Source organism: Melanerpes formicivorus, unplaced genomic scaffold (assembly GCF_026170545.1).
Source record: "Melanerpes formicivorus ecotype bairdi unplaced genomic scaffold, bMelFor1.0.p_v2 SCAF_269, whole genome shotgun sequence".
In the NCBI taxonomy this organism is placed as follows: Eukaryota; Metazoa; Chordata; class Aves; order Piciformes; family Picidae; genus Melanerpes; species Melanerpes formicivorus.
This window is the reverse complement of record NW_027142621.1, coordinates 173923-234915: the sequence shown is the minus strand read 5'-3', so window position 1 is coordinate 234915 and position 60993 is coordinate 173923. Positions and strand designations below refer to the sequence as shown.

General features: G+C 64.3%; 4 protein-coding genes, 1 long non-coding RNA gene and 1 pseudogene across 5 annotated transcripts; 3 read left to right on the top strand and 3 right to left on the bottom strand.

Annotated features, from left to right (window-relative positions):
* The first annotated feature begins 2119 nt into the window (after positions 1 to 2119).
* On the top strand, positions 2120 to 5693 carry LOC137458671 (uncharacterized). Its single transcript, XR_010991881.1, has 4 exons — positions 2120 to 2166; positions 2685 to 2805; positions 3891 to 4814; positions 5498 to 5693. It is a non-coding gene; the product is annotated as an uncharacterized lncRNA (long non-coding RNA).
* A 420-nt stretch (positions 5694 to 6113) lies between these two features.
* On the bottom strand, positions 6114 to 16040 carry NOP9 (NOP9 nucleolar protein). Its single transcript, XM_068170019.1, has 11 exons — positions 15279 to 16040; positions 14321 to 14544; positions 13812 to 14253; positions 13324 to 13371; positions 12312 to 12453; positions 11693 to 11879; positions 10476 to 10616; positions 9872 to 9979; positions 7931 to 8152; positions 7539 to 7644; positions 6114 to 6411 (listed from the first exon to the last, which is right to left on the bottom strand). Exons 1-11 carry the CDS (start codon positions 15436 to 15438, stop codon positions 6266 to 6268), a joined length of 1926 nt encoding a protein of 641 aa, XP_068026120.1. The 5' UTR covers positions 15439 to 16040; the 3' UTR covers positions 6114 to 6265.
* On the top strand, positions 15437 to 26087 carry LOC137458667 (geranylgeranyl transferase type-2 subunit alpha-like). Its single transcript, XM_068170018.1, has 16 exons — positions 15437 to 15516; positions 16565 to 16703; positions 17794 to 17915; positions 19237 to 19403; positions 20038 to 20345; positions 20932 to 21015; positions 21135 to 21212; positions 21637 to 21729; positions 22179 to 22275; positions 22516 to 22567; positions 22771 to 22859; positions 23775 to 23863; positions 23950 to 24060; positions 25199 to 25306; positions 25412 to 25499; positions 25839 to 26087. Exons 1-16 carry the CDS (start codon positions 15437 to 15439, stop codon positions 25985 to 25987), a joined length of 1854 nt encoding a protein of 617 aa, XP_068026119.1. The 3' UTR covers positions 25988 to 26087.
* Positions 26088 to 26986: 899 nt separating this feature from the next.
* Positions 26987 to 31100, bottom strand: LOC137458659 (class I histocompatibility antigen, F10 alpha chain-like). Its single transcript, XM_068170013.1, has 7 exons — positions 30994 to 31100; positions 29593 to 29856; positions 28860 to 29135; positions 28105 to 28377; positions 27902 to 28006; positions 27351 to 27389; positions 26987 to 27160 (listed from the first exon to the last, which is right to left on the bottom strand). The coding sequence occupies exons 1-7, from the start codon at positions 31055 to 31057 to the stop codon at positions 27147 to 27149; spliced, it is 1035 nt and encodes a 344-aa protein (XP_068026114.1). The 5' UTR covers positions 31058 to 31100; the 3' UTR covers positions 26987 to 27146.
* An 8998-nt stretch (positions 31101 to 40098) lies between these two features.
* On the bottom strand, positions 40099 to 43062 carry LOC137458660 (class I histocompatibility antigen, F10 alpha chain-like; annotated as a pseudogene).
* Positions 43063 to 45244: 2182 nt separating this feature from the next.
* GTF2H4 (general transcription factor IIH subunit 4) lies at positions 45245 to 59208 on the top strand. Its single transcript, XM_068170014.1, is given in 16 exon segments — positions 45245 to 45453; positions 47324 to 47342; positions 47344 to 47429; positions 48564 to 48695; positions 49316 to 49412; positions 49947 to 50035; positions 52330 to 52336; positions 52338 to 52439; positions 53307 to 53375; positions 54454 to 54537; positions 55003 to 55089; positions 55091 to 55136; positions 56178 to 56308; positions 56719 to 56766; positions 57392 to 57470; positions 58028 to 59208. Coding segments are annotated over 16 exon segments (1377 nt in total). The 5' UTR covers positions 45245 to 45325; the 3' UTR covers positions 58201 to 59208.
* The last annotated feature ends 1785 nt before the right edge of the window (positions 59209 to 60993 follow it).

The following is a 60993-nucleotide window of genomic DNA, read 5'->3' as shown; positions in this document are numbered from 1 at the left end:
GGAGGGGATAGGGAGGGACTGGGAGGGGATAGGGAGGGACTGGGAGGGGATAGGGAGGGACTGGGAGGGGATAGGGAGAGAATAGGGAGGGACTGGGAGGCACTGGAAGGGAGTGGTAGGGGACAGGGAGGGATTGGAGGCACTGGAAGGCATTGGAAAGGGATTGGGAATGGACAGGGAGGGGATAGGGAGGGGACTGGGAGGGACTGGACTGGGAGGGCAGTAGGAGGGGAGGCCCTGCCAGCCCCTCCCTGCCCCGCTCAGTTCTCCTCTCCCTCCCCCCCAGGAGTACCTCCCGTGCCCCCCGGGCTGTCCCCCGGCCCTGCACCGCCTGCTGCTGCGCTGCTGGGCTCGGGACGCCGCCGAGCGGCCGAGCTTCAGCCTCCTGCACCGCCTGCTGCGGGACCAGGCGGGGCTGCCGTGAGCCTGCCTCCCCCTCCTCCTCTTCATCCTTTTGTTCCTCCTGTTTCTTTCTCCTTCTCCCTCATCTCTTCCTTCTCCCTCATCTCTTCCTTCTTGCCTTCTCTTCCTCCTCCTCCTTTTATTCCTCCTCCTCTTTCTCTTTCTCCTCCTTCTCCTCCTCCACTGACCACCTCCTGCAGGACCAGGTGGGGCTGGCCTGAGCCTTCTTCCCCCTCAGAGTCCTCCTCCTCTTCCTCCTCTTTCTTCCTCTCCTCCTCCTTTTCATACTCCTCCAACCCTTCTTCCTCCTTTCCCTTCCCTTCCTCCTCCTCCTCTCCCTCCTTCTCCTTCCCCTCCTCCTCTTCCTCTTCCCCCCTCCTTTTTATTCTTCTTCCTCCTCCTCCTCCCTCTTCCTCCTTTTCCCACTCTTCCTCCTCTTCATTCTCCTTCTCTTCCTCCTCTTCCCACTCCTCTTCCTCCTCCTTCTTTTCCTTCTCTTCTTCTCCTCAGAGTCCTCCTCCTCTTCCTCCTTTTATTCCTTCTCCTCCTCTTCCTCCTCCTTCTCATTTCTCCTCCTCCTCTGGAGGGGGTCTGCAGGGCTCTACTGATCCATACTGGTGCTTACTGGTCCATACTGGTGCTTACTGGTCCATACTGGTGCTTACTACTGATGATTTCTATACTGGTGCCTTCCTGGTGTCTGTTTACTGGTCCATACTGGTCCCCACTGGTGCTCCCTGCCCTTTCCCCACTGCTCCCCAGTGCTCACGGGGTCCAAATTGGTCCCTCCTGGTCCTCACTGATCCCTCCTGATCCATAATGGTCTGTACTGGTCCATACTGGTCCTTAATGGTTCATACTGGTCCATACTGGTCCTCACTGGTCCCTACTGGTGCTCCCTGCCCCTGCTGTGCCCCTTCCACATCATTCCCCAGTGCTCACTGGTCCTTACTGGTCCATACTGGTCCCTACTGGTGCTCCCTGCCCCCACACTGCCCTTTCCCTGCAGTTCCCCAGTGCTCACTGGCCCCCTCCTAGTCCATAATGGTCTGTACTGGTCCCTACTGGTCCTTACTAGTCCCTACAGGTCCTTACTGGTCCATAGTGCTGCTTACTGGTCCCTACTGGTCCATAATGATCCTCACTGGTCCTTACTGGTCCTTACCAGTCCATAATGGTTTGTACTGGTCCTTACTGGTCCTCCCTGTCCCCACACTGCCCTTTCCCCGCCGTTCCCCAGTGCTCACTGGTCCATACTGGTCCTTACTAGTCCGTACAGGTCCTTATTGGTCTGTACTGGTCCATAGTGCTCCCTACTGGTCCTTACTGGTCCATACTGGTGCTCCCTGCCCCCACACTGCCCTTTCCCCGCCCGTTCCCCAGTGCTCACTGGTCCCTCCTGATCCATAACGGTCCTTAAGGGTTCATACTGGTCCATACTGGTCCTTAATGGTTCATACTGGCCCATACTGGTCCTCACTGGTCGCTACTGGTGCTCCCTGCACCTACTGTGCCCCTTCCACATAATTCCCCAGTGCTCACTGGTCCATAATGGTCCCTACTGGTCCTTACTGGTCCATAGTGGTCTATACTGGTCCCTACTGGTCCTTAATGGTTTGTACTGCTCCATACTGGTCCCTATTGATACTCCCTGCCCCCACCCTGCCCTTTCCCCGCCGCTCCCCAGCGCTCACTGGTGCTTACTGGTGGCTCCTCCCCTGCCCTTCTGTACTTTGCCCTGCCCCAGGCCATGCAGACGCTGCGGTGAGGAGCTGGGACTGGGGGGGGAGGGGAGGGAAGGAGGTAAGGGTACTAGGGGTCCTTACTGGCCCATACTGGATTATACTGGTCCTGACTGGTGTCCTTCCCCTGGCCCTTTGGGCTTAGCTCGGAGCTGTGGTGACCTGGAGCTGGGGAGAGAACTGGGAGGGGATTCTTGGGGTCCAAACTGGTCCTTACTGGTCCAAACTGGTTGTTACTGGTCCAAACTGGTCCTTACTGGTGCCCTTCCCCTGGCCCTTTGGGCTTAGCTCGGAGCTGTAGTGACCTGGGGCTGGGGGAAGGGAGAAGTGGAAGGGGATTCGTCGGGTCTAAATCGGTCCTTACTGGTCCAAACTGGCCTATACTGGTCCAAACTGGTCCATACTGGTCCATACTGGAGCTCTTCCCATGCCCTCTGTGCTTAGCTCTGAGCTGTGGCTGGAGGGAGGGAGAACTGGGAGGGGATCCCTGGGGTCCAAACTGGTTCTTACTGGTCCATACTGGTCCATACTGGTCCCCAGAGCCATCACCAACTGGGCCTGGCCCTCCCAAGCCCCCAGACCCAAACCCCTGTGGGTCTGCGACCAGCAAGGGAGGCAGAGGGGAGTGGTGGTGACTGGGCTGGAGGACCTGCGGCGGCAGGTGGGTAATTAATTAAGCAGGCTCCCTCATTAGCCCCTAATTAGCCGCTGCTCAGTCCATAATGAACCCCTACCAGCCGCTAATTAAGCCCCCGGGGGTCGTTAATTGCCTCTCATCCACCCCTCAGTACCCACAGGGACTTCCTTTGGACCTTTGGAGTTGTGACCCGACCCTAATTAATTAGCTGCCAATTAGCCCCGGGACCAATGATCAGCCTAATTAGCCACCGGAGTGCCCAGTTAGCCCTAATTAACCCCTGGAGCACTGCATTTTTAGCACTTCTAATTAGCACAGGCACTAATGAGTTGCTAATTAGCCCCATGGCCCCCTGAATTAGCCCCGGGAGTAGCTAATTACCCCTAATGAGCCACCTGCAACCACTGATCAACCTTTGAATCCGTTAATTGCCACCCCCCCTCACACTAATTGGCCTCTGGACTGCTTAGTTATCCATTAATTAACCTCTTAATTAGCCCCTGGGCCCCCTAAATCCCTTTATTAGGCCCTAAATGCCCCTTTATTAGCCCCTAATTAATTAGTTCCTTAATTAAGGACTCAAATCCCTTCATTAACCCTCTCCCCCACCCGAATCTTCATTACATCACCCCCCCAATTAGCCCAAATTACCCCTAATTGCCCCTTAATTAGCCCTAATTCCTTGCCCCATAGTCACTCCAACCTCTTCATGAGCCCCCTTACCCCCCCATCCCTCCAACGCCCCAATTACCCCTAATTAGGCCTAATTACCCCTTGATCACCCCCAATTGCCCTTTTATTAGCCCTAACTACCCCCTAATTAATTAATTAGCGCCTAATTAAGGACTCAAACTCCTTCATCAACCCCCCAATCCCTCCATCCCCCCTAATTCCTTCTAATTATCTCCTCTTACCCTTTATTAGCCCTAATTACCCCCTAATTAATGAGTCATTAAGCACTCCAACCCCTTCATCAAGGCCCTCCACCCCCCCAATCCTTCCGTCCCCCCCCAATTAACCCTAATCAGCCCTAATTACACCCTAACTACCCCCAGTTACCCCTCCATCAGTCGCTAACTAATCAGTTAATTAACTAATTGACCCCTCAGGCGGCCGAGGCGCTGGGGCTGGGCCCGGAGCTGTCCTTGGTGCTGCCCCAGGACGGCTCCCAGGTGGCCTCCCAGGGGGTCCTGGACCTCCTCCCCCCCCACAGCCTCCTCCTGGCCCTGGGCCCAGGCCAGAGCTGGGAGACCCCCCCCCAAGGTGAGGCCCCTCCCAGTCCCCTCCCACTGCCTCCCTGGCCCCCCCAGGCCCCTCCCACTGCCTCCCAGGCCCCTCCCACTGCCTCCCAGGCCCCTCCCAGTCCTCTCCCAGGCCCTTCCCATTGCCACCCAGTCCCCCTCCCAGTGCCTCCCAGTAGCTCCCATAGCTGCCCAGCGCCCTCCCAGTGCCACCCAGTCCCTCCCAGTGTCACCCAGTCCCTCCCAGTGCCACCCAGTCCCTCCCAGTGTCACCCAGTCCCTCCCAGTGCCACCCAGTCCCTCCCAGTGCCACCCAGTCCCCTCCCAGTTGCCTACTGGGACCCCATACAACCTCCTTTGGACCTCCTCAACCCCTCCAGAACCTATCTCAGGAGGTCTCCTACCCCTTGAGGAACCTCCTGAGATGCCTCCAAGCCCCTCCTGGACCCTCCCAGTTACCTCCTGGGACCTCACAAAACCCTCCCTGGACTTCCTCAGTCCCTCCAGGACCTTCTCAGGAGGTCCCAAACCCCCTGGAGGAACCTCCTGAGATGCCTCCAAGCCCTCTTGCCTTGACCTCCTTCTTCATTTCCAGTCCCAGCTCCTGGGGGACCACTGGGACCTGGATGGGCCCAGGCCCAGGAGGTCCCAAGGTGGTACTGAGGTGGCCCAGGTGACCTTGGCCTTGACCAAGAGGGACCCAAGGGACCTGGTGGGACAGCTGAATGTCACAGCCTCGGTCAAGGGCCTGCGGTGGGACGTGGCCGGGCTGGGCCCTGAGCGTGTCCTCAGGTACCTCCAGGTGGGACCTCCATGGGGGGAGGGTGTTGGACCTCCAGGAGGTCTTCTTCTGGCTCCTTGAGGTCTTCTCCAACCCTCTTGAGATCTTCTCCTGGACCCCTGAGATGCTCTCCAAACCTTTGAGGTCTTCTCCAACCCTCTAGAGTCCTCTCCAGCACTCTGAGGTCTTCTCCTGGACCCTTCTCCATCTTCTGGACCCTTGAGGTCTTCGTCTGTACCCCTGAGGTCTTCTCCAACCCTTTGAGGTCTCTCCTGGCTCCCTGAGGTCTACTTCTGTTTCTTGAAGTCTTCTCCTGGACCCTTTTCCATCTTCTGGACCCTTGAGGTCTTCTTCTGAAGCCCTGAGGTCTCCAACCCTTTTGAGGTCTTCTCCAAGACCCACTGAGGTCTTCTCCAGGACCCACTGAGGTCTATTTCTGTTTCTTGAGGTCTTCTCCTGGACCTTTTTCCACCTTCTGAACCCCTGAGATCTTCTCCAACCCATTGAGGTCTTCTTCAGGACCCTCGAGGTCTTCTCCTGGCCCCTTGAGGTCCTCTCCAACCTCCTTGAGGTCCTCTTTGGCCCTGTTGACCTCTTGGCCCATGAAGGTCCAGATGGAGCAAGTCAAGGCCTGGGCCCCTTGAGGTCTCCTCCTCCTCCTCCTCCTCCATGAGGTCTCCTCCTGTCCCACCAGGGACCTCCTGAAGGTGCTGGTGACTCTGACCCGGGCCCTGGGGCAAAGCCTGCTGGGAATTTCCGCTGCACTCCGGCACCTCCTGGACGCTGCCACGCCCCAGAGGGTGACCAATCAGCGCTGAGCTCCTTGGGAGGACCTTCAAAGCTTCTCCAGACCTCGAAGGGCCCAATAAAGGCCTTGGACAACCTTCAAAGGTCTCAGAAGCTCCTTGGGAGGGCCCCAAGAGGCCTCAGGGACCTGGCATTGCCGCTTGAAGAGCCTCATGGGCCCTACAGACCTGGTGCTGCCCCTTCAAGAGCCTCTTTGGGCTCCCCAGACCTGGTGTTGCCCCTTGAAGAGCCTCTATGGGCTCCACAGTCCTGGTGTTGCCCCTTGAAGAGCCTCTGTGGGCCCCCCCTCAGACCTGGCATTGCCCCTTTGAGAGCCTTGGGGGCCCCCCCCGAGCCTGGTGTTGCCCTTTTAAGAGCCTCTTTGGGCCCCCCCTCAGACCTGACACTGCCCCTTAAAGGGCCTTGGTGGGCCCCCCAGACCTGACATTGCCCCTTTAAGATGCAAAACGCCCCCAGACCACCCCCCAAACCCACCCACAATGCCCTCACACCACCCAGAGCGCTCCAACTGCAGGGCTTTTAATGAGGCCCGACGTGTTCTTCCCCAGGCGCCCGCCAGAGGGCGCCCCCTGCCCTCCCTCTCTATGGTCCAACTCTATGATCCCCCCCCCAGGTCCTCCAAAGGGCAGGGTGGGAGTGGGGAGGTGATGCTGCTTCAGTCCTGCAGGAAGGGTTGGGGTCTGCGGGGGGCGGCCTGCAGCTTCTCCCAGGATCCTCTGCGGCGCAGGAAGAGGTCCAGGGCCAGGCTGCGGTGGATGCCCCTCCCGTGGGGGTCCCTCTGCAGAGCTTCCTGATTGGCTGCTGCCGGCAGGGGAGGAGCCACAACCCTTAATTAGCCTCCTGCAGGCTGTAATTGTGTGTGTGTGTGTGTCCCCCCACCAATTAGTCCTGCCCCCCACTTAATTAGCCCTTGAAGGCCCCAATTAGCCCTTCCGAAAGTCCTCAATCCCTAATTAGCCCTAATTATTCTTTTAGTTGGCACCTTAAAGCACTAATTAGTCAATTAATTAGCCATCTAAACAAGCACTCACCCCTCATTTAACCCCCAGAGCCCACTAATTAACCCTTCATTAGCCTTTGAAGCCACAAATTCGCCCTCAGTTAACCTATTAAGGCCCTCATTAACCCCCCAGAAGCCCCCAATTAACTTTAATTATTACCCTTTCATTATTAATCATTAATACCTTTATTAATAATTACCCTTTATTATTCTCTGAACCTACTAATTACCACTTAACTAGCTTAAGCCCCTAATTACCCCTCAGTCAGTGTCCCCCAATTAAACCTTAATTACCCTGTGAAACACCTAATTAGGCCTTGGCTATTAGGCCCATTAAGCTTTAATTAATCTATTAAACTCTAAATTAACCCCAAGAGACCAAATTAAGTCTTAATAACTCTTTGAATGCACCAATTAGGCTTAACCTATGAAGTCCCTAATTACCAAATAACCCCCAGAGCCCTTAATTACCCTTTGAACATACTCATTAGCCCTTAACTAACCCATTAAGTCCATAATTACCTTTTAATTACACCTCAGAACCCCTAGTTAAGCCTTCATTTCCCTTTGAACCCACTAATTAGCTTTTAACTAACCTATTAATTCCTTAATTATCTTTTAATTAACCCTCAGAACCCCTAATTAACCGTTAATTACCCCTTGAACCCACTCATTAGCTCTAAAATAATCTATTAAGTCTTTAATTACTTTTAATTACCTCCCAGACCCCCTCATTAATCCTTAATTTTCCTTTGAACCCACTAATTAGCCCTTAATTAGTTTATTACCCCCCTAATTAATCCTTAATTAACCCCCAGAGCCCCTACATTACTCCCTAATTCCCCTTCGAACCACCCAGCTGGCTCTTGCAGCCCCCAGCCATCCCTTAACGAGCACTTAACGACCCCTAATGAGGCTAATTAATTACCCAGCTCGCGGGCGATGCTGGCTCGGGTCGGGAGCGAAGCCCAGCCCCAGGCAGCCTCCAGGACTCTGCTGCCGTTGCGGTGGCAGGCGAGGGACAGGAAGTGGCCCTGCGTGGACAGGAAGTGGCTTCAGCGTGCCCCCGGTGGCCATCTTGGAAAAGGGCAGCGCGCAGGCAGCGGCCGCGGGGAGCACCGGGAGCGCCCTGAGACACCCCCAAAAGCGGCCGAAATGAGCCCAAAAACGGGGCGGAAAAAACTCAAAGCGAGCAAACCACAACTCAGCATCCGCACCGCGTGCCCCAAAACTCTCCCAAACGCCCCCAAAACCCCGCGAAACTTGGCAGGTTTCACCCCAAACTCCCCCTCCTTTCATGCCCCCCCCCCCCTCCCTCACCTTGAGCTTCTTCAGCAGCTTCCTGCGCGCCTTAGGGGCCAGGTGCGGGCAGCCCAGCAGCGCCTCCCAGAGGTGGCTGCCGGGACCGCTCTGAGCCAGGCTCACCAACTGAGCAGGGTCCAGCGCCTGGAAGGCTGCCAGCAGGGGCTGGGGGTCCCTAAAGGCCAGGAGGTGCTGGAGCAGCAGCGACCCCTGCAGGGTGGTGGAGGTCACTGCGGGCAGCTGGGGAAGGAGAGGAGCGTTAGGGGGAGGCAATGTACGGGGAGGCACTGGAGCACAATGGGAGGCACTGGGGAGGGCTCTGGGGGGCACTGGAGCAGACTGGGAAGCACTGGGGAAGGCTCTGGGGGGCACTGGTGCAGACTGGGAGGCACTGGGGTGGCCTCTAGGGGGCACTGGTGCAGACTGGGAGGCACCGGGGTGGCCTCTAGGGGGCACTGGTGCAGACTGGGAGGCACCGGGGTGGCCTCTAGGGGGCACTGGTGCAGACTGGGAGGCACTGGGGTGGCCTCTAGGGGGCACTGGTGCAGACTGGGGGGCACCGGGGTGGCCTCTAGGTGGCACTGGAGCAGACTGGGAGGCACTGGGGTGGCCTCTAGGTGGCACTGGAGCACACTGGGAGGCACTGGGGTGGCCTCTAGGGGGCACTGGTGCAGACTGGGGGGCACCGGGGTGGCCTCTAGGGGGCACTGGAGCAGACTGGGAGGCACTGGGGTGGCCTCTAAGGGGCACTGGAGCAGACTGGGAGGCACTGGGGTGGCCTCTAGGTGGCACTGGAGCACACTGGGAGGCACTGGGGTGGCCTCTAGGGGGCACTGGTGCAGACTGGGAGGCACTGGGGTGGCCTCTAGGGGGCACTGGTGCAGACTGGGAGGCACTGGGGTGGCCTCTAGGTGGCACTGGAGCACACTGGGAGGCACTGGGGTGGCCTCTAGGTGGCACGGGTGCAGACTGGGAGCCACTGGGGTGGCCTCTAGGGGGCACTGGTGCAGACTGGGAGGCACTGGGGTGGGCTCTGGGGGGCACTGGTGCAGACTGGGAGGCACTGGGGTGGCCTCTAGGGGGCACTGGAGCAGACTGGGAGGCACTGGGGTGGGCTCTGGGGGGCACTGGAGCAGATTGGGAGGCACTGGAGCAGACTGGGAGGCACTGGGATGGCCTCTAGGGGGCACTGGAGCAGACTGGGAGGCACTGGGGAAGGCTCTGGGGGGCACTGGAGCAGACTGGGAGCCACTGGGGTGGCCTCTAGGGGGCACTGGAGCAGACTGGGAGCCACTGGGGTGGCCTCTAGGGGGCACTGGTGCAGACTGGGAGCCACTGGGGTGGCCTCTAGGGGGCACTGGTGCAGACTGGGAGCCACTGGGGTGGGCTCTGGGGGGCACTGGTGCAGACTGGGAGGCACTGGGGTGGCCTCTAGGGGGCACTGGTGCAGATTGGGAGGCACTGGAGCAGACTGGGAGGCACTGGGATGGCCTCTAGGGGGCACTGGAGCAGACTGGGAGCCACTGGGGTGGCCTCTAGGGGGCACTGGAGCAGACTGGGAGCCACTGGGGTGGCCTCTAGGGGGCACTGGAGCAGACTGGGAGCCACTGGGGTGGCCTCTAGGGGGCACTGGAGCAGACTGGGAGCCACTGGGGTGGCCTCTAGGGGGCACTGGTGCAGACTGGGAGGCACCGGGGTGGCCTCTAGGGGGCACTGGTGCGGACTGGGGGGCACTGGGGTGGCCTCTAGGGGGCACTGGTGCGGACTGGGGGGCACTGGGGTGGCCTCTAGGGGGCACTGGTGCAGACTGGGGGGCACCGGGGTGGCCTCTAGGGGGCACTGGTGCACACTGGGAGGCACTGGCGTGGCCTGGGAAGCACTGGGACAGGAAGAGGAGAGTGTGGAAGAGGAAGCCCCGCTCCTAGCCCCGCCCCCCCATTTGGCCCCACCCCTCCTTACCACAGGCTCCGCCCCTTCTGGCTGGTCCCCGCCTGCCCAGCTCCGCAGCCCAATCAGCAGCCCCACGCAGCCCTTCCGCCGCTCCGGAGGCTCCCAGCAGCCAAAAGCCTATTGGGGGAGATGGGCAGGAAGTGGTTGGGGAGGGGTCAGGAAGTGGGCAGGGTCAGGAAGTGGGCAGGGCGAAGCAGAACAGGAAGTGGGTGCGTATCAGCACAAAGGGGCAGGACCCACGCCAGAGGTGGTATAGGGAGAGCGGAAGTGGGCGTGGCACGACAGGAAGTGGGCGCCGCAAGACCAAAAGTGGGCGTGGTTTAACTAAAAAAGGGTGTGGCCCAGCCCCCAAAGGGGTGTGGGGCAAGCAGAAGCGAGCGCTGAGAGACCGGAAGGGGGGGGGGGGGGGTGTGACCGGAAGTAGGTGTGGCAAGGGCGGAAGTGGGCACAGCAACACCGGAAGTGGGTGCCCTTCAACTCAAGAAAAGTCTACCCCACCTTAACCAATAGAATCAAAGCTTTCCTGGGTAGTGGAGGGGGGGAGGGGTTAAAAAGCGAGCACAGTGGCGGGTGGGGTGGGTGTGAGCTAAGCAGGAAGTGGGCGTGGCCTTACCTGGAAGAGGCAGCGCAGGGCCTCCTGCTGCAGCTCCGGGTGGCGCCGGCAGGCTCCGGCCAAGGCCGTCAGCACCCCGGGGTGGCCCTGGGCCAAGGGTTCGTGGAGGGCAGGGCCCAGCTCCCTCAGCACCTCCTCCACCTGGGATTGACCAAAAGGAGAGTCAGCCTCGCCCTGCCCTGCCTCGAGCCACGCCCAGCCACCACCCATGCCCTCCGACCAATCACACTGCCTCTCCCAGGCGCCTCCTGGCCAATAGGAGGTGGAGCTGAGTCGTGATTGGGTCAAGAGCCTCCCACCCCTCACCCAGCCCAGAGAGGGTTCTCAGTGGCTGGGCAGGAGGAGGGACTGGGAGGGAGTGGGAGGCACAGTGGGAGCCACACTGGGAGCCACTGGGGGCCATGCGAAGCCATACTGGGAACACTGGGAGCCATGCTGGGAGCACTGGGAGCCAAGCTGGGGGGTAAGTGTTGGCACTGGGAGGTAACTGGGGGCACTGGGAGACATACTGGGGGCACTGGGAGCCATGCTGGGTGGCAAGTGTTGGCACTGGGAGGTAACTGGTACCACTGGGACCCATACTGGGAGCACTGGGAGGTGACTGGGAAGACTGAGAGCCATACTGCAGCCACTGGGAGGTAACTGGTACCACTGGGAGGGACACTGGGGGCACTGGGAGCCATGCTGGGTGGTAAGTGTTGGCACTGGGAGGTAACTGGTACCACTGGGAGCCACACTGGGGGCACTGGGAGCCATACTGGGTGGTAAGTGTTGGCACTGGGAGGTAACTGGTACCACTGGGAGCCATGCTGGGGGCAGTGGGAGCCAAGCTGGGTGGTAAGTGTTGGCACTGGGAGGTAACTGGTACCACTGGGAGCCACGCTGGGGGCACTGGAAGCCATACTGAAATGACTGGGAGCCATACTGGGAGCACTAGGAGGTGACTGGGAAGACTGAGAGCCATACCGCAGCCACTGGGAAGTAACTGGTACCACTGGGAGGGACACTGGGGGCAGTGGGAGCCATACTGGGTGGTAAGTGTTGGCACTGGGAGGTAACTGGTACCACTGGGAGCCACGCTGGGGGCACTGGGAGCCATGCTGGGTGGTAAGTGTTGGCACTGGGAGGTAACTGGTACCACTGGGAGCCACACTGGGGGCACTGGAAGCCATACTGGAAGCCATACTAGGACCCCCCCTCCCCCCATCTCCACTTACCACATCCCTGGGGGCGTGGTCCAGCAGCCTCTGCAGGCCGTGGTTGGCCAGCCGGTGGTTGGCCACAGCCCTCAGGTGCCCTTTCAGCTGCTGGAAGAGGGCTCGGAGGCACTCAGGCCCCGCCCACATCATGGCAGCCTCCAATAGGCGACTGCGCTCCGGGTCCTGCAGGCCGGCCAGTAGGGAGCTGCAGTTGGCCAATCAGAGAATAGGGGTTGGGGGAAGGCGGCCAATAAGGAGTTAAGGTTCTGCCCCCCAGGAGGCAGCCCCCTGGATAGTCTGTCCAATCACAGCGCTGGAGGGCTGTGAGCCAATAGCAAAGGGCCTGCAGCAGAGGTGGCCAATGAGGAGAAGAAGTTTGAGAGCTGTGGCCAATCAGCAGAAAGCAGTGAGAAACTGCCAGCCAATGACAGGGAAGGCTGGGGAGGTGCTGGCCAATCAGCAGCCGCCTCTAAGAAGGCAGCTCCAACAGGAAAAGAGGGGAAACTCCATCAGCCAATCAGCAAGCAGCACTCGAAGGCCGGCAGCCAATCGCAGCTGAGCCGACCCTCCAACCAGTCAGCCCCTTCCCATCCCTCTCAGCCAATGGCAGAGCCCCCAGCAGCCAATGGGCGCTCACCTGCGGGTGGGGTCCGGGCTGGGCGGCACCAGGTAGCCAATCAGGGCCTGGCAGAGGCAGTCGCCGGCCTCTGATTGGCTGTGGTGCAGAACCTGCAGCGCCTCCTGCAGGCAGAGGCTGGCACAGGGTGGGGCCAGCAGGGCTGGGGAGGGACATTAGAAAGGAGACCATTAATGAGGCTCATTAAGGACCATTAATTAAGAGGATTCAGCAATCGAGGTCATTAGGAGCTGATTAATTAGCTGGCAAATTAGGGAGCAACAGAGGGAAACTAATTGAGCCCTAATTAAGAGACAATTAAGCTCCAGCTGAGAAATAATTAGGCCTAAGTGAGAGTTAAGCTCAGAACAAGACTTGACTCAACTCCAATTAAAGACTGAGTTAGTTAAGCCCTAGCAATTAGTTAAACCCTAATAAAGAAACAATTCAGCCCTAACAATTAATTAACTCCTAATTAAACGCTAATGAAGCCCTAATTAGGAGTTAAAGAAGCCCTAATTAAGAGCCAATAAGGCCCTAATTAAATCAAGCACTGCCAGCAATCAACCACTAATTAAGGTGCAGCTAAATACCAATTAAGCTAGTTAAGACTTAATTTGGGACCAATTAAGGATTAATTAAGGGCTTATTAAGTGTTAATTGTGGCACACCTAGGGATTAATTGGTGCCTTATTAACCACCAATTAAGGGTCTAAGTGGTCCTTAATTATCCCTTTATTTATCCTTAATAAGCCTTTAATTGGCTCATAGCAATTAGCACACAGTAAATCCTTAATAAAGGACTAATTAAAGCTTAATAGAGGTCTAATTAATGGTTTATTAAGGGTTAAAGCTTAATTCAGGGCTAATTAACAAGACATTAAGAACTTGCTGTGGGCTAAGCAATGCCAACTTCAGACTAATTAAGCCCTAATTAAGGGCCTAAGTGGCCCTAGTGAACAGTGAGTTAGAGACAAATCAATCAAGGGTAATTAAGGCCTAGCCAACCACTAATTACAGGCTAATTAATTACCTGGGAAGTGCTTCTGGAAGGCCTCAGCCAATCGCAGCAGCTCCGGCCCTGGGCAGGGGGGGAAGGGGCAGAGCCTCCCAGTCAGCCCCAGTGCCCCCCCAGTCCCCCCCAGTGCCTCCCAGTCAGCCCCAGTGCCCCCCGCAGTGCCCCCCCCCAGAGCCTCCCAGTCAGCCCCAGTGCCCCCCCAGTGCCTCCCAGTCAGCCCCAGTGCCCCCCAGAGCCTCCCAGTCAGCCCCAGTGCCCCCCAGTGCCTCCCAGTCAGCCCCCAGTGCCCCCCCAGTGCCCCCCCCAGAGCCTCCAGTCAGCCCCAGTGCCCCCCCAGAGCCTCCCCAGTGCCTCCCAGTCAGCCCCCAGTGCCTCCCAGTGCCCCCCCAGTGCCTCCCCAGAGCCTCCCCAGAGCCTCCCAGTCAGCCCCCAGTGCCCCCCCAGTGCCTCCCCAGAGCCTCCCAGTCAGCCCCCAGTGCCTCCCAGTGCCCCCAGTGCCTCACCTGCCCCTCTGGTGCCCCCCAGCAGCCTCAGCAGGGCCCTGAGGACGAAGCTGCCAGGGGGGTGCTGGGCGAAGGCCACCAGGTCCCCCCCGACCAGCGCCACCAGCTGGCCCAGGGCTGCTGCCAGCTGCCTCCCAGTAGCTCCCAGGGGGGCTCCCAGCTCCTCCACTTCCCCCCCAGGCCCTCCCAGGCGCTTCTTGGCCTTCCCCTCTCCCTCCCCAGGCCCTCCCAGTCCCCTCTTGGCCTTTCCCAGTCGCCTCCCAGTCCCTTCTAGTCCCTCCCCACTCCCTCCCAGTCCATCCTCAGTCCCCCCCAGCTCCTCCCCAGCCCCCCCCAGTCCCCTCTTAGCCTTTCCCAGTCTCCTCCCAGTTCCTCCCAGCTCCTCTCCAGTCCCTTCCAGTTGCCCCTTGGCTTCTCCCCCCTGCCCCTGGACCTCCCCACCCTGCCCCTGGACCCCTCCCAGTCCCCTCTCAGCCCCTCCCAGCGCCCCCCCCCTCCCCTCCCAGCACCTCCCCCAGCCTCCCCAGCGCTGCCTCCACCACCCTGGCCCCCAGGGGGTGTCCTGCAGGCCCCCCCAGCCCCCCCAGCAGCAAGCTGGGCAGCAGCTGGGCCAGCAGCTGGGGGGGGGTCCCGGGGAGGAGCTGCTCCAGCAGCTGGGACCCCCAAAAGTCCTGGGAGACCTCCCCCAGGCCCAGGGCCTGCAGCTGCCCCAAGACATTGGGGGTGAAGAGAGCTGGGGGAAGAAAAAGTGGGGGGGTGCCCAGGGGGGGACCCCCAAAATAAGGACCTCAAAAACCAACCCCACCTTAGTGACACCCCCCCCCAAAGGGGACCCCAACAGCCCTCTCAGGGACTCCCCAAAGACCCCCACGTCCCCTCAGGGCCCTCTCAATCCTCTCAGGGACCCCCCAGGGCCCCTCCACAGACGCCTTGAGGAACCCCCAGGGAGCCCCAAATCCCATCCACGATGCCCAGGGATGCCCAAAGACCCCTCAAGGACCCCCAAATCCCCTCAGGGATCCCACAAAGACCCCCAAATCTCCTCAGGGACCCCCAAACCCCCCTCACGGACCCCCCCCAGATCCCATCCAGGACCCCCAGGGACCCCCAGAGACCCCAAAATATCCTCAAGGACACCCCAGGGAGACCCAGATCCCACCCAGGATGCCCAGAGTCCCCCAAAGATCCCTCGGGAGACCCAAGTTCCCTCAGGGACCCCCCCCAAAAGGCTCCCCCAAAGACCCCCAAATCTCCTCAGGGACCCCCAAACCCCCCTCAGGCACCCCCCAGGGAACCCCACATCCCATCCAGGACACCCCGGGACCCCCAAAGGCCCCGAAATCCTCTCAGGGACCCCCTAAAATCTCCTCAGGGCCCCCCCAGATCCCATGCAGGACGCCTAGGGACCCCCCCAAAGGCCCCTCAGGGACCTCCGGACCCTCCCCGTCCCCAAGGCCCTTCTCTCACCGAGCTCCTCCGGGCCGAGCCCTTCCTGCAGCGTCTCCAGGGCCCTGCGGCAGTACCCGGCCGCCTCCGGCTCTAAGCGAGGCCCCGGCGCCACCTTGGGCTTTGCCTGGGCCCGGTGGTCGTGGCGGTAGCGGTGGCCCCGGTCCCGCCGAACGCCCATGGCGGAGCGGAGCCAGGCCGCGCCGCTTCTCTCAGAGCACAAGGAGCAGCGAGAGCCTTATGGACCCCGGCGGCCACCGTAGGGGCCAAAGATGGCGGCGGTGGGCATCCCACAATGCCCCGCGCCCCCGCGGGGATAGGGAAAGGCTGCTGGCGGCTTCGGCGTATCCCATAATGCACCGCGACAGAGACCATTGAACCGTGTGGGGACCTCAGCGGCCGCCGTAGGGGCAGAGACGGCAGCGAGACGCTGCCACTGTGTATCCCACAATGCGCCGCGCGCCTCCGCCCCGTTGTATCCCGTGGTGCCCCGCGGCGCCGGCCCCCGGCCCCGCCCGGTCCCTGCAGCCTTCGCGCTGCTCATTGAGGCTCCTTCAGCGCCGGTTCCGGTTGGTGCCGTTACCCGGGGAGGGTTCGGGAGGCCGCGGAGGGGTTTGAGAGGCTCCGAGGTGGGGGGGAAGATGTTCGGGAGGGTCCGTAGAGGTTCTGGAGGGTCCGGGTTGTGGGGAGGAGGTTCGGCAATTTCCGGTAGGGTTCGGCACGTTCCGGAGGGTTCGGGTCCCGTTCGGGTCCTCCCCCCCCGCCCCCAGCTGTCTCTTTTCACTCCCCACAGGAGCTGCAGTCATGGTGAGAGGACCCCGGAGCGCCCCAGTGCCTCCCAGTTCCCCCCCACCCCCCCAGTGCCTCCCAGTTCCCCCCCCCCCCCCCAGTGCCTCCCAGTTCCCCCCCCAGTGGCTTCCCAGTTCGTCCCAGTTCATTCTAGTAACCCCCCAGTATGTCCCAGTCACAAACGAGAGACTCCCCAGTCCCTTCCCAGTGCCCTCCCAATGCCTTCAGTCCTCTCCCAGTCACTCTTAAGTCCCTCTCCCATCCCAGTTCCCTCCCAATCCCTCCCAGTCCCCCTCCCAGTCCCCCTCCCAATCCCTCCCAGTCCCCCTCCCAATCCCTCCCAGTCCCCTCCCAGTCCCCTCCCAATCCCCCTCCCAATCCCCCTCCCAGTCCCCTCCCAATCCCTCCCAGTCCCCTTCCCAGTCCCCTCCCAATCCCTCCCAGTCCCCTTCCCAGTCCCCTCCCAATCCCTCCCAGTCCCCTCCCAATCCCTCCCAGTCCCGCTCCCCCTTCCCCAGCCCCGCAGCCCCCCCGGTCACTGCCGGTGCCCCGCAGCACGGCCGGCTGAAGCTGCAGGCTCCGGACGCGGCGCGGCGCCGGCAGCGGCAGGAGAAGCTGCGGCTGTACCGGGAGGGGATGCAGGCCCTGAGGGAGAAGGTGACTGGGGGGGACTGGGACAAACTGGGAGGCACTGGGAGGAGGTTGGTGAGGACTGGGAAGGGACTGGGGGGGGTTTGGGGGAGACTGGGAGGGACGAGGAACCATACTGGGAGAAACTGGGAGGGATTGGGAGGCACTGGGGTGGGGTCTGGGAGCCACTGGTGCAGACTGGGATGTACTGGGATGGGGTCTGGGAGCCACTGGTGCAGACTGGGATGTACTGGGGTGGGGTCTGGGAGCCACTGGTGCAGACTGGGATGTACTGGGATGGGATCTGGGAGCCACTGGTCCATACTGGGATGGGGTCTGGGAGCCACTGGTCCATACTGGGATGTACTGGGATGGGGTCTGGGAGCCACTGGTCCATACTGGGATGGGGTCTGGGAGCCACTGGTCCATACTGGGATGTACTGGGATGGGGTCTGGGACCACTGGTGCAGACTGGGATGTACTGGGATGGGGTCTGGGAGCCACTGGTCCATACTGGGATGTACTGGGATGGGGTCTGGGACCACTGGTGCAGACTGGGATGTACTGGGATGGGATCTGGGAGCCACTGGTCCATACTGGGATGTACTGGGATGGGGTCTGGGAGCCACTGGTGCATACTGGGATGTACTGGGATGGGGTCTGGGAGCCACTGGTCCTTACTGGGATGTACTGGGATGGGGTCTGGGAGCCACTGGTGCATACTGGGATGTACTGGGATGGGGTCTGGGAGCCACTGGTGCAGACTGGGATGGGATCTGGGAGCCACTGGTGCATACTGGGATGTACTGGGATGGGGTCTGGGAGCCACTGGTGCAGACTGGGATGGGATCTGGGAGCCACTGTTCCATACTGGGATGGGGTCTGGGAGCCACTGGTGCATACTGGGATGTACTGGGATGGGATCTGGGGGTGCTGGGAGGTGGGGTTTGGGTAACTGGGTTGTACTGGGAGGCACTGGGATGGACTGGGAGGGGCTTTATGGGCCCTGGGAGGCCCAGGGGTGGGACCTGAGGGGTTACTGGTCCATACTGGTCCATACTGGTCCATACTGGTCCATACTGGTGCATACTGGGTGCTGAGTCCCGCCCCCCCGCAGCTCGCTGCCGGCCGATTGGACGAGGAGGTCCTGGAGCTGACTGGGAGCCTCCTGGAGGCCAATCCTGAGGTTGGGACCTGCTGGAACCTCAGGCGCCTGGCACTGCCCCCAGAGCCCAACTGGTGCGGACTGGGGGGGACTGGGAGGCACCAAGGGGGCCCTGCTTCATACTGGGAGTGAACTGGGATGCACTGGGAGGGACTGGGAGGTACAATGGGGCCCCTGCTTCATACTGGGAGTGAACTGGGAGGGACTGGGGGGGACTGGGAGGGGGTTCATCGGCCTGGAGCAGTTGGTAGGAGGGTGGTTGGAACATACTGCCCTGTACTGGGTGGGTTACTGGCCCATACTGGTCCATGCTAGGAGCTCTAGGGCTATACTGGTCCATACTGGTCCATACTGGTCTATGTTAGGAGCTCTAGGGCTATACTGGTCCATACTGGTCCAAGCTAGGAGCTCTAGGGCTATACTGGTCCATACTGGTCTATACTGGTCCATGCTAGGAGCCCTAGGGCTATACTGGTCCATACTGGTCTATGTTAGGAGCTCTAGGGCTATACTGGTCCATACTGGTCTATACTGGTCTATGTTAGGAGCTCTAGGGCTATACTGGTCCATACTGGTCCATACTGGTCTATGTTAGGAGCTCTAGGGCTATACTGGTCCATACTGGTCTATACTGGTCCATGCTAGGAGCTCTAGGGCTATACTGGTCCATATTGGTCCAAGCTAGGAGCTCTAGGCCCATACTGGCCCATACTGGGCTCATACTGCTCCCATACTGGTCCACACTGGTCTGTACTGGTCCATACTGGGAGCTCCAGCTCCACACTGGCCCATACTGGCTCATACTGGTCCATACAGGTCTGTACTGGTCATGCTGGAAGCTCCAGCTCCACACTGGTCCTTACTGGTCCCATACTGGCTCATACTGGTCCATACTGGTCCACACTGGTCCATGCTAGGAGCTCTAGGGCCATACTGATCCATACTGGTCCCATACTGGTCCATACTGGTCCATGCTAGGAGCTCTAGGGCCATACTGATCCATACTGGTCCCATACTGGTCCATACTGGTCCATGCTAGGAGTTCTAGGGCTATACTGATCCATACTGGTCCCATACTGGTCCATACTGGTACATGCTAGGAGTTCTAGGGCTATACTGGTCCATACTGGTCTATGTTAGGAGCTCTAGGGCTTTACTGGTCCATACTGGTCCATAGTGGTCCATGCTAGTCTATACTGGTCCATGCTAGCAGCTCTAGGGCTATACTGGTCCATACTGGTCCGTACTGGTCCATACTGGGAGCTCCAGCTCTACACTGGTCCTTACTGGTCCCATACTGGCTCATACTGGTCCATACTGGTCCGTACTGGTCCATACTGGGAGCTCCAGCTCCACACTGGTCCGTACTGGTCTGTACTGGTCTGTACTGGGCAGGCTGGAGCGGGAGTTGGCCTTCGTGGGTCGCTGCCTGACCAAGAGCCCCAAGTCGTACGGGGCGTGGCACCACCGGAGCTGGGTCCTGAGCCACGCCCCCGGGCCACGCCCCAACCCCGCCCACCGCCAGCTCTGCGATTGGCTGCTGGCCTCCGACCCTCGGAACTGTGAGTGGGGGGGGAGCCGGGGGGGGTCTGGTTTGGACTGGGCTGAGCCATTTTGAACTGGTTTGAACTGGGAGAGGGCTGGGGGGAAGGGGATGAAGGAGGGAGGGGAAGGAGGGAGGGGAGGCAAGGGGGGGGAGGGGACCTGGAAGGTGGAAGGAAGGAGGGGGGAAATGGGGGGGAAGAAGAGAAGGAAGGAGGGAAAAGGGAGGAGGAAGAAGGGAGGGGAGGGGGAAGGGAGGAGGAGAGGAGGAGGGAGAAGAAGGGGAAGGGAGGGGGAAAGGAGGAGGGGGAAGGGATGGAGAGGGGAGGAGGGAGAAGGGGGGAGGGGGAGGGGAGGAGGGAGAAGAGGGGGAGGGGAGGAGGGAGAAGAGGGGGAGGGGAGGAGGGAGAAGAGGGGGAGGGGAGGAGGGAGAAGAGGGGGAGGGGAGGAGGGAGAAGAGGGGGAGGGGAGGAGGGAGAAGAGGGGGAGGGGAGGAGGGAGAAGAGGGGGAGGGGAGGAGGGAGAAGAGGGGGAGGGGAGGAGGAAGAGGGGGAAGGGAGGAGGAAGAGGGGGAGAGAGGGTGAAGAAAGGGGGAAGGAGGGAAGAAGGGGGGGAGAAAGGAGAGGGAGGGGAAGGGGAGGAGGGGGGAAGAAGGGGGAGGAGGGAGGCTGCCAGCCCAGCCTTGGAGCACCCCAGGGCTCCGTCCCGGGAGCTGCTGGAACCAGCCCTGGGAAACCCCTCCCGGCTGTGCAAACCGGTTCCGGCCGGTCGCCTCCCCGCGGCCCCTGCAGTCCACGCCTGGGAGCACCGCCGGCTGCTGGCCGAGGACCTGCAGCAGGAGCTGCTGCACACCGGGAAGCTGCTGGGCCAGGACCTCTCCAACTTCTCCGCCTGGCACCACCGCAGGAGGCTGCTGGCGGCGGGCGGCGCCGAGCTGCTGGGCCCCGATTGGCTGCAGCAGGGTAAGGGCCCGCCCCCGCCGAGGGGCTGCTTCCGGTTGCGCTCCCTGTGCAGGCTGCTCTCCCGCTGGGGGCTGCACTCACTTCCGGCGTGGGCGTCACTCACTTCCGGTGCAGGTGTACTCACCGCGCGAGCTACACCCACTTCCGGTGTGGGCTTCACTCACTTCCCGTGTGGGTTGCAGCCTAGTTAAGAGCTACTTTTGGGGTCTGTCTGTGGCTCCCAGCCCCTCACTCGGGGGTCTCAGGCCCCATTTAGAGCTCCCAGCCCCTCACTTGGGGATCCCAGCCCCCATTTAGAGCTCCCAGCCCCACACTTGGGGGTCTCAGCCCCACACTTGGGGGTCTCAGCCCCCATTTAGAGCTCCCAGCCCCTCACTTGGGGATCTCAGCCCCCATTTAGAGCTCCCAGCCCCACACTTGGGGGTCTCAGCCCCCATTTAGAGCTCCCAGCCCCTCACTTGGGGGTCCCAAACCCCATTTGAGGCTCCCAGCCCCACACTTATGGGACCCAGCCCCCACTTAGTGTTCCCAGCCCCACACTTGGGGGTCCCAGCCCCACTCCCTTCTCTTCCCTTGCGCCCTCTAGAGCTCAGCCTGGTGCACAACGCTCTCTTCACCGACCCCTCGGACCAGAGCCCCTGGGTCTACCTCCGCTGCCTCCTCTCCAGGGGTAAGGAAGCCCCCCAAAACAAACCCTTGGGGGACCCCCCGGGACTCTTGGGGACCCCCCCCGTGAATTTGGCCTCCTTCCAAAGCCCCTAAATCCTCTTTTTTTCCCCCCAAAACCAGGCGCCCCCCCCCCCGCGGCTCCTCTGCCTCTATGCCGCTAGGGGGCGTGTCGCCCTCGGCTTCAGCCGGCCAATCAGGGTGAGGAACCGACCCCCTCCCCTCCCCCCCCCCGCCCCCGGCAAATCAGCTTGCATGGCCTCCCAGGGACATCCCAGTGCCTCCCAGTCCCTCCCAGTGCCTCAGCAGTGCCTCCCAGTAACCCCCAGTAGCTTCCACACCAGTTCCCAGTGCCTCCCAGTAACCTTCCAGTGCCACCCAGTGACCTCACAGTCCTTCCCAGTCCCTCCCAGTAGCTTCCACACCGGTTCCCAGTAGCTCCCAGTAACTCTCCAGTGCTTCCCACTGACCTCCCAGTCCTTCCCAGTAACCCCCAGTAGTTTCCACACTGGTTCCCAGTTACCCTCCAGGGCCCCACCAGTACTTTCCAGTGCCCCCCAGTACAGACCCAGTAGCCACAAACCCTCTCCCAGTCCCTCCCAGTCCATCCCAGTTTTCTCCACAGGCTGGGGATAAGCTGCAGGTGTCCCTGGAGGGCTCCCCCCTGGAGGGGGTGTGGCTGTCAGGAGCAGGGCGGGGTCGCCCCGCCCACACCTGGGTAACCAATAAGAGAACAGGGATCTGGGAGGGGACTGGGAGGGGATTGGGAGGGCCTGGGAAGCACTGGGAGGGGATTGGGAGGGACTGGGAAGCACTGGGAGGGGATTGGGAGGGGCTGGGAAGCACTGGGCGGGGATTGGGAGGGGCTGGGAGCTACACTGGGACATACTGGGAGGCACTGGGACGGGCTGGGAGTCATTCTGGGAGGCACGGGGGGCACTGGAAGCCATACTGGGAGGGACTGGGGGCACTAGAAGCCATACTGGGAGGGATTGGGAGGGACAGGGAACCATACCAGGAGGGACTGGGATGTAACTGGGAGGGACTGGGAGTTACTGGTGGGTTCCTGGAAGGCAACTGGGAGTGGATTGGGAGGCACTGGGGAGGGAGTGGGAAGGGATTGGGAGGGGCAGCGGCAGCGCTGGCTCCTGATTGGCTCTCTGACAGATCCTTGAGTTCCCGCCCAGCTTGGCCCCACCCACTGCACACTTCCGGGTCACATGGGAGGGAGACTCCGCCCCCAAAGAGGTGACCCTGGAGCCAGGTACTGGGAGGGGCTGGGGGAGGGGCTGGGGGAGGGGCTGGGGAAGGGACTGGGAGGGGGACTGGGAGGGGACTGGGAGGGGATTGGGAGGGGACTGGGAGGGGATTGGGAGGGGATTGGGAGGTGACTGGGAGGGGATTGGGAGGGGATTGGGAGGGGACTGGGAGGGGGCTGGGAGGGGGACTGGGAGGGCACTGGGAGCCATCCTGGTCTGAAGTGCAGCCCCTGGTTTGCCCACAGAAGCCTCAGAGGCTTGGTGGCAGGAGCCAATCAGAGCCGAGGAGCTGCTATGGTGAGCCCCGCCCCTCTCCCCTGATTGGCTGAGCCTCCTCTCAAGCCCCTCCTCTGCGGGGCGGAAGGCGGCACAAGGCTTCGGCCTGGCCACGCCCCCTGGCACAAACCACGCCCCCGAGGTGGTGGGGGGAAAGCCTTCTGAGCCAATAGGGGGCATGCCCCGTCCCTCACCACGCCCCCTGGTCATTGGCCCCGCCCCAGGCCGGAAGTGGGCGTGGCCCCGCGGGAGGTCCTGCAGCAGCAGGCAGAGGTCTGCCAGCAGCTGAGGGAACTGGAACCAGGCAGCAGGGGTGAGACTGGGAGGGACTGGGAGGGGATTCGGAGGGACTGGGAAGCACTGGGAGGGGACTGGGAGGGACTAGGAGGGGACTGGGAAGCACTGGGAGGGGATTGGGAGGGACTGGGAAGCACTGGGAGGGGATTGGGAGGGACTGGGAAGCACTGGGAGGGGAGTGGGAGGGGATTGGGAGGGGATTGGGAGGGACTGGGAAGCACTGGGAGGGGACTGGGAGGGGATTGGGAGGGACTGGGAGGGACTGGGAAGCACTGGGAGGGGATTGGGAGGGACTGGGAGGGACTGGGAAGCACTGGGAGGGGATTGGGAGGGACTGGGAAGCACTGGGAGGGGACTGGGAAGCACTGGGAGGGGATTGGGAGGGACTGGGAAGCACTGGGAGGGGACTGGGAAGCACTGGGAGGGGATTGGGAGGGACTGGAAAGCACTGGGAGGGGACTGGGAAGCATTGGGAGGGGATTGGGAGGGACTGGGAAGCACTGGGAGGGGATTGGGAGGGACTGGGAAGCACTGGGAGGGGATTGGGAGGGACTGGAAAGCACTGGGAGGGGACTGGGAAGCATTGGGAGGGGATTGGGAGGGACTGGGAAGCACTGGGAGGGGACTGGGAAGCACTGGGAGGGGATTGGGAGGGACTGGGAAGCACTGGGAGGGGACTGGGAAGCACTGGGAGGGGATTGGGAGGGACTGGAAAGCACTGGGAGGGGACTGGGAAGCATTGGGAGGGGATTGGGAGGGACTGGGAAGCACTGGGAGGGGATTGGGAGGGACTGGAAAGCACTGGGAGGGGACTGGGAAGCATTGGGAGGGGATTGGGAGGGACTGGGAAGCATTGGGAGGGGACTGGGAGGGCATTGGGAGGGGACTGGTCCATACTGCTTCATACAGGAACACTCAAACTGGTCCCCAGGCTGCCTCCTGACCTTGGTGCTGCTGCTCTGGGCCTTGGACCCCTTGGGGAATGAGGAGGAGATCAGAGAGTGCCTGAGAGAGCTGAGGGTACTGGGAGGGACTGGGAGGGGACTGGGAGGGGACTGGGTGGGGCAGCTCCTGATTGGCTGCATTCTCCCTGGTCCTGCCCCAAGGAGGCGGATCCATTGCGCCGTGGGTTCCTATTGGACCTCGAGGCCAGGGTGGAGATGGGCGTGGCCCTACTGCGGGCAGGGCCTGGAGAAGAGCTGGACCTGGAGGGGAAGGTAACTGGGAGCCAAACTGGGAGCACTGGGAGCCATACTGGGAGCCATACTGGGGGCACTGGGAGCCATACTGGGAGCCATACTGGGAGCCATACTGGGGGCACTGGGAGCCATGCTGGGAGCCATACTGGGGGCACTGGGAGCCACACTGGGAGCCATACTGGGGGCACTGGGAGCCATACTGGGAGCCATACTGGGAGCCATACTGGGAGCCATACTGGGGGCACTGGGAGCCATGCTGGGAGCCATACTGGGGGCACTGGGAGCCACACTGGGAGCCATACTGGGGGCACTGGGAGCCATACTGGGAGCCATACTGGGAGCCATACTGGGGGCACTGGGAGCCATACTGGGAGCCATACTGGGAGCCATACTGGGGGCACTGGGAGCCATACTGGGAGCCATACTGGGGGCACTGGGAGCCATGCTGGGAGCCATACTGGGGGCACTGGGAGCCACACTGGGAGCCACACTGGGAGCCATACTGGAGGCACTGGGAGCCATACTGGGAGCCATACTGGGGGCACTGGGAGCCATGCTGGGAGCCATACTGGGGGCACTGGGAGCCATACTGGGAACCATGCTGGGAGCCATACTGGAGGCACTGCGAGCCATGCTGGGAGCCATACTGGGAGCCATACTGGGGGCACTGGGAGCCATGCTGGGAGCAATGCTGGGAGCCATACGGGGGGCACTGGGAGCCATACTGGGAACCATGCTGGGAGCCATACTGGAGGCACTGCGAGCCATGCTGGGAGCCATACTGGGAACCATGCTGGGAGCCATACTGGAGGCACTGTGCGCCATGCTGGGAGCCATACTGGGAGCCATGCTGGGAGCCATACTGGAGGCACTGCGAGCCATGCTGGGAGCCATACTGGGAGCCATGCTGGGGGCACTGGGAGCCATACTGGGAGCCATACTGGGGGCACTGGGAGCCATGCTGGGAGCCATACTGGGAGCCATGCTGGGGGCACTGGGAGCCATACTGGGAGCCATATTGGGAGCACTGGGAGCCATGCTGGGAGCCATGCTGTTGGCACTGGGAGCCATATTGGGGGCACCGGAAGTGCCTGGCAGGGCTCTTGAAGCCATTCCCGCCCTTAGCCCCGCCCCTTCCGGCTTTGTCCCCGCCCAGGCGCTGACGTCACTGCCCCTCCTGCACCACCTGACCCTGGTGCCTGCTCTGCGGCTGGGTCGCAACCGATTGGCTGCCGTCCCGGGGGGGCCTCTGCCCCGCCTCCAGGTGGGGCCAATGTGGAGGCGGTGGGAGGGGGCGGGGCTTGGCTGCATCACTTCCGGTGGTTTAATCTCACACACCCACCACCCCCCGCCCCCTTGTGGCTGATAGGAGCTGGACCTGAGCCACAACTGCATCAGCACCCTGCAGGGGGCGCCGGCGCTGCCGGCACTGCGCTGGATCAGCCTGGAGGGGAACCGTGAGGGACTGGGAGGGGCTGGGGGGGGATTGGGAAAGGACTGGGAGGGGACTGGGAAAGGACTGGGAGGAACTGCGAGGGGAAGGGGTGGGACTGGAAGGGGAGGAGGAGGGGATGTGGGGGGACTGGGAGGGGATTGGAGGGAGCTGGGAGGGGATGGGGAGGAACTGGGAGGGGACTGGGTGGAACTGGGAGGGGATGGGGAGGTACTGGGAGGGGATGGGGTGGAGCTGAGAGGGGACTGGGAAGGACTGGGAGGGGAGTGGGTGGAACTGGGAGGGGGCTGGGAGCGGCTGGGAGGCACTGGGTGGTTAGTGGGACCCTATCCACTCCGCCCAGCCATTGGCCACGCCTCCGCCCTCGCCCCATTGGCTGCCTGCCCCCACCTGGCTGAGCTGCGATTGGCTGAGACCCCCCTGGCGGCCACCCCAGACGCTGCCTCCCAATTGGCTGAGCTGCTGCCGGGCATCCGGATCCTCCTTTCCTGATTGGACGTCGCTGGGGGCTGCTGCCCTTCCCATCCCCCTCCCCCCCTGCACCCCTGAGTCCTGGCCGGGGACTGGCTGAAATAAAGTGATGTCAGCAAGGGATTGGCATCTGATTGGATGGCGGGAGGAGGGGGGTCTGGGGTCTCCCAGTATGGACCAGTAGCCCCTGGGGGCTTCTCAGTCCCCAACCAGTATGGACCAGTAGCCCCTGGGAGCTTCCCAGACCCCTCCCAGTATGGACCAGCAGCCCCTGGGAGCTTCCCAGACCCCTCCCAGTATGGACCAGTAGCCCCTGGGGGCTTCCCAGTCCCCAACCAGTATGGACCAGTAGCCCCTGGGAGCTTCCCAGTCCCCTCCCAGTATGGACCAGTAGCCCCTGGGAGCTTCCCAGACCCCTCCCAGTATGGACCAGTAGCCCTTGGAGGCTTCCCAGTCTCCTCCCAGTATGGACCAGTAGCCCCTGGGAGCTTCCCAGTCCCCTCCCAGTGCTCCCAGTCCCTCCCAGCCGCCTCGCCCCCTACTGAGGGCTCCGACCAATGGGGAGGCAGCGTCACACCCAGCGAGCCAATGGGGGAGCCCCAGAGGCGGGACTTCTTGCCCCACCGCGCCACCTAGCGACCACCCTGCTCCATAGCACCCTCAGCGCGGACCCATAGGGACCTGCCCAGCCTCAGAGGGCGCCCAGCGGTCACCAGGGTACTGCAGGGGTACTTGGGGGTCCCCAGGGGTCTGCAATAGGCCACAGCGCACTGCAGGGGTCCACAGAGGCCCCCCAGGGTCTGTTGAGGTCCCCAGGGTCTGCAGCTCTGTGGGGTCTGCAGGGGTCTCTCGGGATCCTCAAGGGTCTGCAGGGGTGCCCAAGGGTCTGTAGGGGGCAGCAGGGACCTCTATGGGTCCCCAGGGGTCTGCCCCCACCCAAACCCAGCACCAGCCCTCAAGCCAAGGCCGTGGGAGCAGTTCAGGCCCTGGGAGAGGTGACAAAGGCAACTGGGGCAGGGCTGGGGGGGAACACACAGCAACTTTTATTGACCAGCCAGGAGACCCCCGAGGAGAAGACCCCAAAGCAGTGCAGAGGGTGGGGGAGGTGTGGGGGGAGCCAGGGAGGAGCTGCTGGAGGCAGGAGGAGTCCCAGGCTGGGGCTGGCACAGGCTCCCTGTGCTCAGGCAGTGGCAGCTGCAGGGCCAAGAGGAAGAGGAAGAGTCAGGCAGGGTCCCCTCCCTGCCCCCCAGGGCTCTGGGGAGGCTCTGGGAGTGGGCAGGGGGCAGGAGGGGGAAAGGAGGGAGGGAAGAAAGAGAAGGGGAAAGGGGAGGGGGGGAGAAAGGAGATGGGGAGGGGAAGGGGAGGCCCTGCCCCTGGTACTCACCTGGTGGAACCAGGTTGAATCCTTTCTGCTGCTTCTTCCCTGCACAGGGCAGAAGCCTTCAGCCCCAACCCTGCTGCCCTGCCAGGCTCCTGCCTCCAGCCCTTCCCTCCCCCTTCATCCTCTCCCCTCCCTCCCCTCCTTTCCTCTCATCCCTCCTCCCCCATCACCTCTTCTCCCTTCCCCTCCCCTCTATTCCCTTGCCCTCCCCTCCAGTCCTTTCCAATCCCTTCCTTTCTTATCCATCCTCTCCCTTCCCATTCCCTTCTCCCCTCTCCATCCCCTCCGTTCCACTCCCCCCATCCCATCCCCATCCATCCCCTCCTTCCCTTCCCCACACTTCCCATCCCCTCCCCTCCTTCCCTTCCCCTCCCTCCCCTCTTATTTTTCCTCTCCCCTCCCATCCCTGCACCACCCCTCCCTTCCTTTCCCCTCTCCTCCCTCTGCTCCCCTGCCTCCAGCCCTTCTCCTCCCATCCTTCCCCTCCCCTGCCTTCCAATCCCCTCCCTTCCCACCCTTCCCCTCCTCTCCCTCCCCTCCCCCTCAGCTCTCACCTGATCTCCACTTCCAGACGGCGACTCCGATCCCGACGGCAGCCAAGGCGGCGACCACCGCCGCGACCACTGCCAGCACCACGGAGAGAGACCACCCCTGCGGCTCTGGGGGAGGGGAGAGGAGCAGGGAGAGGGTGAGGAGGGGAGGGGGAATCCTCCTCCCCAAGCCCCTGCCAGCCCCTGCCGGCCGCCCCCAGGCTCACCCCAGGAGTAGAGGCGGGGCTGGGGCAGGCTGGAGTGCTCCACCCGGCAGCGGTACAGCTCCTGCTCCTGCGGCAGGACCTCGATGGAGGCCCAGGTGGAGAAGCTGCCGTCGCTGTTGGGGACGATGCTGCCCCGCTGGGTGTCCTGGTCCCGCACCTCGGCCCCCTTCAGCCAGCTGACGCCGATGGGCCGCGGGTAGAAGCCATACAGGCGGCAGGACAAGCTCAGGATCCCCTGGCTCTCCCTCTTGCTCACCACCACCGTGGGGGGCTCTGGGGGACAAGAGGGGAGGCCGTGGGGGCTGCAGGAGGGCTGCAGGCAGCCACCACTGCCTGATGCTGCCAGGGCTTGGCCCCCTCCAAGCTCAGCTGCTCAGCACCCCGGGAGCCCAGCCCCGGCTCAGCTGCTCAGCACCCTGAGCATCCTGATCCTGCTGGGACCCCAGACCCAGATGCTTTCAGGACTTTCCCTCCCTCCCAGCACTGCTCCTCAGCACCTTGGGAACCCCATCCCAGCTTCTGCCAGGGCTTGGAACCCCAGCTCAGCATCCTGGGACACCCTCTTCCCCCCAAGCTCAGCTCCTCTGCGTCCTCACCCTGCTGGGACCCCAGACCCAGCCCCTGGAGGGCTTCCACAGCCCTTTGGGTGAGCAGCTCAGGGGCAGGGGCTCAGAGCTGAGTGCAGGCAGAGGTTGGCTCAGGGCTGGCACTCCAAGCAGGAGCTGCCTCTGGGCCTCCCTCCCTCCCTGCCTCACCTCTCCTCTCCAGCTCAGCCTGCCCATAGCTCAGGTATCTCTTCAGCCACTCCACACAGGTGTTCTCCAGGTAGTGCTTCCATTGCTCAGCCTCAGCCCCATCCTCCTCCCACTTCCTCTTGGTGATCACAGCTGCTTGGTCTGCTGCAGTGAAGCTCATGGAGTCCTTCTCAAAGGCTATGAAGTCTCTGCCATCAATGGCATACTGATAGTACCCCCTGGTGCTGCCATCCTCCAGCAGGTCACAGCCAAACATCGACTGCCGTAACTGAGCCCCTGGAACACAACCAAGGCCTCAAGGCTGAGTGGCTGCTGCAGCCCAGGGCCTTCAGTGGGGCACAGAGCCCCCCAGCAGCACCCCCAGCCCCATGCCCCCTGCCAGCCCCACAGAGCCCCTCATAGCCCCTTGCCAGCCCCACAGAGTCTCCTGCTAGCTCCCTGCTAGCCACTCAGGGCAACCTCCTAGCCCCTCAGTTCCCACCTAGCCTCTCAGAGCCTCTTGCTAGCGTCCTGCCAGCCCCTCAGAGCCCCCTGCCAGACCCTGCCAGCCCCACAGAGACCCCTGCCAGCCCCACAGAGACCCCTGCCAGTCCTTCAGAGTCTCCTGCCAGCCCCTCATAGCCCCCTCCCAGCCACACAGTCTCCTGCTAGCTCCTCAGAGTCCCCTCCCACCCCACAGAGCAACCTGCCAGCCCCCTCCCACCCCTCAGAGCCCCTTCCCAGCCCCACTCACTCCCACTCTGGTTGTATCTTGCTCTCACGTTGTCCAGGCTCACTCGAGCGCTCTCTTGGTTGTTCTGGATGATGTTGGTCTCTCTGTCCCAGTACTCCTGGTCCAGGTTGGCCTTCATCCACTCTGCCTTGGGCTCATACCTCCTCGTGTTGCTGTCATACAGGCCAATGGGGACCCCATCCACGTACCCCACAGACACATACTGGGGCAGCCCCCAGCTGGGCTCTGCCACAGCGACTTGGAAATAGCGCAGGGAGTGCAGCCCTGGGGGGACACAAAGGGTGGTGAGAGGCTGGGGGGCAGAGGGAGGCTGGGAGGATGGATTTGGTCAGAAGAAAGAGAGCCTGGAGAGATCTGGAGTGGAGGAAATGAGGGGCTGGGGGCTGTTGGGAGCCGGGAAGCCAGGGGAAGAGGGTGCAGGGGGGTCCCGGGGCTGAGAGAAGGGAGATCAAGGGGGTCTCGATGCCTAGAAGGGGTCCAGGAGCTGCCTGGTGCCAAGAGAAGGGAGGTCCAGGGAGTTCCCGATGCCCCACATGGACGGAGAGAGGGGTGGGGGTGGGGGGGTTTGGGGGGTCCCTGGTGCCAAGAGAAGGGTGCCCAGGGGGGTCCGGATGCCTAGAAGGGGTCCAGAAGCGTCCCGACAGCAAGAAGGGGTTCAGGGTGGTCTTGGTGTCAGGAAAAGTGGGTCCAGGGTAGCTGCTGTGCCAAGAGAAGAGAGTCCATGGGGATCCCGATGCTGAGAAGGGGTCCGGGAGGGTCCCCGGTGACAAGGGAAGGGGTCCGGGAAAGTCGCGGAGCCAAGGGAAGGGAATACAGGGGGGTCCCGATGCCAAGGGAAGGGTGCAGGGGGATTCCGGGGACAAAGAAAGGGGGACCCGGGAGGCCGGTGCCAAGAGAAGGGGTCCCGGAGGGTCGCGGTGCCAAGAGAAGGGAGGTCCAGAGCGCTCCCGATGCCCCCCATGGACAGAGAGAGGTGGGGGGTAGGGGTCCGGAGGCCAAGAGAAGGGGGTCCAGGGAGGTCTCGATGCCTAGAAGGCATCCAGAAGCGCCCTGACAGCAAGAAGAAGGGGTTCAGGGTGGTCTTGGTGCCAGGAAAAAGGGGTCCAGGGTAGCTGCTGTGCCCAGAGAAGAGAGTCCAGGGGGGTCCCGATGCTGAGAAGGGGTCCGGGAGGGTCCCCGGTGCCAAGAGAAGACAGTCGGGGGGGAGGGGGGCTGGAGCCAAGACAAGAGGGGTGCAGGGCGCTCAAGGTGCCACGGGAAGGAGAGAGGCACAGAGCAGGCTCCGATGCCAAGAGCAAAGGGGTGCCGGTAGCAAGAGAAGGGCTCCAGAAGGGTCGCAGTGCCCAGGGAAGGGTCTCCCGGTTCCCCCCTCCGCCCACCCACCCGGCCGCCCGCGCTCACCGTTCACGGCTCCGCCGAGGACCCCCAGGAGCAGCCCCAGGCCGAGCACCCACCGGGACCCCATGGCGCTGCTGCGCTCTGGTCCCCGAGCTAAACTTTGCGCCAGGCCCCGCTCCGCTGTCCTCCATTGGCTGAGCCTCTTCCAGTTCACCAATAGCAGCCTGAAGCGTCTCTGACGTCACCGGTTGGCAGGCAGATCGAGCCCGCGCATGGTGGAAGCGAAAGCGAAAGGCACTCAGGGCTCGGCCCGGGGACAGGGGCGGTGGCTGCCCAGGGGTGAGGGGAGGGGGACGGAGGGCTCCGATCTGTCCCCAGCTGAGGTGGGTGACCCCCGGAGCTCAGCCCCCTCCCACTGCAGCCAGGGAGGGTCCTGCTGTGGGTGGGACAGACGGGAAGGTGCCATCGGGGGTGGTATCATCGGGGGTGGCGCCGTGCCCGAGCCTCCTGCGGGTGTCCCTCGGTCCTGCGGAGCTCTGCTGGCGTCTGCAGTGGTCTCTAGGGGTCCCCAGGGGTTCAACAGGGATCTGCAGACATCTGTCCGTGTGTGTAGATGTCTGTAGTGGTCTGCCTAGGGTCCCCAGGGATCTGCAGGGGTCTGTAGATGTCTCTAGGGATCTGCAGGGGTCTATAGATGTCTCTAGGGGTCTGCAGGGGTCGTCAGAGGTCTGTCGAGGTCCCCGGGTGGTTCTGTGGGGTTCTGCAGACGCCTGCCGTGTTGTGTAGAGGTGGGTAGGGGTCTGCCAGGGCTCTCTAGGGGTCTATTGGAGTCTTTAGGGGTTGGCATGGGTCCATAGGAGTCTCAAGGGGTCCATTGTAGTTTGCAGTTCCCTCCCTTACCCTCCCGTCAACTTTCTCCCCTCTCTTACGCTTCCTTCCCCTTTCTCCCCTCCCATCAATCCCCTCCCCCCCCCGGCCCATCCCTTCTCCTCCTCTCCCTTTCCCTCCAGACCCTGCCCCTTGTCGCCGCACAGGGGCAGGCAGCCAGGAAGCTCTCCGCCCGCCGAGCGCAGCGAGAGCCAGAAGGCTGCGTGCAGCCCAGCAAGCAGCACACATCTCTGCCTCTGTTGTGAGTGGGGCTGGCTGTGAGTGGGTAACGAACTTGTCTCCAGCCTCTGGCTGGCCGGGGACAGCAGTGCTGTGGCCACTCCTTCCGCCAGCTCAGGTGGCCTCCTGTCGCCTCCTGCAGTTTCTCATCCTCAGCCATGCGGAGCGGGGACGTTCCAGAGGCTGGTGGGAGCACAGAGATGTTTGCAACCCTGAACTCCTCCCCAGGGCTCTTCAGAAGGGGCACAGATTGATCACAGTCCCCCACACGCCCTCCCCTCCCTTCTCACCTCCCACCCTCCTTCTGCCTCCCATCCCCCTCGGCTGATAACCTGACCTCTTCTAGAGGGCTGCCGGTGACCACGCCAGAGAGGAGGGAGGGCAGGGAGGAGAGAGAGAGGGGCGAGGGAGGGCAGGGAGGAGAGAGAGAAGGGTCGAGGGAGGGCAGGGAGGAGAGAGAGCGGAGAGGAGGGAGGGCAGGGAGGAGAGAGAGCGGGGATGGGGGAGGGCAGGGAGGAGAGACAGTGGTGAGGGAGGAGAGAGTGGTGGTGAATGGTGCCACATCCAGCTGGTGGCCAGGCACCAGTGGTGTGCCCCAGGGATCAGTGCTGGGCCCTGTCCTCTTGTCCTCTTCAACATCGTCGTTGATGATCTGGATGAGGGGGTCGAGTCAGTCATCAGCAAGTTTGCAGATGACACCAAGTTAGGAGCAGATGTTGGTCAGTTAGAGGGTGGAAAGGCTCTGCAGAGGGACCTCGACCGACTGGACAGATGGGCAGAGTCCAATGGGATGGCATTCAACAAGTCCAAGTGCCAGGTGCTGCACTTTGGCCACAACAACCCCATGCAGTGCTACAGGCTGGGGTTGGAGTGGCTGGAGAGCTCCCAAACAGAGAGGGACCTGGGGGTGCTGATGGACAGCCACCTGAATATGAGCCAGTAGTGTGCCCAGGTGGCCAAGAGGGCCAATGGCATCCTGGCCTGCATTAGGAATAGTGTGGCCAGCAGGAGCAGGGAAGTCATTGTGCCCTGTACTCTGCTTTGGTTAGGCTGCACCTTGAGTCCTGTGTCCAGTTCTGGGCCCCTCAGTTTAAGAAGGACATCGAAACACTTGAAGGTGTCCAGAGAAGGGCAACAAGGCTGGGGAGAGGCCTTGAGCACAGCCCTGTGAGGAGAGGCTGAGGGAGCTGGGGTTGTTTAGCCTGGAGAAGAGGAGGCTCAGGGGTGACCTCATTGCCCTCTACAACTACCTGAGGGGTGGTTGTGGCCGGGAAGGGGTTGGTCTCTTCTCCCAGGCAACCAGCACAAGAACAAGGGGACAGAGTCTCAAGCTGCGCCAGGGGAGGTTTAGACTCGAGGTGAGGAGGAAGTTCTTCACCGAGCGAGTCATTCGTCATTGGAACGGGTTGCCCAGGGAGGTGGTGGAGTCATCGTCCCTGGAGGCATTCAAGAGGGGATTGGACGTGGTGCTTGGTGCCATGGTCTGGTCATGGGGTCTGTGTTGATAGGTTGGACTCGATGATCCTCGAGGTCCTTTCCAACCTAAGTGATACTGTGATACTGTGACAGAGGGGATGAGGGAGGGTGGGGAGGAGAGAGAGCAAATTGTTACTCATGACAGAGGCAACTGCAGTCGATTGAATACAGTCTCAATTTGAAAGGAGACGTTTGAAGGCAGTCAGAGACATGCAAAGCAGGGCTGGGCGCACAATGCACACTCAGCACTTTCTAACTCCCCTTTCAATGTTCTCCTCCTCATACAGATGCCTGTCCAGGTGGGCTTAGTTCAATTCCTTGGGCCTTCTGGTGCTCTTTCAGTGATGTCCTCTTCTGGGCAGCGCAGCAGCTGGGTTGTGTGCTGAGCCCCTTGGGGTTGTATCTGTTCAGCTCTGTTGTTGCCACCAACCTCCTTCCCAGGCCTGGGTTTTCACATGGGTTCTGTTGATTCCCACAAGTGTCATAGTATCACAGTATCAGTCAGGGGTGGAAGGGACCACAAGGATCACCTAGTTCCAACCCTCCTGCCATGGGCAGGGACACCCCACACTAGATCAGGCTGCCCAGAGCCTCGTCCAGCCGGGGCTTAAACACCTCCAGGGACAGGGCTTCAACCACCTCCCTGGAGAACCCATTCCAGGGCTTCTCCACTCTCATGGGGAAGAACTCCCTCCTCCCCTCCAGCCTGAATCTCCCCACCTCCAGCTACATTCCATTCCCCCTAGTCCTATCACCACCTGAGATCCTGAGCAGTCCCTCCTCAGCCTTCCTGTAGGCCCCCTTCAGAATGACCTCTGTGTCGCTGGGAGGTTCCCTCATATGAGGAAGAAGAACTGGAATGGACTGATACTTGAGGCTGAATGAGAGACTGTGTGGAAGGATGCCCAGATGGAGACCTGGACTGTTGCTAGACATGTCATCAGGAGAGTTCTGACTTGATGATATGTTTTGGGTGCAGGGATTATGGCACGGAATAAGGGGTGGCATGTGGTGGTTTGGGCTGGGTGCTGGCCTGGGTGCCACTGCACAGACCACACCTGGGAGGTCCCAAGGGGTGGGCCCAGCCCAGGAGGGGTGGTCACAGGAAACCAGGGATTCCATTCCCATAATGCCCTGCTCCCCTATAATACATCAGCGTGGGGGCTTCACTTCCTCTTTTGTCCCCTGCTGCTGCCTAGGTAACATGGTGTGAGCTGCCTCCCTTGGGTCTGCCCAGGCCCAAGGCTGGGTTGGGGGGCGGGGAGAAAGAGCCCTGGGGGAGTTCTGGGTGTACCTCCAGGTGGGGATGGGATGTCCTTGGGTATGTTGTGGGATCTCTCTCTTTTGGCACGGTGTTTGTGGATCTCTGTCAAGCTTTCCTTGCTGCTTTTTGGTTTTCCATTGAAACTCTCCACCATTTTTTGCAGTCCGTTGGTCTGAGTCGTTCTTTCTGCCCGTGGGGGGAGAATTGGCCTCCCAGACCACCAGACATGGGAACAGGGGTAGGGCGTGAAGCCCTAATCCAGACAGCAGCAGATTCAGCTCCTTCCTTCCTGAAACGCTTGTTAGAATCCACACGGGGGTTCCAAGCTCGGCAAATCCAATCCTCAAAAGATCCAAGGATGGGCCAGAACACAGAAGGTCTCAATGGTTATTTTGGCCATGCTTGCATCCAGCAGTAAACCATTTTTGCCTTCGATTTCCCCCTTCTCCACTGGTCAGCATCCCAATGCTGGAACATGATCCCTGACGTGCTCTCGGGGATGGGAATGGGAATGGGAGGCAGTTCTGGTGACTTGCTTTTCTGTTGTCCCATTCTCCTAATGGCTAATCACTGACCGGGGATCAAATCCCAGCCGCGGCCGTCGGGAGCCCCGGCTCCAAGCCGCAGCAGTGAGAGCGCCGGCTCCGAGCCACGGCTGTGAGAGCGCCGGCTCCGAGCCACGGCTGTGAGAGTGCCGGCTCCGAGCCACGGCTGTGAGAGTGCCGGCTCCGAGCGGCGGCAGTGAGAGCGCCGGCTCCGAGCCAAGGCAGTTGGAAGCGCCAGCTCCGAGAGACAGCAGTCAGAAGCACCGGCTCCGAACCAAGGCAGTGAGAGCTCCGGCTCCGAGTGGCAGCAGCTGCAAGCGCCGGCTCTGCGCCGCGGCAGTGGGAAGCGCCAGCTCCAAGCGGCAGCAGTCAGAAGCACCGGCTGTGAGTCAAGGCAGTGAGACCACTGGCTCCGAGCCGCGGCGGTGGGAAGTGCCGGCTCCAAGCCAAGGCAGTGAGAGCGCTGGCTCCGAGCCACAGCAGCTGGAAGAGCCGGCTCCGAGCCGCCAGACGCCAACCCACCAGCATCTCCTGGCTACCACAATACGAATGCTACGTCCTTTGGCAGCGCCGGTCCCGCTCCCTGCGAACGACCGACCCCTCACTGTGCCAACCCCTTGCAAAGTCAAAGCGCAGGGAAGAAACCTCCCAAACGCCGCAGCCCAGGTCCCCTCCTGCGGAAGTCCGAGACCACGGAAAGAAAAGCTCCCGAGCCAGGCCCCTCAAACCGAGGTCCCTCTGGAAACCAGGACGCCCAAACCCGCGACCGCAGGATACCAACAACTCCCGGACCGGGTCTCCCAGCGCCGGGACACCGGAAACCGGGACGCCAAACCCTCGACCGCCACCGCGACGAGGGCCCCTACGGCCCAGGCCCCTCTGCAGACCGGACCGCAGGATAATGTGAAACCGTTAGTAGCAAAGATGAAGATTTTCTTGACCTCTCTGTTGGTGTGGAGCAGAACACATCAATTACACACTGTCTAAGGTAAATGAATGCACCTGTGACAGAACAAGAGGACACAGTCTCAAGCTGTGCCAGGGGAGGTTCAGGCTGGGTGTTAGAAAGAAGTTCTTCCCAGCTAGAGAGATTGGCCATTGGGATGTGCTGCCCAGGCAGGTGGTGGAGTCACCATCCCTGGAGGTGTTTAGGAAGAGCCTGGATGAGGCACTTGGTGCCATGGTTTAGTTGATTAGATGGTGTTGGGTGATAGCTTGGACTGGATGATCTTGAAGGTCTTTTCCAACCTGGTTAATTCTGTATTATACCAGAAGCCCCAATCCGGCTCCCTCACCACTGGCACGCCGGACACCAGGACGCAGCGCCGGCCGCCCGATCCCTACGGACCACCAGCCTGCACAGCCCCTAGACTGCAGGCACAACGCTGCCCCTCCCAGCCCGAATTCTCCAGGGCTGGGAAGACCTCCCGCCTACCACCCAGAATCCTGGAACCCCCCACCCACAGTGACACTCCGGGACCCCCGGAGCCAGGACCCCTTCCCCGGGCTACACTCCCCGGATGGCCTGGATCCTATGCAGAGGGCCCTCCAGGGGTAACGCTGCCACTTGCACTATGACGATGGAGAGGAAAAAGGAGGACCAGAACAAAAGAGCAAACCAAATAGAAAGCAAGCAAGCAAACATTCCCTTGCTCGCTCCCATCCCAGCCCGGGAAGCGCTGCCTCCTGCTCGCCCCCATCCCCGAGGAAGCCACCAGAGGGGGGGGGCCCTCTTCGCTGGGACTCAGGAGACCAGAAGGCCGAGCGAACTCTGCCGGCCGACGCACCAAAACTGTCACCAAAGGGCCACACCGGAAGAGCTCCACGTTTCTTGGGAGAGTTCTTTTATTAACGAGCAGAAGCAAGCAAGCGGAAGGGAAGGGGGAAGGGAAGGGGGAAGGGAAGGGGGAAGGGAAGGGGGAAGGGAAGGGGAAGGGAAGGGGGAAGGGAAGGGGAAGGGAAGGGGGAAGGGAAGGGGGAAGGGAAGGGAAGGGAAGGGAAGGGAAGGGAAGGGAAGGGAAGGGGACAGGACATCCTCCCAGCAGAGCACTGGTGGGGAAGGAAGGAGTCTAGGCCGGGGCAGACCTCTGCCGCTGCCACGGGGAAGATCTGGAGCCAGGGCTGTGGGGCAGCAAGCCCACAGGCAGTGGGAGTGGGGCTGCAGTCCAAGCGGACTCCTCATTCCCGGGACTCCCTCTCCTTGCGCCAGGAGGTTGCGGTTGGAGCCTCTTGGCTCGGGGCCGCTCTCCCTCCCTGGCTCAGAGGAGCGCTCAGGCTGCTATTGGTGGGCGGGAAGCGGCTCAGCCAATGGGGGGCCGGGGGCGGGGCCTGGTTGCAATCCTAGCCCCGGGAGCCGCTGTCTGGCCAGGCAGGAGCGCAGCAGCGCCATGGGGTCCCGGGGGGTCCTCGGCGGAGCCGTGAACGGTGAGCGCGGGCTGGGGGCACCCCGGAGACCCTTCCCTGGGCACTGCGACCCTTCTGGAGCCCTTCTCTTGCTACCGGCACCCCTTTGCTCTTGGCATCGGAGCCTGCTCTCAGCCTCTCTCCTTCCCATGGCACCTTGAGCGCCCTGCACCCCTCTTGTCTTGGCATCGGGACCCCCCTGGACCCTTTTCCTTGGAGCCAGCCCCTCCCCGTACTTTCTTCTCTTGGCATTGGTGACCCTCCCGGACCCCTTCTCAGCATACAGGACCCCCTGGACTCTCTTCTATTCGCACAGCAGCTACCCTGGCCCCTCTTTTCCTGCCAACAAGACCACCCTGAAGCCTTTTTCTTGCTGTCGGGATGCCGCTTCTAGGCATCGAGACCCCCTTGATCTCCCTTCTCTCAGCACCGGGACCCCCCTGCACCCTCTTCCCCTGGCTTCCCGGCTCCCAACAGCCCCCAGCCCCTCATTTCCTCCACTCCAGATCCCTCCAGGTGTACTGGGACAGCGAGACCAACATCAACCAGAACAAGCAAGAGATTGCTCGAGTGAACCTGGACACCCTGAGAGCAAGATCCAAGCAGAGTGGGAGCGAGTGGGGCTGGGAGGGGGCTCTGTGGGGTGGAAGGGGGCTGTGAGTGGCTAGCAGAGGGCTAGCAGGAGGCTCTGTGGGACAATTAGGTGGCTCTGAGGAGCTGGCAGGAGGCTCTATGGGGTTGGGAAGGGGCTCTGAGGGGCTGGCAGGAGGCGCTGTGGGGCTGGCAGGGGGCATGGGGCTGGGGGTGCTGCTGGGGGGCCTCTGTGCCCCACTGAAGGTCCTGGGCTGCAGCAGCCACTCAGCCTTGGGGCCTTGGTTGTGTTCCAGGGTCTCAGACCCTCCAGGGGCTGGGGTCCCAGCAGGCTGAGGATGAAGAGGAGCTGAGCTTGGTGGGGGGTGTCCCAGGATGCTGAGCAGCTCAGCTGGGGTTGGGGGTCCCTGGATGCTGAGGAGCTGAGCTGGGTTTGGGGCTCCCAGGATGTTGAAGATGCTGAGGTGCTGTTGGGGTCCCAGCAGCTTAAGGATGCTGAGGAGCTGAGCTTGGGCGGGGGGGGGGGGGGGGGGGAGGCAAGCCCTGCCACCATCTGGGGTGAGGGCTGCAGGATGCAGTGGAGCTGAGCTGGGGGTCCAAGCCCTGACACCATCTAGGGTGGCCAAATCCTGGCACCATCTGGGGCTGGGGGGCCCAGGGTGCCGAGCGGCTGAGCCGGGGCTGGGCTCCCAAGGGTGCCGAGCGGCTGAGCCGGGGCTGGGCTCCCAAGGGTGCCGAGCGGCTGAGCCGGGGCTGGGCTCCCAAGGGTGCCGAGCGGCTGAGCCGGGGCTGGGCTCCCAAGGGTGCCGAGCGGCTGAGCCTGGGCTGGGCTCCCAAGGGTGCCGAGCGGCTGAGCCGGGGCTGGGCTCCCGGGGTGCCGAGCAGCTGAGCTGGGGCTGCCCAAGCCCTGCCAGCACCAGGCGGCGCCGGCTGCCTGCAGCCCTCCCTCCCTGCCCTCTCCTGGAGTGAGCCTGGGGGTGGCCGGCAGGGGCTGGGAGGGGCTACAGGGTGGCTGTGAAGGGCTTGCGAGGGGCTGGGAGGTGCTTAGGGAAGAGGATTCCCCTTCCCCTCCTCCCGCCCTCCGAGCACCCACCGGGACCCCATGGCGCTGCTGCGCTCTGGTCCCGGAGCTAAACTTTGCCCCACGCCCCACCCCGCCGTCCCTCATTGGCTGAGGCTCTTCACGTCCGCCAATAGGAGTCTGAATTCCCCTATGACGTCACCGGTGGGCAGGCAGATCGAGCCCGTGCAGGTTGGAAGCGAAAGCCAAAGGCACTCAGGGCTGGGCCCGGGGCCGAGGACAGGGGCGGTGGCTGCCCAGGGCTGGGGGGAGGGGGACGGAGGGCTCCGATCTGTCCCCAGGTGAGGTGGGTGACCCCCGGAGCTCAGCCCCCTCCCCCCTGCTGCCAAGGAGGGTCCTGCTGTCGGTGGGACGGAAGGCAAGGTCCTCGGTCCTGCGGAGCACTGCTGGGGTCTGCAGGGGTCTCTAGGGGTCCCCCAGGGTTTCTGCAGGGGTCTGCAGACGTCACCCCGGGTCTGCTGAGGTCGGGAGTGGGCTGTCAGGGGGCTGTAGAGGTCCGTAGAGAGCTGCAGAGGTCTTCTGGGTTCGGTAGAGGGCCCCAGCTATGAGCAGGCATGCAGAGGGGACCACAGAGGTCCGGAGGGGTCATTGGGGGTCCCCAGGGGTCTGCCCCCACCCCAAACCAAGCACCAGCCCTCAAGCCAAGGCCGTGGGAGCAGTTCAGACCCTGGGAGAGGTGACAAAGGCAACTGGGGCAGGGCTGGGGGGGAACACACAGCAACTTTTATTGACCAGCCAGGAGACCCCCGAGGAGAAGACCCCAAACCTGGGGGAGCCAAAGCAGTGCAGAGGGTGCGGGAGGTGTGGGGGGAGCCAGGGAGGAGCTGCTGGAGGCAGGAGGAGTCCCAGGCTGGGGCTGGCACAGGCTCCCTGTGCTCAGGCAGTGGCAGCTGCAGGGCCAAGAGGAAGAGGAAGAGTCAGGCAGGGTCCCCTCCCTGCCCCCCAGGGCTCTGGGGAGGCTCTGGGAGTGGGCAGGGGGCAGGAGGGGGAAAGGAGGGAGGGAAGAAAGAGAAGGGGAAAGGGGAGGAGGGGAGAAAGGAGAAGGGGAGGGGAAGGGGAGGCCCTGCCCCTGGTACTCACCTGGTGGAACCAGGTTGAATCCTTTCTGCTGCTTCTTCCCTGCACAGGGCAGAAGCCTTCAGCCCCAACCCTGCTGCCCTGCCAGGCTCCTGCCTCCAGCCCTTCCCTCCCTCTTCATCCTCTCCCCTCCCTCCCCTCCTTTCCCCTCATCCCTCCTCCCCCATCACCTCACCTCCCTTCCCCTCCCCTCTATTCCCTTGCCCTCCCCTCCAGTCCTTTCCAATCCCTTCCTTTCTTATCCATCCTCTCCCTTCCCATTCCCTTCTCCCCTCTCCATCACCTCCGTTCCACTCCCCCCATCCCATCCCCATCCATCCCCTCCTTCCCTTCCCCACACTTCCCATCCCCTTCCCTCCTTCCCTTCCCCTCCCTCCCCTCTTATTTTTCCTCTCCCCCTCCATCCCTGCACCACCCCTCCCTTCCTTTCCCCTCTCCTCCCTCTGCTCCCCTGCCTCCAGCCCTTCTCCTCCCATCCTTCCCCTCCCCTGCCTTCCAATCCCCTCCCTTCCCACCCTTCCCCTCCTCTCCCTCCCCTCCCCCTCAGCTCTCACCTGATCTCCACTTCCAGACGGCGACTCCGATCCCGACGGCAGCCAAGGCGGCGACCACCGCCGCGACCACTGCCAGCACCACGGAGAGAGACCACCCCTGCGGCTCTGGGGGAGGGGAGAGGAGCAGGGAGAGGGTGAGGAGGGGAGGGGGAATCCTCCTCCCCAAGCCCCTGCCAGCCCCTGCCGGCCGCCCCCAGGCTCACCCCAGGAGTAGAGGCGGGGCTGGGGCAGGCTGGAGTGCTCCACCCGGCAGCGGTACAGCTCCTGCTCCTGCGGCAGGACCTCGATGGAGGCCCAGGTGGAGAAGCTGCCGTCGCTGTTGGGGACGATGCTGCCCCGCTGGGTGTCCTGGTCCCGCACCTCGGCCCCCTTCAGCCAGCTGACGCCGATGGGGCCGCGGGTAGAAGCCATACAGGCGGCAGGACAAGCTCAGGATCCCCTGGCTCTCCCTCTTGCTCACCACCACCGTGGGGGGCTCTGGGGGACAAGAGGGGAGGCCGTGGGGGCTGCAGGAGGGCTGCAGGCAGCCACCACTGCCTGATGCTGCCAGGGCTTGGCCCCCTCCAAGCTCAGCTGCTCAGCACCCCGGGAGCCCAGCCCCGGCTCAGCTGCTCAGCACCCTGAGCATCCTGATCCTGCTGGGACCCCAGACCCAGTCCCTGGAGGGCTTCCACAGCCCTTTGGGTGAGCAGCTCAGGGGCAGGGCCTCAGAGCTGAGTGCAGGCAGAGGTTGGCTCAGGGCTGGCACTCCAAGCAGGAGCTGCCTCTGGGCCTCCCTCCCTCCCTGCCTCACCTCTCCTCTCCAGCTCAGCCTGCCCATAGCTCAGGTGTCTCTTCAGCCACTCCACACAAGTGTTCTCCAGGTAGTGCTTCCATTGCTCAGCCTCAGCCCCATCCTCCTCCCACTTCCTCTTGGTGATCACAGCTGCTTGGTCTGCTGCAGTGAAGCTCATGGAGTCCTTCTCAAAGGCTATGAAGTCTCTCCCATCAATGGCATACTGATAGTACCCCCTGGTGCTGCCATCCTCCAGCAGGTCACAGCCAGACATCCACTGCAGTGTCTGAGCCCCTGGAACACAACCAAGGCCTCAAGGCTGAGTGGCTGCTGCAGCCCAGGGCCTTCAGTGGGGCACAGACCCCCCTCAGCAGCACCCCCAGCCCCATGCCCCTGCCAGCCCCACAGAGCCTACTGCTAGCCCCCTGCTAGCCCCATAGAGCTCCTTCCTAGCCTCTCAGTCCCCACCTAGCCTCTCAGAGCCTCTTGCTAGCTCCTCAGAGCCCCCTGCCAGTCCCTCAGAGCCTCCTGCCAGCTCCTCAGAGCCCTCTGCCAGCCCCATGCCAGTCCCACAGAGCCCCCTCCAAGCCCCACAGAGCCTCCTGCCAGCCCCAGCCCCCTGCCAGCCCCTCCCAGCCCCCTGTAAGCTCCCTGCCAGCCCCTCAGAGCCCCCTCCCACCCCACGGAGCCCCCTCCCAGCCCCACTCACTCCCACTCTGGTTGTATCTTGCTCTCACGGTGTCCAGGCTCACTCGAGCCACCTCTTGGTTGTTCTGGTTGATGTTGGTCTCTCTGTCCCAGAACTCCTGGTCCAGGTTGGCCTTCATCCACTCTGCCTTGGGCTCATACCTCCTCGTGTTGCTGTCATACAGGTCAATGGGGACCCCATCCACGTACCCCACAGACAGGAACTGGGGCAGCCCCCAGCTGGGCTCTGCTACTGCAAGGTGGAAATAGCGCAGGGAGTGCAGCCCTGGGGGGACACAGAGGGTGGTGAGAGGCTGGGGGGCAGAGGGAGGCTGGGAGGATGGATTTGGTCACAAGAAAGAGAGCCTGGAGAGATCTGGAGTGGAGGAAATGAGGGGCTGGGGGCTGTTGGGAGCCGGGAAGCCAGGGGAAGAGGGTGCACGGGGGGTCCTGGTGCCGAGAGAAGGCAGTTCAAGGGGGGCTCAATGCCTAGAAGGGGTCCAGGAGCTACCTGGTGCCAAGAGAAGGGAGGTGCAGAGTGTTCCCGATGCCCCCATGGACGGAGAGAGGTAGAGGGGTGGTCCCGAGGCCAAGAGAAGAGGGTGCGGGGGGGTCCGGATGCCTAGAAGGCCTGCAGCCGCTGAGAGCACTGTGTTGCCACTGGGGGTCTCTGTGGGTCTCAGTGGGTCCCTGGGGCTGCTGTTCTGCCACTGAGGGGCACTGTGTGCCACTAGGGGGCGCGGTGACACTATGGGGGTCTCTGGGGGTTGCTGTGGCACTGCTGGGTGCCGCCAGGGGGTGCTGTGGGTCCCTGGGGTCTGCTGTGGGTCCCAGCACGCCGCGGGGTGCCCGGGGCACCGCTGGTACTCACCGTGGGCGTTGTGGGAGCAGAGGGCCAGGCGCAGGGAGTCTGAGCCCAGCTCCGGCAGCGCCTGGGGGAACTGCAGCCCTCTGGGGGGGGCACAGGGGCAGGGCCTGAGGGGGGGGCAGCTCCCCCAGGGGCTCCGGGGGGGGCAGGAGGGGTCGGGGGGGGGCAGGGGTAGGTTTGGGGGGGTCTGGAGGGGCTTGGGGGGGGGTTTGGGGGACAGGAACACAAAGGGAGGGGCTTGGGGGGGCAGGAAGGGTCCTGAGGCGGTCCTGGAGGGGGGTCCTGGGTGGATCTGGGGGGGGCAGGGTGTATTTCGGGGGGGGCGGGGGGGGGGGCAGGGAGGCTCGGGGGGGGGTCTGGGTGGGATTAGGGGGGGCTCTGGGGGGGTCCCACCTGAGCCTCTTTGGCCTCCTGCAGCAGCCTGGGGTCCAGAATCCTCTCCTGGAGCTTCTGCTGCAGGTCCTGGGGGGGGGCAGAGTGGGGAGGGGGATTTGGGGGGGGCTGGGGGGTCCTGAGGGGGTGTTCTGGGGGGGTAAGGGGTTGGAGGGGGCTTTAGGGGGGATTCAGTGGGGGGGTGGGGAATGTGGGGGGGGTCTCTGGGAGATGTCCAGGTTTTGGGGGGGTTCCCTGGGGGCTCCAGGGGGGGGCTGTGGGTTTTAGGGGGGGGTCTGAGGCTATGGGGGGGGCTGTGGGGGGTACCTGGGGGGGGGGCTCCCCGGATGAGGTCCAGGGGGGTCCAGGCTGTTTCCCCAGGGATTTGCTCATCTTGCGCCCCTGGGGGTCCCGCAGCAGGGAGTGCAGCAGCACCTGGGGGGGCGCAGGGGAGACCCCGGGGAGGGGGCCCCGAGGGCATTGGGGACCACCCCTGGGGACGCTGGGGACCCCCAAGGGTGGCCCCAAAGGACCCTGAGGAGCCCCAAGAGGCAGCAAGGAGCCAAAGGGGCGCTGGGAGGGGGGCAGGAGCCAGGGGGGCTGGGGACCCTTGGGGAGCCCTGGGGGGCCCGGGGAGGGCTCGAGGGTCCCGGGGGGTGCCAGGGGAGCTCGGGGGTCCCGGGGGGGTGCCGGGGGGGGGGGCTCGGGGGTGCCGGGGGGGTGGCGGGGGGGTGCCGGGGGGGGTGCCGGGGGTACCTGGGAGAAGGGCAGCTGGCCGGTGAGCTCCTGGGCCAGCATCACCATCCTGGCCACCCAGAAGCAGAGCAGGTCGCTGCCCGTCCCCAGCAGCCGCGTGGGGTAGAAGCGCTGCAGGTCCGGGGTCTGGGGGCACACAGGCTCGCTGGGAACCCCCCGGGCACACCTGGGGAGCCCCCTGGGGAGCTTGGGGAGCCCCAAGGGGACAGTGGGGACCCCCTTAGGGACACTGGGAACCTCCTTGGGGACACGCCCCCCTCAGAGAGGGCCCTCAGAGCGGGCTACCAGGCCCGCACCCCCAACAGACCACGCCCCCCGTAGGGTAGGGCGGGGTTATGGTTCTCCCATGCCGAGCAAGCCACGCCCCCCTGGTAGAACCACAGTGTGCTAGACCACACCCCCCTACACATAAACCACGGCCCCCCCCCGCGTGGAGGCGTGGTCAAGCTATGGGGCGTGGCTTCTCGGGTGGGGGGGGGCCGTAGCTTCGCCAAGCACGGCCCGCGGGGGGAGCGCGGCTTATCCGGAGGGGCGTGGCCTACCCTGGACGGGATCCACGAGAAGCGTGGTTCACAGGGCGGAGGAGGCGTGGCCTGCCCGGACGCAGCCCTATGGGCAGGGAGTGGGCGTGGCCGAAGCCGGGGCGGGGGGGCGTGGCCGCGGCGCGCGGGGCCTGGCGGGAAGGAGGCGGAGCGCGGGGAGCGGGGGGCGGCGCAGGAGCCTGGCGCGGGGCGGGGGGAGGAGGAGCAGCAGCAGGAGGAAGGGCAGCGGCGGTCGGCGCCGGGACGGAAGGGGCTGCGAGGCTGCCGGCGGTGGGGAGGGGGCCCCCGGGGGCGCCGATGGAGCCCCCCCGGCTGCAGCGCGGGCAGCTGCAGTGCAAGAACCTCCACGAGTTCCTGCGGGGGCTCAGCCCTGCCCTGCTCGACCGCCTCTACGGACACCCTGCCACCTGCCTGGCGGTCTTCCGGTGAGACCCCCGCCCCCGAGCAGACCCCCACCCCCCACACTCCCCCAGACCACCCCCCGGGGGCACCCTGACCGCTCCCTTCCCCCCCAGAGCCCCTTCCGACCCCCTCCTCCCGGGGCGCCCTGACCCCAGGCTGGGGCATCCTGGCCGCCCCCTCCCACCCCGGCCAGAGCAGCCTTGGACCCTCCCCAAACGCCCCTGACCGCCCCCGATCACCCAGACCCCCCTCGGAACACCGTGATCCCCCCAAAGCCCCTTCTGACCTCTCCTCTCTCTTCCCCGGGCAGCCTGACCACCCCCGGGGCGCCCCCCCGGACACCCCCAAAGCCCTTCTGACCCCCCCCGGGGCGCCCCCCGGACACCCCCAAAGCCCTTCTGACCCCCCCGGGGCGCCCCCCGGACACCCCCAAAGCCCTTCTGACCCCCCCCGGAGCGCCCCCCCGGACACCCTGATTCCCCCCGGACACCCCCAAAGCCCTTCTGACCCCCCCGGGGCGCCCCCCCCCGGACTACCCTGATCCCCCTCAGAGCATCCTGACCCCCCCGAACCCCCTGATCCCCCCCATCATCCCCAAAGCCCCCTCGGACCCCCTCCCTCCCTCCCTCCCCTCTCCCGGGCACCCCTGACCCCTGCCCCAGGAGCACCCTGACCCCTACCCAGCAGCACCCTGACCCCTACCCAGCACCCTGACTCCCCCAGGAGCACCCTGACCCCCTACCCAGCACCCTGACTCCCCCAGGAGCACCCTGACCCCTACCCAGCACCCTGACTCCCCCAGGAGCACCCTGACCCCTACCCAGCAGCACCCTGACCCCTGCCCCCAGGAGCACCCTGACCCCTACCCAGCACCCTGACCCCTACCTAGCACCCTGACCCCCCCCAGGAGCACCCTGACCCCTACCCAGCAGCACCCTGACCCCCCCAAGAGCACCCTGACCCCCTACCCAGCACCCTGACCCCCACTCCAGCAGCACCCTGCGCCCCCCCCCCAGCATCCCTCCCCCCCCCCAGGTTCACCCTGTGCCCCCTGATGCTAGGGAGAGTCGTGGGTGCCCCCCAGCACCCACGGGTGTTTTAGGGGGCTGTGGGTGATGTGGGTGCTTTTGGGGGGGGGGTGTGTGTGTGTGTAGATGCACCCCCCCAGCGCCCACGGGTGCTTTTGGGGGGAGTGTGGGTGGGTGGGGGGGGGTGTCCGTGGGTGTCTTTGGAGGGGGTTGGGGGGGGGCGGGGAGGGGGTCCTGGTTGTCTGTGGGTGCCCCTCTGTCACCCACACATACTCTGGGGGCTCGTGGGTGGGTGTGGGGTGTCCCTGGGTGCCCCCCCCCACTACCCACGGGTGTCTTTTGGGGGGCTGGGGTGTCCATAGCTCCCCCCCCAACCCCACGGGTGTTTTCTGGGGGGGTCATGGGTGTCCGTGGGTGCTCCTCTGTCACCCACGGGTGCTCAGGGGAGGGGTCAGGTGTGGGGGTGGATGTCCCTGGGTGCCCCCCCAGCCCCCCACGGGTGTTTTTTGAGGCTACCCTGGGGGGCTGTGGGTTTCTCCCCCACCCCCACGGGTGTTTCTTAGGGGGGTGCAGGGTGGGGGGTGAGTGTCTGTGGGTGCCCCCCCACTTCCCACGGGTGTTTCTTAGGGGGGTTCAGGGTGGGGATGAGTGTCCGTGGGTTGCCCCCCCCACCCCCCACGGGTGTTTCTTGGGGGGGGGGTGAGTGTCTGTGGGTGCCCCCCCACCCCCCCACGGGTGTTTTCTTAGGGGGGGGTGCAGGGTGGGGGTGAGTGTCCGTGGGTGCCCCCCCACCCCCCCGCGGGTGTTTGTGCGCCTGCTGTGGGTGCCCGTGGGCGCCCCCCCACGGCCAGGCGTGCCCCCGCAGGGAGCTGCCGGCGCTGGCCCAGGCGGCGGTTGCTGCGCTTGCTGTTCCTGGAGCTGCCTCTGCCCCAGGCGGCTGTCGGCCTCTGGGTCAAGAAGGAGCACAGCAGGTGGGGGGGGGGCTGGGGGGGGGAGGGGTGCTGGGGGGGGAGGGGGGGGGATGGGGGGGGGGGGCAGTCCTGAGGGGGCTCCGGGGGGGGTCCCAAGGGGGCTTGGGGGGGATCTGGAGCGGGGCCGATGGGGGCTGAGGGGGCTGGGGAGGCTCTTAAGGGGCTCCGGGGGGGGTGCTGGGAAGGAGGGGGGCGGCTGGGGAGGGGTCCTGAAGGCTCTGGGAGGGGCTAAGAGGGCTGGGGGCGGGGCTTGAAGGGGCTAAGAGGGCTGGGGGCGGGGCTTGGAGGGGCTAAGAGGGCTGGGGGCGGGGCTTGGAGGGGCTAAGAGGGCTGGGGGCGGGGCTTGAAGGGGCTAAGAGGACTGGGGGCGGGGCTTGGAGGGCCTGGGAGGGGCTAAGAGGGCTGGGGGGCGGGGCTTGGAGGGACTAAGAAGGCTGGGGGTGGGACTTCAAGGGCCTGGGAGGGGCTAAGAGGACTGAGGGCGGGGCTTGAAGTGTCTGGGAGGGGCTAAGAGGGCTGGGGGCGGGGCTTGAAGTGTCTGGGAGGGGCTAAGAGGGCTGGGGGCGGGGCTTGAAGGGCCTGGGAGGGGCTAAGAGGGTGTTGGGGGGGGTCCTAGGAGGGCTGGGGGGGGGTCCTAAGGGGGCTGGGGAGGTCCTGAGTGGGGTCTGTGGGGGCTAAGGGGTTTGGGGAGGGGGTCTTGAGGGAGCTGGGGGGGGGTCTTGAAGCTCCCTGGGGGCTCCTGCTGGGTGTGGGGGTGCCAGGGGGGGTCCCATTGGGGGTGGGGGTCCTGGGGGCTCCTGCTGGGTGTGGGGGTGCCGGGGGGGGGTCCCTGGGGGGGGTGGGAGTGCCGGGGGGGTCCCGAGGGGGTCCTGCTGGCGTGTGGGTGCTGGGGAGGTCCCACTGGGGGGGGGGGTGCTGGGGGTGCCAGGGGATCCCGGGGGGGGGTGAGGGTGCTGGGGGGGGGGTCTCGGGGGTGGTGGGGGTCTGGGGGGGGGTTCGGGGTGCCGGGGAGGTGCCGGGGGGGGTCTCAGGGGTGCCGGGGGGGTGCCGGGGGTCTGGAGGTGCCGGGGGGGGTCTTGGGGGCGCCGGGGAGGTGCCGGGGGGTGCCGGTGCCCACAGCCCCTCCCCCCGCAGGGAGCAGGCGCAGAGCAGGGAGGTGCTGCTGGGGCTGCGCCTCTGGCACCCCCACAGCCTGCCCGGGGGGCTGCCGGGGGTCGCCCTGCACCCCAACTTCAGACACCACCTGCGGGTGGCGCTGCTGGGGGGGTGAGTCAGGGGGCACAGGGCACGGGGGGAGCCCCCAGGCCCTCCCTATCTCCCCCCTAGGGACCCCTAAATCTCTCCCCAGTGGGGACCACTGAAGCTCCCCCTAGGGACCCCCACTTCCCCCCTAGGGACCCCAACATCTCTCCCCAGGGACCCCAAAATGTTGCCCTAGGGGTCCCCTATTGCCCCTCCCACCCAGGGTCACAGGGGGGCTGGGGGGGCCCTGGGAGGGTGGCAGGGGTCTGGGGGGGGGTCCCAGGGTGGCAGGGGGGCTGGGAGGGATCCCAGGGTCACAGGGGGGATGCTGGGAGGGTCTCAGGGGGGCTCGGGGGTGTCCCAGGGTCCCAGGGGCCTGGGGGGCGTCCCAGGGGCCTGGGGGGGGGTCCCAGGGGGCCGGGGGGGGGGTCCCAGGGGGGCAAAGCTGAGCAGAGACCAAAGAGGCTTCAAGGAGACTCTGAGCCCAGTGCTGAGCTTTGAGGCTCCGGGGGGGGCGTGGGGGCTCTGGGAGCTTCTGGGGGGGTTTGGTGGGGTCTGAGGGTTCCCCTGGGGGGTCTGGGGGGTGCCCCTGGGGGGGGTCTGTGTCTAACCTCGGGGGGGGGGGGGTCGGGGGTCCCCCCCAGGGGCAAGGCCTGGTCGGATGACACCTCCCAGCTGGGCCCCGACAAGCACGCCAGGGACGTGCCCGCCCTCGACAAGTACGCCGAGGAGAGATGGGAGGTCAGCTGGGGGCACCCCCCGTGCAGCCTGGGGACCCCCCTGCTTTGGGGGAGCCCTCTGGGCTTGGGGGGGGAGACCCTGGGCTTGGGGACACCGCCCCCTAACCCCCACCCCCCTCCTTGGTTGCTGGAGGCTGAAGTGGAAGAAGAGGAGGAAGGGCTGGACCCAGGGACTGGGGAGGGGGGTGGGGGTGGGTTTTGAGGAGCCCCCCCGGGTTTTGGGGAGCCCTTGAGCTTTTGGGGGTCCCCTGAGGGTTTGGGGATCCCTTTGAGGGTTTTGGGGACCCCCCTGCGTTTTGGGGGTCCCTGAGGGTTTGGGGGTCCCTGAGGGTTTGGGGGTCCCTCCTCTTAGTTGCTGGAGACTGAAGTAGGAGAGGGGGAGGAAGGGCTGGGCACAGGGGCAGGGTGGGGGTGGGAGGGGGTTCTGGGGACCCCTCCTGAGTTTTAGGGAGCCCTTGAGGTTCTGGGGATCCCCCAAAGGTTTTGGGGGTGCTGGGGACCCCCTGAGCCCCCTCCCTGCCCCCCCTGCCTGCAGGTGATCCTGCACTTCATGGTGGGGTCCCCGAGCGCTGCTGTCAGCCAGGACCTGGCCCAGCTGCTGGTGCAGGCAGGGCTGATGAAGAGGTGAGCAGGGGGCTGGGGGGATCTGGGGGGGAGCTGGGGGGATCTGGAGGGGATCTGGGGGGATCTGGAGGGGATCTAGGAGAGACTGGGGGGATCTGAGAGGATTTGGAGGAGATTTAGGGGGACCCTGGGGGAGGTTGGAAGGATCTGGGGGATCTAGTGGGGGATCTAGGAGGATCTTGATGGTATCTTAGGGGATCTGGAGGGGATCTAGGGGAGAGTGGGGGTTCCTGGGGGGACCTGAGGGGATTTGGAGAGGATTTAGGGGGATCCTAGGGTGGTGGTGGAAGGATCTTGGGGGATCTAGTGGGGGATCTAGGAGCATCTTGATGATATGTTGGGGGATCTGGAGGGGATCTAGGGGAGAGTGGGGGTTCCTGGAGGGACCTGAGGGGATTTGGAGGGGATTTGGGGGATCCTAGGGTGGTGGTGGAAGGATCTTGGGGGATCTAGTGGGGAATCTAGGAGGATCTTGATGGTATCTTAGGGGATCTGGAGGGGATCTGGGGGAGACTGGGGGTTCCTGGAGGGACTGGGGGTTCCTGGGGGGATCTGAGTCGATTTGGAGAGAATTTAGACGGACCCTAGAGGGGTGGTGGAAGGATCTGGAGGGGGTCTAGAGGGGGAACTAGGAGGATCTTGATAGTGTCTTGGGGGATCTGGAGGGGATCTAGGGGAACGTTGGGATTGAGGGGGCATTGGAGAGGATTTAGGGAGATCCTGGGGGAACTTGGAGGGATCTGGTGGGGATCTGGGGAAATTTAAGGGGATCTGGAAGGGCTGTGGAAGCAATCCAGGGGATCTGGAGGGGATCTAGGGGGGACTGGGGGGGCCTAGGGGATTGGAGAGGATGTGGAGGAGATTTAGGGAGATCTTGTGGGGATCTTAAAGGAATCTGGAAGGGATCTAGGGGGGGTTGGAAGATCCTAGGGGCACCTGGGAGGGGTTGGGGGGGCCCTGAGGGGATGAAGGATGTCTCTAATGGGCTTAGGAAAGACCTTAAAGGGAGCAAGTAGGATCTTGATGGGATCTGCAGGGATCTAGGGAGGAGCTGGGGGGATCTGGAGGGGTTCTGAGGCAGTTTAGGGGGGGGCCCAAGTGGATTTAGGGGGATTCAGGTAGGATCTTTAGGGAACCTGGGGGAATCTAGAGGGGATCCAGGAAGCTCTGAGGGGGTTTGGGGGAGATTTGAGAGGACTTGGGGGATCCAGGGGGGATCTGGAGTGATCTGAGGGAATCTTGGGGGGATCTGGGGGAATTTAGGGAGGCTCTGGGGGGACTTGGGGTGTTCCAAGGGGCTTTGAGGGGGTCCCAAGGGAGGCTTAGGGGGATCTGGAGGGGATCTTGGGGGATCTTGCAGGGATCTGAGGGGATTTGGAGGGTATTGGGGGGGGGCATTTGGGGTCCTAAATGGCCTTAGGGGGATCCTAAAGGGATCTTGTGGGATCTGGAGGGATCTACTGGGCATGAGGAGGATCATGGGGGAGACTTGAGAGGCTCTGGGGGGGGTTGAAGAGTATTTGAGGGGATGAATGAGGCTCCGGGGGGGGTCCCAAGGGGGGAGATTTGGGGGTCCCTGGGGGGAGGATTTGAGGGTCCCTGGGGGGGGCAATTTGGGGTCCAATGTGGAGGGCATTTGGGGGTCCCTAGGGAGGATTTGGGGGTCCCCTGGGGGGGCATTTGGGGTCCCCTGGGGGGGATTTGGGGGCCCCTGGGGGGGACTTGGGGGGTCCCATGTGGGGGGCATTTGGGGGTCCCTAAAGGAACTTTCTAGGGCCCCTGGGGGGGGATTTGGGGGGTCCCATGTGGGGGGGATTTGGGGGTCCCATATGGGGGGCATTTGGGGGGCCCCCATGTGGGGGGGATTTGGGGGTCCCTAAAGGAGCATTTTAGGGCCCCTGGGGGGGGTTTGGGGGGTCCCATGTGGGGGGGATTTGGGGGGTCCCATATGGGGGGGCATTTGGGGGCCCCATGTGGGGGGGATTTGGGGGGTCCCTAAAGGAGCATTTTAGGGCCCCTGGGGGGGGTTTGGGGGGTCCCATGTGGGGGGGGATTTGGGGGTCCCTAAAGGAGCATTTTAGGGCCCCTGGGGGGGCACTTGGGGGTCCCCAGCAGGCTGAGAGCAGGAGCCCAGGAGGGCAGGGGGGAGGTGGCTGAGGCTACCCTGAGGCCATGGAGGGGGGGGCAGAAGTTCTGGGGTACCCCCAGGACACCGGAGGTCTCCCCCCAAGATTTTGGGGGTCTCCTCCGGGGGGTTTTGGGGGCGCCCTGACCCGGGGGGGGGGTCCCCACAGCGAGGGGGGGGGAGGCTCCCTGCATCACCTCGGCAGGGTTCCAGTTCCTGCTGCTGGACACTCCTGCCCAGCTCTGGTACTTCATCCTCCAGTACCTCAGGGGGGCTGAGGTGAGGAGGTGGGGGGAGGGGCTCCCCCAAAACCCTCGAGGGGGTCCCCCAAACCCAGGGGGGGTCCCCAAAACCCAGGGGGGTCCCCAAAACCCAGCCCCCCCCCCACACCAGCTGCCCTGTGCCTGTGTCCAGCCCTTCCTCCCCCACTCCACGACCCCGGGGGGGGGGGGTCCCCTGAATCCCAGGGGGGGGGGTCCCCAAACTCCAAGGGGGGTCCCCAGAACCCTGTGGGGCTCCCCCAAAACCTCAGGAGGTCCTCAAAACTCCGGGGGGGGTCCCCAAAAGCCCAGGTGCCCCTTCCCACCCCAGCTGCCCTCTGCCTGTGTCCTAGCTCCACCTCCCCTGCTTCAGGCTCCGGTACCTGAGGGCAGCAGCCCTGAATCCCGGGGGGGGGTCCCCAAAACCTCGGGGGGGTCCCCAAAACCCAGGAGGGGTCCCCAAGCTCCGGGGGAGGCTAAGAGGGGGTCCCCCAAAGTCCGTGGGGAACCCCAAAACCCTTGGGGAGAGCCCAAAACACAGGTGGGTCCCAGAAGGTTGGGGGGGGGTCCCCATCAGCCGGGGGGGGGGTCCCCATCAGCCAGGGGGGGGGGTCCCCATCAGCCGGGGGGAGGGGCTCTCCAAAGTCCCAGGGGGACCCCAAAATTCTTGGGGGGGGTCCCCAAATCCTTGCAGTGCCCAAAGCCCGGGGGGGGGGGGGTCAGAAGTTTCAATGGGGGGGGTGCCCAAAGCTCTCTAAAGTCCCAGGGGGGGATCCGAACTCCAGGGGGGTCCCCAAGGCCTGGGGGGGTCTCCACAGCTTTGGGGGTCCCCAGAATTCCTCAGGGGGTCCCCAGAACCCTGGTCTCTCCCCCCCAAAAACTGCAGGCTCGAGGCATGGACCTGGTGGAGATCCTCTCCTTCCTCTTCCAGCTCAGCTTCTCCACACTGGGCAAGGTCAGCACTGGGAGGCACTGGGAGGGGACTGGGAGGGGACTGGGAGGCACTGGGAGGGGACTGGGAGGGGACTGGGAGGCACTGGGAGGGGACTGGGAGGGGACTGGGAGGGGACTGGGAGGCACTGGGAGGGGACTGGGAGGCACTGGGAGGGGACTGGGAGGGGACTGGGAGGCACTGGGAGGGGACTGGGAGGCACTGGGAGGGGACTGGGAGGCACTGGGAGGGGACTGGGAGGGACTGGGAGGGCACTGGGAGGCGACTGGGAGGCACTGGGAGGGAGAGGGAAAGCCTGAGTGGACCCTGAGAGAGGTTCTGGGAGCTAACTGGAGGCTGACTGGGAGCTAACTGGGAGGGACTGGAGGTTAACTGGGAGCTAACTGGGAGGGACTGGAGGTTAACTGGGAGGAACTGGAGGTTAACTGGGAGGGACTGGAGGTTAACTGGGAGCTAACTGGGAGGGACTGGTGGCTAACTGGGAGGGACTGGTGGCTGACCGGGAGCTGACTGGGAGGGACTGGTGGCTGACTGGGAGGGACTGGAGGTTAACTGGGAGCTAACTGGGAGGGACTGGTGGCTGACTGGGAGGGACTGGAGGTTAACTGGGGGCTAACTGGGAGGGACTGGTGGCTGACTGGGAGGGACTGGAGGTTAACTGGGGGCTAACTGGGAGGGACTGGTGGCTGACTGGGAGGGACTGGAGGTTAACTGGGGGCTAACTGGGAGGGACTGGTGGCTGACTGGGAGGGACTGGAGGTTAACTGGGGGCTGACTGGGAGGGACTGGTGGCTGACTGGGAGGGACTGGTGGCTGACTGGGAGGGACTGGAGGTTAACTGGGGGCTAACTGGGAGGGACTGGAGGTTAACTGGGGGCTGACTGGGAGGGACTGGTGGCTGACTGGGAGGGACTGGTGGCTGACTGGGAGGGACTGGAGGTTAACTGGGGGCTAACTGGGAGGGACTGGAGGTTAACTGGGGGCTGACTGGGAGGGACTGGTGGCTGACTGGGAGGGACTGGTGGCTGACTGGGAGGCACTGGAGGCTAACTGGTGGCTGACTGGGAGCTGCTGCCCCCAGGACTACTCCGTGGAGGGGATGAGCGACTCCCTGCTGACCTTCCTGCAGCACCTGCGGGAGTTTGGCCTCGTGTTCCAGAGGAAGGTGGCGCTGGGGCCCGGGGGGGCAGGGGAGGGGGCAGGGAGGGGCTGGGAGGGACTATCGCCCCCTGCTGGCTGCCCCACGTAGAGCAATTTGCATTCCCTCCTCACCACCTTCCCCTGCTGGCCCTGCCCTGGCAGTGCACTCCTGGTCCCTCTCTCCTCACATCTCCCCCTGCTGGCCCTGCCCTGGCAGTGCACTCCTGTTCCCCTCATGCTCTCCCCCTGCTGGCCCTGCCCTGGGAGTGCACTCCTGGTCCCCTCCCCTCACGCTCTCCCCCTGCTGGCCCTGCCCTGGCAGTGCACTCCTGGTCCCTCTCCCCTCACGCTCTCCCCCTGCTGGCCCTGCCCTGGCAGTGCACTCCTGGTCCCCTCCCCTCACGCTCTCCCCCTGCTGGCCCTGCCCTGGCAGTGCACTCCTGGTCCCTCTCCCCTCACGCTCTCCCCCCTGCTGGCCCTCCCCCGGCAGCGCAAGTCTCGCCGCTTCTACCCGACGCGCTTGGCCATCGCGCTGGCGCAGGGCACGGCCGGGGCCCCCGCCCGAGCCGGACTCCCGCGGCTTCATCGTCGTCGAGACCAACTACCGCATCTACGCCTACACAGGTGCTGCCCTCGCCCTGCCCCACCCTGCCCCACCCTGCCCCACCCTGCCCCGCCCTGCCCCGCCCTGCCCCCACCCTGCCCCGCCCTGCCCCGCCCTCCTCCCTGCCTGGGCCCAGCCTGGCCCGAAGGTGTCCCCAGGCAGCGCCCAGCTGTCCCTAAGCTATCCCCAAGCTGTCCCCAGCCTGTCCCTGAGCTGTCCACAAGCTGTCTCCAGCCTGTCCCTAAGGTGGCCCCAAGATGCCCCTGACCTGTCCCCAGCCCATCCCCAAGGTCTCCTCAGCCTGTCCCCAAGGTACCCCAAATCTGTCCCCAGCCTATCCCTAGGGTGTCCCAGCCTGACCCCAGCCTGTCCCCAGCCTGACCCCAAACTGTCCTCAAGCCATCCCCAGCTGTCTCCAAACTGTCCCCAAGGTGTCCCCAAACTTTCCCCAGCCCGTCCCCAAGGTGTCCCCAGGCTGTCCCCAAACTGTCCCCAGCCCATCCCCAAGGTGTCCCCAGGCTGTCCCCAAACTGTCCCCAGCCCATCCCCAAACTGTCCCCAAACTGTCCCCAGCCCATCCCCAAGGTGTCCCCAAACTGTCCCCAGGCTGTCCCCAAGCTGTCCCCAGCCCATCCCCAAGCTGCTCCAAGCTGTTCCCATGTCCCTGTCTCCCCTTTTCCCTCTCGTCCTTTCTGCTGTCCCCATGTCCCCTCTCACCTCTCCTTGTCCCTTGCTCCTCTCCTCTTTCCATCTCCCAGTGTCTCTCTCACACCTCCTTTTCCTCTTATGCTCCCCATGTCCCTGGACCCCCCTCTCTCTCCCCTCTCCCCTCCTGTCCCCCATCCCTCCTCCCCCCTCCTGTCCCCCCTCTCCCCTCGTCTCCCCTTCCCTTCCTGTTGCCTCCCTGTCCCCCATCCCCTGTCCCCTCCTGTCCCCCCTGTCCCCTCCTGTCCCCCCCTGTCCCCTCCTGTCCCCCCTCTCCCCTCCTGTCCCCCCTCTCCCCTCCTGTCCCCCCTCTCCCCTCCTGTCCCCTGCCCCCCCTAACCCCTGCCCTGCCCCAGACTCAGAGCTGCAGCTGGCCCTCATTGCCCTCTTCTCGGAGCTGCTCTATCGCTTCCCCAACCTGGTGGTGGCTCAGGTCACCAGGGACAGCGTCCAGGCTGCCATAGCCAACGGCATCACTGCCCAGCAGGGTGCCAGCTGCCAGCGGCGGGGGAGGGCCGGGGGGAGGCTTCTGGGGGGGACTCAGGGACTAGGGGCAGCCGTGGGGCTGGTGGGAGTGCTCATGGGGGTGCCCCTGGGTAATATTGGGGTGACCCAGGGGGTACTGGGAAGGCCTTAAAGTGAGGTCTTGGGGTGACCCAGGGGGTGTTAGGCTGACCCAAATGGTTTTGGGGTGCTCCAGGGGGTACTGGGAGGCCTCACGGGGGGGGCTGGGGTGACCCAGGGGGTGCTGGGGGGCCTGGAGAGGGGTATTGGGGTGGCCCTGGGGGGCTCCAAGGGCTATTGGGGTGACTCAGGACGGACTGGGAGGCGTCACAGGGGGGTGTTGGGGTGCCCCAGGCGGGGCTGGGCTGCCCCCCACTGACCCTTGCCCCCCAGATCATTCACTTCCTGCGCACCAGAGCTCATCCGGTGATGGCCAAGCAGGTGAGGGCCGGGGGCAGACCCCCGGGGGGGTCCCAGGGCCATGGGCCCATGAGAGGGGAGGGGTCCCAGAGCCCTGAGTGAGGGTCCCAGCTCCATGGGGTCCCTGGGTGAGGGGTCCAGGCCCATGGGTGTGGAGGTCCCAGGGTCATGGGAGGGTGTCTCAGGTCTGTGGGTGAGGGTCCCAGCTCCGTGGGTGGAGGCCCCAGAGCCCTAGGTCCATGGGTGGAGGGTTCCAGACCCCTGGATGGGGGTCCCAGACCTCTGGGTGGGGGATCCCAGCTCCACGAGTGGGGGTCCCAGGGTCAAGGTTGGGGGTCCCACCTCCATGAGGAGGGGTCCCAGATCCATAGGTCTGCAGCTAGGGGGTCCCAGACCCTTGGGTGGAGGTCCCAGCCCCATGAGTGGGGGTCCAAGACCTCTAGGTCCATGGGTGGAGGTCTCAGCTCCAGGGGGTCCAGAAGTGGGGGTCCCAGGGTCATGGGTGGGGTCTGAGCCCCTTGGGTCCATGACTGGGGGATCCTAGGTTCATGGCTGGGGGGGTCCCAGCCCCAGGAGTCCATGGGGGGGTTCCTGGACCGCTGGGTGGGGGGGTCCCAGCCCATGGGGTGCTGCTGTGTCCCCCCAGAGCCCGGTGCTGCCCCCCACCATCACCGACCAGATCCGGCTGTGGGAGCTGGAGAGGGACAGGCTGCGCTTCAGCGAGGGTGAGGGGGGCCCGGGGGGGCACATCGGGGGGGGGGGTCCCCAAGCGGGGGGGGGAGGGATGGCACCCCTGGGGGGGTCCCCAAGGGCCGGTGGCACCCAGGGAAGAGCTGGAAGCTCTCCATGCTGAGCTGCAGTCCCTCTGGCTGCCACTAGGGGGCACCAACGCCATAGGCTGAGTCCAGCAGGCCCCAAGGCTGCATTGCCGCCCCAAGGCTGCATTGCCACCCCCAGGGCTGCCCCTAGGTGGCGCCACCACCCCTGTCTGACCCCTGCAGGTGCCTAGGGCACGGTGCCACCCCCAGGGCTGCCCCTAGGTGGCGCCACCACCCCTGCCTGACCCCAGCAGGTGCCTAGGGCACGGTGCCACCCCCAGGGCTGCCCCTAGGTGGCGCCACCACCCCTGCCTGACCCCAGCAGGTGCTTAGGGCACGGTGCCACCCCCAGGGCTGCCCCTAGGTGGCGCCACCACCCCTGCCTGCCCCCCAGATGTGCTGAGGGTAGGGTGCCAGCCCCCGGGGGTGTCGCCAGCGCCCCCTAACGGCCGTGTCCTCCCCAGGGGTGCTGTACAACCAGTTCCTGTCGCAGGTGGACTTCGAGCTGCTGCGGGACCAGGCGCAGGCGCTGGGGGTGCTGCTCTTCCAGAACCCTCAGCGGCGCCTCCTGGTGGTCACCCCCGGCGGCCACCCCGACGTCAAACGCTTCTGGAAGAGGCAGAAGCAGGGCACCTGAGGGGGGGCCTGGGGCACCCCCAAACCCTTCTGAACCTCCTGCACCCCACCACTGGGCACCTCCAAACCCCTCTGAGCCCTGCCAATGGGCACCCCCTGAAGCCCTACACCTGGCACCCCCAAACCTTTCTGAACCCCAACACCTGCTCCCCCTCTTCTCATCCTCCTTCCCCCCACCAGTGGGTGCCCCCAAACTCTTCTGAACCCCATGGGCACCCCCAAATCCCCCTGAGCCCTGCCAATGAGCACCCCTTGAACCCCCACACCTGGCATCCCAAAGCCTTCCTGAACTCCCCGAGGGAGTACCCCGAGCCCCCTTTCGGGGTACCTCAATCTCTGATGCCACTTTTTGGGGTCATCTCAACTTTTGGGGGGCGTGTCTCCATTTTGGGGTGCTCCTTGGTGCCACCTTTTTGGGGTCACCTCCATCTGTGAGGGCTCCTTGGTGCCAGCTGTTGGGGTATCTCAACCTCTGGTGCCACCTTTTGGGGTACCTCAACCTTTGGGGTAAGCCTCCTGAGCTGGTTCTAGTAAGCCCCCAGCTCGTCCCAGGTAACCCTCCTGGACTGGTCCCAGTAAGCCTTAAACTGGTCTCATTAAGCCCCGAGCTGGTGCCGGGGAGCCCTGAGCCGGTGCCAGCCGGGGAGCCCTGAGCCGGTGCCAGCCGGGGAGCCCTGAGCTGGTCCGGGCGAGCCCTGAGCCGGTGCCGGAGCCCTGAGCTGGTGCCAGCCGGGGAGCCCTGAGCCGGTCCGGGCGAGCCCTGAGCTGGTGCCGGAGCCCTGAGCCGGTCCAGGCGAGCCCTGAGCTGGTGCCGGCGGGCCGCAGCCGGAGCCAGGGCTGTCGTCTGTCTCTCCCTGGGGCTGGTTTCGCGTTGTTGGAGTTTTTCCCCCGGCTGCGAGTTGGGGCAGGGAAGTTCTGCGCCTCGCAGCAGCTGCGGAGCGGTTTTTGGTTGTTTTGTATCTCGGTGGAATAAAAGCGATTTCCCGGGGCGTGGCCGGGCCGGGGCAGGGCTTCAGCGTGGCCTAATGCTCCTTAGAGTCACTTAAAGCGGCGCTCATTAGCCTTAATTGAAGCGATGCTCAATCAAAGGGCAGCGTTAAAGAGGCGCCGCGGAGCTGCCCCCGCGGGCGGCGACTTCCCGCCCGGAGACCTTTCCCGCCGCGAGGAGGCCTCCTGGCCCCGCCTCTTACGCCTCGGCCCCGCCTTTGCCCCCTGGCCCCGCCTCTGCACCCTAGCTCCATCTCTGCGCACTGGCCCCGCCTCTGCCTCCTGGCCCCGCCTCTGCCCCCTAGCTCCATCTCTGCGCACTGGCCCCGCCTCTGCCCCGGTTCCACCTGTGCACCCTGGCCCCGCCTCTTACGCCCCGGCCCCGCCTCTGCACCCTGGCCCCGCCTCTGCCCCGGCCCCGCCTCCCCCCAGGCAAGCTCCGTTGGGTCCTAAAGCCCGAGCGTGCCGGTGCCCTATGGACGCCTGTGGGGAACCTGCGCCCTACGGATCCCAGTGACAGCCCCGCCCCCCAATCCCAGTTGCCCCCAGTAGCCTCTCCTCGACCCCAGTTATCCCCTAGTACCCTCCCCCCACAAGTCCCGGTTCCCCCCAGTAGCGCCCCCCCCCCCCCCCTACCCAAAAATTCCAGTTCTCCCCTCACTCAGTTCCCCGTTCCCAGCCCCTCCCAGTAGCTTCCAGCCCCTCCCAGCAGCCCCCCCCGGGACCCCGAGCCCGATTCCCCTCTTCTTGGGGGCCTGGACCCCCCTCCATCTCCCCACCCCCAGTGGTTCCCCTCCCAAGGTGTTCCCTCGAAATCTACTTCCCTCCCAAAAGTTTCCCCCTTCAAACGTTCCCCCCCCCCAAATGATCCTCCCCAAATCCAGCCCCCCCCAAAGTTTCGCGCTCCAGTCCAGTGTCCCCCCGAGGGATTTCCCCCCCAAGGATCCAGGCCTCCCCAGAGGTTGCCCCTAAATCCAGGTTCCCCCCCCAGTCCAGGGGGCCCCCAGCCTAGCCCTCCCCCCCCAAAGTATTCCCCCCAGGGTGCGGGAGGGAGGGGTCAGGGTGGGAGAGGGGGGAAGCAGGGCGCTGCAGGCGGGGATGGGAGGGGTCGCGGTCAGGGGGGCACGGGGGGGTCTGGGTGCTCCTGGGGTGGGGGAGGGTCTGGGTTCTGCTGCGGGGGGGTCAGAGTGGGGGAGGAAAGGTCTGGGTGCCGCGGGGGGAGGGAGGGGGTCTGGGTGCTCCTGGGGTGGGGGAGGGTCTGAAGGCTGCTGAGGGTGGTTCGGGGGGGGGGGGGGGGGGGGGGGGAGGGGAGGTCTGGGTGCCGCGGGGGGGGTTAAGGGGGGGTTGGTGAATCAGCGGCTCCAGGTCCATGCCCAGCGCGGCCGGAGCCTGGCAGCGGCAACGCCCAGGTCAGGAGCGGGACTGGGGCCAGCTGGGGGCTCACTGGGGCCAGCTGGGGGCTGACTGGGACCAGCTCAGGGCTCACTGGGACCAGCTGGGGGCTCACTGGGACCAGCTCAGGGTTCACTGGGACCAGCTGGGGGCTCACTGGGACGAGTCCGGGAGGGATGCTGGGAGCAGGGCACCGGGAGGCTGCTGGGACCAGTGCGGGGGGGGGGAGGGGGGTGGGGGGAGATGGACTGGTTGAGGGTGGGAGTGGGGACTGGGACCAGCTCAGGAAGGTTACTGGGACCGGTTCAGGGCTTACTGGGAGCAGCTCAGGAGGGATGCTAGGACCAGTTCAGGGCTTACTAGTCTGTACTGGGTTTCAGGGACCCCTCGGCACTGGGAGGGGCATGGGGCAGAG

Bases quoted from the DNA above. Each gene is read 5' to 3' on its own strand.
- LOC137458667 (XM_068170018.1), top strand. From the start codon at position 15,437: ATGGCGGAGCGGAGCCAGGCCGCGCCGCTTCTCTCAGAGCACAAGGAG. The intron at 21,213-21,636 runs GTGAGGAACCGA...TTTTCTCCACAG, and splicing joins GCTTCAGCCGGCCAATCAGG to GCTGGGGATAAGCTGCAGGT. The intron at 22,276-22,515 runs GTACTGGGAGGG...GTTTGCCCACAG, and splicing joins AGAGGTGACCCTGGAGCCAG to AAGCCTCAGAGGCTTGGTGG.
- NOP9 (XM_068170019.1), bottom strand. From the start codon at position 15,438: ATGGGCGTTCGGCGGGACCGGGGCCACCGCTACCGCCACGACCACCGG. The intron at 8,153-9,871 runs GTAAGGAGGGGT...CTCCTTCCCCAG, and splicing joins CAGAAGGGGCGGAGCCTGTG to CTGCCCGCAGTGACCTCCAC. The intron at 6,412-7,538 runs GTAATTAATTAG...CCCTGCCGGCAG, and splicing joins CAGCATCGCCCGCGAGCTGG to CAGCCAATCAGGAAGCTCTG.
- LOC137458659 (XM_068170013.1), bottom strand. From the start codon at position 31,057: ATGGGGTCCCGGTGGGTGCTCGGCCTGGGGCTGCTCCTGGGGGTCCTC. The intron at 29,857-30,993 runs GTGAGCGCGGGC...GTGTCCCCCCAG, and splicing joins CCTCGGCGGAGCCGTGAACG to GGCTGCACTCCCTGCGCTAT. The intron at 29,136-29,592 runs GTGAGTGGGGCT...GTTGTGTTCCAG, and splicing joins AAGATACAACCAGAGTGGGA to GGGCTCAGTTACGGCAGTCG.